We start from the raw sequence: 72,089 nt of genomic DNA, 5'->3' as shown, positions 1-72,089 counted from the left end.
AAACAAAGGATAGTCATTGACTATAGCCAGACCATCAACAGGTACACACAACTAGACGCGTACCCTCTCCCCCGCATATCCAACATGGTCAATCGGATTGCCCAGTATAAAGTCTTCTCCACCGTGGACCTCAAGTCCGCCTACCATCAGCTCCCCATCCGCCCAAGTGACCGCAAGTACACAGCCTTCGAGGCAGACGGGCGATTATACAATTTCCTACGGGTCCCTTTTGGCGTCACAAACGGGGTCTCGGTATTCCAATGGGAGATGGACCGAATGGTTGATCAACATGGGTTACGGGCCACGTTCCCGTACCTCGACAATGTAACCATCTGCGGCCACGATCAGCAGGACCATGACGCCAACCTCCAAAAATTCCTCCAGACCGCCAAAGCCTTGAACCTCATGTACAACGAGGACAAGTGCGTTTTTAGCACCGATCGGCTAGCCATTGTGGGCTACATAGTGCGCAATGGGATAATAGGCCCCGACCCCGAACGTATGCGCGCACTCATGGAATTTCCCCTCCCGCACTGCCCAAAAGCCCTGAAACGCTGCCTGGGGTTCTTTTCGTACTACGCCCAGTGGGTCCCCCAGTACGCAGACAAGGCCCGCCCCCTAATACAGACCACGACTTTCCCTCTGTCGACAGAGGCTTGCCAGGCCTTCAGCCGCATCAAAGCGGACATCGCAAAGGCCACGATGCGCGCCATCGACGAGTCCCTCCCCTTCCAGGTCGAGAGCGACGCCTCTGACGTAGCTCTAGCGGCTACCCTTAACCAAGCGGGCAGACCCGTGGCCTTCTTCTCCCGAACCCTCCACGCCTCAGAAATCCGCCACTCCTCAGTGGAAAAGGAAGCCCAAGCCATAGTGGAAGCTGTGCGACATTGGAGGCATTACCTGGCCGGCAGGAGATTCACTCTCCTCACTGACCAACGGTCGGTAGCCTTCATGTTCGATAATGCACAGCGGGGCAAGATTAAAAATGACAAGATCTTAAGGTGGAGGATCGAGCTCTCCACCTTCAACTATGAGATCTTGTACCGGCCCGGAAAGCTGAACGAGCCGTCCGATGCCCTATCCCGCGGCACATGTGCCAACGCACAAATTGACCGCCTCCAAGCCCTCCACGAGGACCTCTGCCACCCGGGGGTCACTCGGTTTTACCACTTCATCAAGTCCCGCAATCTCCCATACTCTTTAGAGGAGGTCCGTACAGTCACAAGGGACTGCCACATCTGCGCAGAATGCAAACCGCATTTTTTCAGGCCAGATGGAGCGCACCTGATTAAGGCTTCCCGCCCCTTTGAACGCCTCAGTCTCGATTTCAAAGGCCCCCTACCCCCCACCGACCGCAACGCGTATTTCCTTAATGTAGTGGACGAATACTCCCGTTTCCCTTTTGCCATTCCCTGCTCCGACATGACTGCGGCCACAGTCATTAAAGCCCTGAACAGCATCTTCACGCTGTTCGGTTACCCCGCATACGTCCACAGCGACAGGGGGTCCTCTTTCATGAGTGACGAGCTGCGCCAGTTCCTGCTCAGCAAGGGCATAGCCTCAAGCAGGACGACCAGCTACAACCCCCGGGGGAACGGGCAAGTAGAAAGGGAGAACGGCACGGTCTGGAAGGCCGTCCTACTGGCCCTACGGTCCAGGGATCTCCCAGTTTCACGGTGGCAGGAGGTCCTCCCGGACGCTCTCCATTCCATCCGGTCGTTATTATGTACAAGCACTAATCAAACGCCTCACGAGCGTCTCCTGGTCTTCCCTAGGAGGTCCTCCTCTGGAACGTCGCTGCCGACCTGGCTGGCGGCCCCAGGACCCATCCTGCTCCGAAAGCACGTGCGGGCACATAAGGCGGACCCGTTGGTCGAAAGGGTTCACCTCCTCCACGCGAACCCGCAGTACGCCTACGTGGAGTACCCCGACGGCCGACAGGACACGGTCTCCCTGCGGGATCTGGCGCCCGCCGGCACCACGCACACCCCCCCGACACCATCAACCCAACCGCCCCCCTTCCTACCACCGCCGCACCCCGCGACTGCCCCCTTCCCAGGAGGATCAGTCCCCCTCCCCTTTGCACCAACAGCTGAAACCGTGTGGCTCCCGGAGGCGACAACACTGGTACAAGCACCACCACCACCCCCGGGGCCGAGGCGATCGACACGGACGACCAGACCGCCCGACCGACTCGTGGCGTCAATGTAAAACAAAGATGGACTGTCCAATGAACATTTTGTTTTTCCTATACCCTCTGTAAATAGTTGTAACAGGACGATACTGTCCAATACTGTACTACCATGTAACTGTTCTATCCTCCCAGGACCAGCCCTGTAAACCCTTACCACCATACGAAGCATCACCCCGCCGGGTTCATTTTTGACAAGGGGTGAATGTGGTAGTATGTATTGGGGGTCATGTGGGACTGGAAGCCCTAATGTCATTGGCTGACAGATCCCTGGTCCTGGTTGGCCGTTGACCTCATGCTCCGCCCTGAAGGCGAAGTATAAGAAGCCGGTGCCTTCCCTCGCAGGCCAGTTTACTATCGGGCTGCTGGGGAATAGACACGCTTAATAAAGCCTCATCGACTTCACTCTATTCGTCTCATGGAGTCTTTGTGCGCTACACCGGGGGATAACTTGAAAACATAGTTTGACCTGAATAGCACCCACTGAAGCTTGCATCGGAGTCGGGGAGTGAGAATTCCTGATCACCATTTAGAATGTCGGCCCTTTTTCATATGGGGGGACCTCTAAGAATAGTGGTGAGTTTTCAAAAACAGTGCGTATGGAAGCAGCGTCTTGTAAGGGCACCAGTCTGAGGGCGTTGGTAACTGTGCCTCTGCTGTTCCCGCCAGCGCGGTACTCCACCAGCCCCGTCGTGGTGGCAGCCCTGAGAGTTTGGGGCCAGTGGAGGCGGCATGTCGGAGCAATGGGAGCATCGGTCTGGGCCCCAATTTGTGATAATCACCGATTTCTCCCGGGAAGTATGGATGGGGGGTTCCGGTTATGGCGGAGAGCAGGGATTGAGAGGATGGGGGATATGTTCCTCGAGGGGAGCTTTCCGAGTATGAGGGCGTTGGAGGAAACGTTTGGGCTGGCGAGGGGAAACAAATTCAAGTATCTGAAGGTGCGAGACTTCCTTCGTAAACAGGTGTCAACCTTCCCGTTCCTTCCGCTGAGGGGGATTCAGGACAGGGTAATTTCCAGAGGGTGGGTAGGGGAGGGGAACGTCTCGGACATCTATAAGGAGCTTATGGGGTCGGAGGAGACGCAGACTGATGAGCTGAAGTGCAAGTGGGAGGAGGAGCTGGGAGGTGAGATAGAGGATGGTCTATGGGCAGATGTGTTGAGTAGAGTCAATGCGTCTGCAACATGTGACAGGCTCAGCTTGATACAATTTAAGGTTGTTCACTGGGCTCACATGACAGTGGCCCAGATGAGCAGATTCTTTGGGGTGGAGGACAGGTGCACAAAATGCGCGGGAGGACCAGTGAACCATGTCCACATGTTTTGGACATGTCCGAAACTTCGGGGATTTTGGCAGGGGTTTGCGGATGTCATGTCCAAGGTTTATAAAAACAATGGTGGCGCTGATTCCAGAGGTGGCGATTTTCGGGGTGTCGGAAGAACCAGGAAGAGGCAGATGTTCTGGCCTTTGCTTCCCTGGTATCCCGGGGATGGATACTATTGGCATGGAGGGACTCAAAGACCCCGAGGTCGGTGACCTGGCTAGCTTTCTCAGTATGGAATAAATTAAGTTCGCCTTGAGAGGTTCACTGTTAGTGGTTCACTGCATATTTAAAAGAGACTTCAGTTCCTGGAGCAGGCCACAGGCTGCAGGGGTGCTGGGAGAGGTGAGTGCATATTTAAAAGAGACTTCAGTTCCTGGAGCAGGCCACAGGCTGCAGGGTTGCTGGGAGAGGTGAGTGCATATTTAAAAGAGACTTCAGTTCCTGGAGCAGGCCACAGACTGCAGGGTTGCTGGGAGAGGTGAGTGCATATTTAAAAGAGACTCCAGTTCCTGGAGCAGGCCACAGGCTGCAGGGTTGCTGGGAGAGGTGAGTGCATATTTAAAAGAGACTTCAGTTCCTGGAGCAGGCCACAGGCTGCAGGATTGCTGGGAGAGGTGAGTGCATATTTAAAAGAGACTTCAGTTCCTGGAGCAGGCTGCAGGGTTGCTGGGAGAGGTGAGTGCATATTGAAAAGAGACTTCAGTTCCTGGAGCAGGCTACAGACTGCAGGGTTGCTGGGAGAGGTGAGTGCATATTGAAAAGAGACTTCAGTTCCTGGAGCAGGCCACAGGCTGCAGGGTTGCTGGGAGATGTGAGTGCATATTTAAAAGAGACTTCAGTTCCTGGAGCAGGCCACAGACTGCAGGGTTGCTGGGAGAGGTGAGTGCATATTGAAAAGAGACTTCTGTTCCTGGAGCAGGCCACAGGCTGCAGGGTTGCTGGGAGAGGTGAGTGCAGATTGAAAAGAGACTTCAGTTCCTGGAGCAGGTGAGTGCATATTTAAAAGAGACTTCAGTTCCTGGAGCAGGCCACAGGCTGCAGGGTTGCTGGGAGAGGTGAGTGCATATTTAAAAGAGACTTCAGTTCCTGGAGCAGGCCACAGGCTGCAGGGTTGCTGGGAGAGGTGAGTGCATATTTAAAAGAGACTTCAGTTCCTGGAGCAGGCCACAGGCTGCAGGGTTGCTGGGAGAGGTGAGTGCATATTTAAAAGAGACTTCAGTTCCTGGAGCAGGTCACAGGCTGCAGGGTTGCTGGGAGAGGTGAGTGCATATTTAAAAGAGACTTCAGTTCCTGGAGCAGGCCACAGACTGCAGGGTTGCTGGGAGAGGTGAGTGCATATTTAAAAGAGACTCCAGTTCCTGGAGCAGGCCACAGGCTGCAGGGTTGCTGGGAGAGGTGAGTGCATATTTAAAAGAGACTTCAGTTCCTGGAGCAGGCCACAGGCTGCAGGATTGCTGGGAGAGGTGAGTGCATATTTAAAAGAGACTTCAGTTCCTGGAGCAGGCTGCAGGGTTGCTGGGAGAGGTGAGTGCATATTGAAAAGAGACTTCAGTTCCTGGAGCAGGCTACAGACTGCAGGGTTGCTGGGAGAGGTGAGTGCATATTGAAAAGAGACTTCAGTTCCTGGAGCAGGCCACAGGCTGCAGGGTTGCTGGGAGATGTGAGTGCATATTTAAAAGAGACTTCAGTTCCTGGAGCAGGCCACAGACTGCAGGGTTGCTGGGAGAGGTGAGTGCATATTGAAAAGAGACTTCCGTTCCTGGAGCAGGCCACAGGCTGCAGGGTTGCTGGGAGAGGTGAGTGCAGATTGAAAAGAGACTTCAGTTCCTGGAGCAGGTGAGTGCATATTTAAAAGAGACTTCAGTTCCTGGAGCAGGCCACAGGCTGCAGGGTTGCTGGGAGAGGTGAGTGCATATTTAAAAGAGACTTCAGTTCCTGGAGCAGGCCACAGGCTGCAGGGTTGCTGGGAGAGGTGAGTGCATATTTAAAAGAGACTTCAGTTCCTGGAGCAGGCCACAGGCTGCAGGGTTGCTGGGAGAGGTGAGTGCATATTTAAAAGAGACTTCAGTTCCTGGAGCAGGTCACAGGCTGCAGGGTTGCTGGGAGAGGTGAGTGCATATTTAAAAGTGCTTAGTTTACAGGTCGAGTGGCAGTTGGAGACTTCATTTCCTGGAGCGGGCCTATTGGCTCATTGGAAATCAGGCAGGGTACAAAAGATGTGGCAGGAGTGCCTTTAGATACGGAGTGCTGATTGGAACAGAGTGCATCTGAGTTTCGGTGAGTGACTGAGTGCTGATTGGAACAGAGTGCATCTGAGTTTAGGTGAGTGACTGAGTGCTGATTGGAACAGAGTGCATCTGAGTTTAGGTGAGTGACTGAGTGCTGATTGGAACAGAGTGCATCTGAGTTTAGGTGAGTGACTGAGTGCTGATTGGAACAGAGTGCATCTGAGTTTAGGTGAGTGACTGAGTGCTGATTGGAACAGAGTGCATCTGAGTTTAGGTGAGTGACTGAGTGCTGATTGGAACAGAGTGCATCTGACCTTGTCCAACAGGTATGAGGTACTTGCTCCCTGTGTGGATGAGGAAGAGGGCTGTAGGGAGGATGCGTTGACTGACCACTGCACCGTGGTACAGGAAGCCATTCAAGAAGGGGGAGCAAAAAGACAAGTGGTAGTTGTAGGGGATTTTATAATAAGGCGAAAAGGTCACTGATAGGAGTAGTCTATAGGCCACCAAATAGTAACAGGATGGTAGGGCTGGCAATAAGCAAAGAAATAACAGATGCATGTAGAAATGGTACAGCGGTTATCATGGGAGATTTTAATCTGCATGTCGATTGGTTTAACCAGGTTGGTAAAGGCAGCCTTGAGGAGGAGTTTATAGAATGCGTCCGGGATAATTTCCTGGAACAGTATGTAATGGAACCTACAAGGGAACAAGCAGTCCTAGATCTGGTCCTGTGTGATAAGGCAGGATTGATTAATGATCTCATAGCTCGGGATCCTCTTGGAAGGAGCGACCACAATATGGTGGAATTTAAAATACAGTTGGAGGATGACAAGATAAAATCAAATACTAGCGTTTTGTGCTTAAACAAAGGCGATTACAATGGGATGAGAGAAGAACTAGCAAAGGTAGATTGGGAGCAAAGACTTCATGGTGAAGCAGTTGAGGAACAGTGGCCTTCCGAGCAATCTTTAACAGTGTTCAGGAAAGGTTCATACCGACAAAAAAGAAAGACGGTAGAAAGGGGAAAAATTGACCGTGGATATCTAAGGAGGTGAGGGAGTGCATCAAATTGAAGGAAAAAACATACAAAGTAGCAAAAATTAGTGGGAGACTAGAGGACTGGGAAGTCTTTAGGGGACAACAGAAAGCGACTAAAAAAGCTATAAAGAAGAGTAAGGTAGACTATGAAAGTAAACTTGCTCAGAACATAAAAGCAGATAGTAAAAGCTTCTACAAATATATAAGACAAAAAAGAGTGGCTAAGGTAAATATTGGTCCTTTGGAAGATGAGAAGGGAGATTTAGTAAAAGGAGACGGGGAAATGGCTGAGGAGCTGAACAGGTTTTTTGGGTCAGTCTTCACAGTGGAAGACACAAATAACATGCCAGTGACTGATGGAAATAAAGATATGATAGGTGAGGACCTTGAGATGATTGTAATCACTAAGGAGGCAGTATTGGGCAAGCTAATGGGGCTAAAGGTAGACAACATAGAAAATACAGCACAGAACAGGCCCTTCGGCCCACGATGTTGTGCCGAACCTTTGTCCTAGATTAATCATAGATTATCATTGAATTTACAGTGCAGAAGGAGGCCATTCGGCCCTTTGAGTCTGCACCAGCTCTTGGAAAGAGCACCCTACCCAAACTCAACACCTCCACCCAACACCAAGGGCAATTTGGACATTAAGGGCAATTTATCATGAGCCAATTCACCTAACCCGCACATCTTTGGACTGTGGGAGGAAACCGGAGCACCCGGAGGAAACCCACGCAGACACGGGGAGGACGTGCAGACTCCGCACAGACAATGACCCAAGCCGGAATCGAACCTGGGACCATGGATCTGTGAAGCAATTGTGCTATCCACAATGCTACCGTGCTGCCCTTAAGAACAAATAAATCTACACTATATCATTTTCCCGTAATCCATGTACCTATCCAACAGCTGCTTGAAGGTCCCTAATGTTTCTGACTCAACTACTTCCACAGGCAGTGCATTCCATGCCCCCACTACTCTCTGGGTAAAGAACCTACCTCTGATATCCCTCCTATATCTTCCACCTTTCACCTTAAATTTATGTCCCCTTGTAATGGTGTGTTCCACCTGGGGAAAAAAGCTCTGACTGTCTACTCTATCTATTCCCCTGATCATCTTATAAACCTCTATCAAGTCGCCCCTCATCCTTCTCCGCTCTAATGAGAAAAGGCCTAGCACCCTCAACCTTTCCTTGTAAGACCTACTCTCCATTCCAGGCAACATCCTGGTAAGTCTTCTTTGCACCTTTTCCAGAGCTTCCACATCCTTCCTAAAATGAGGCGACCAGAACTGTACACAGTACTCCAAATGTGGCCTTACCAAAGTTTTGTACAGCTGCATCATCACCTCATGGCTCTTAAATTCAATCCCTCTGTTAATGAACGCGAGCACACCATAGGCCTTCTTCACAGCTCTATCCACTTGAGTGGCAACTTTCAAAGATGTATGAACATAGACCCCAAGGTCTCTCTGCTCCTCCACAATGCCAAGAACTCTACCGTTAACCCTGTATTCCGCATTCATATTTGTCCTTCCAAAATGGACAACCTCACACTTTTCAGGGTTAAACTCCATCTGCCACTTCTCAGCCCAGCTCTGCATCCTATCTATGTCTCTTTGCAGCCGACAACAGCCCTCCTTACTATCCACAACTCCACCAATCTTTGTATCGTCTGCAAATTTACTGACCCACCCTTCAACTCCCTCATCCAAGTCATTAATGAAAATCACAAACAGCAGAGGACCCAGAACTGATCCCTGCGGTACACCACTGGTAACTGGGATCCAGGCTGAATATTTGCCATCCACCACCACTCTCTGACTTCTATCGGTTAGCCAGTTCGTTATCCAACTGGCCAAATTTCCCACTATCCCATGCCTCCTTACTTTGTGCAGAAGCCTACCGTGGGGAACTTTATCAAATGCCTTACTAAAATCCATGTACACTATATCCACTGCTTTACCTTCATCCACATGCTTGGTCACCTCCTCAAAGAATTCAATAAGATTTGTAAGGCAAGACCTACCCCTCACAAATCCGTGCTGACTATCCCTAATCAAGCAGTTTCTTTCCAGATGCTCAGAAATCCTATCCTACAGTACCCTTTCCATTACTTTGCCTACCACCGAAGTAAGACTAACTGGCCTGTAATTCCCAGGGTTATCCCTAGTTCCTTTTTTGAACTGGGGCACGACATTCGCCACTCTCCAATCCCCTGGTACCACCCCTGTTGACAGTGAGGACGAAAAGATAATTGCCAACGGCTCTGCAATTTCATCTCTTGCTTCCCATAGAATCCTTGGATATATCCCGTCAGGCCCGGGGGACTTGTCTATCCTCAAGTTTTTCAAAATGCCCAACACATCTTCCTTCCTAACAAGTATTTCCTCGAGCTTACCAATCTGTTTCACACTGTCCTCTCCAACAATATCGCCCCTCTCATTTGTAAATACAGAAGAAAAGTACTCATTCAAGACCTCTCCTATCTCTTCAGACTCAATACACAATCTCCCGCTACTGTCCTTGATCGGACCTACCCTCGCTCTAGTCATTCTCATATTTCTCACATATGTGTAAAAGGCCTTGGGGTTTTCCTTGATCCTACCTGCCAAAGATTGTTCATGCCCTCTCTTAGCTCTCCTAATCCCTTTCTTCAGTTCCCTCCTGGCTATCTTGTATCCCTCCAATGCCCTGTCTGAACCTTGTTTCCTCAGCCTTACATAAGTCACCTTTTTCCTCTTAACAAGACATTCAACCTCTCTTGTCAACCATGGTTCCCTCACTCGACCATCTCTTCCCTGCCTGACAGGGACATACATATCAAGGACACGTAGCACCTGTTCCTTGAACAAGTTCCACATTTCATTTGTGTCCTTCCCTGCCAGCCTATGTTCCCAACTTATGCACTTCAATTCTTGTCTGACAACATCGTATTTACCCTTCCCCCAATTGTAAACCTTGCCCTGTTGCACGTACCTATCCCTCTCCATTACTAAAGTGAAAGTCACAGAATTGTGGTCACTATCTCCAAAATGCTCCCCCACTAACAAATCTACCACTTGCCCTGGTTCATTACCCAGTACTAAATCCAATATTGCCCCTCCTCTGGTCGGACAATCTACATACTGTGTTAGAAAAGCTTCCTGGACACACTGCACAAACACCACCCCATCCAAATTATTTGATCTAAAGAGTTTCCACTCAATATTTGGGAAGTTAAAGTCGCCAATGACTACTACCCTATGACTTCTGCACCTTTCCAAAATCGGTTTCCCAATCTGTTCCTCCACATCTCTGCTACTATTGGGGGGCCTATAGAAAACTCCTAACAAGGTGACTGCTCCATTCCTATTTCTGACTTCAACCCATACTACCTCAATCGGGTGATACTCCTCGAACTGCCTTTCTGCAGCTGTTATACTATCTCTAATTAATAATGCCACCCCCCCACCTCTTTTACCACCCTCCCTAATCTTATTGAAACATCTATAACCAGGGACCTCCAACAACCATTTCTGCCCCTCTTCTATCCACGTTTCCGTGATGGCCACCACATCGTAGTCCCAAGTACCGATCCATGCCTTAAGTTCACCCACCTTATTCCTGATGCTTCTTGCGTTGAAGTATACACACTTCAACCCATCTCCGTGCCTGCAAATACTCTCCTTTGTCAGTGTTCCCTTCCCCACTGCCTCATTACATGCTTTGGCGTCCTGAATACCGGCTACCTTAGTTGCTGGACTACAAATCCGGTTCCCATTCCCCAGCCAAATTAGTTTAAACCCTCCCGAAGAGTACTAGCAAACCTCCCTCCCAGGATATTGGTGCCCCTCTGGTTCAGATGCAACCCGTCCTGCTTGTACAGGTCCCACCTTCCCCAGAATGCGCTCCAATTATCCAAATACCTGAAGCCCTCCCTCCTACACCATTCCTTCAGCCACGTGTTCAACTGCACTCTCTCCCTATTCCTAGCCTCGCTATCACGTGGCACCGGCAACAAACCAGAGATGACAACTCTGTCTGTCCTGGCTTTCAACTTCCAGCCTAACTCCCTAAACTTGTTTATTACCTCCACACCCCTTTTCCTACCTATGTCGTTGGTACCAATGTGCACCACGACTTCTGGCTGCTCCCCCTCCCCCTTAAGGATCCTGAAGACACGATCCGAGACATCCCTGGCCCTGGCACCCGGGAGGCAACATACCTTCCGGGAGTCTCGCTCGCGACCACAGAATCTCCTATCTATTCCCCTAACCATTGAATCTCCTACAACTATTGCTTTTCTATTCTCCCCCCTTCCCTTCTGAGCCCCAGAGCCAGACTCAGTGCCAGAGACCTGGCCGCTAGGGCCTTCCCCCGGTAGGTCATCCCCCCCAACAGCATCCAAAACGGTATACTTGTTTTGAAGGGGAACGGCCACGAGGGATCCCTGCACTGTCTGCCTGTTTGTTTTTTTCCCCCTGACTGTAACCCAGCTATTCTTGTCCTGTACCTTGGGTGTGGTTACCTCCCTGTAACTCTTCTCAATCACCCCCTCTGCCTCCCGGATGATCCGAAGTTCATCCAGCTTCAGCTCCAGTTCCCTAACACGGTCTTTGAGGAGCTGAAGTTGGGTGCACTTCCCGCAGGTATAGTCAGTCGGGACACCGGTGGTATCCCTCACCACCCACATCCTACAGGAGGAGCATGTAACTGGCCTAGCCTCCATCCCCTCTTACCTTACAGAATATAGCTGCTGTGTGGACTAACTAGATCTCCGCCCTCCGACTCTGCTCCCAGTCAGCTACACTTCCTGTAAACTCCTGGCTCTCTTCGCACTCTTTGCGGAAATGTCGGAAACAAAATGAAAGGAGCACCTTACTCCCTCCTCACCTAACTCCCTCGGTCACCAAACTCTCACTATCGCACTCAAAAAGCACCAAATTCAGCACTCAGTGCAAACAAAGTCTGCACTGTAGGGGATCACTTTTATACTGTGAATCTCCTGGCCCTGATGGGATGCATCCCAGAGTGTTAAAAGAGATGGCCAGGGAAATTGTAAACGCACTAGTGATAATTTATCAAAATTCACTAGACTCTGGGGTGGTCCCAGAGGATTGGAAAGTAGCAAACGTGACACCACTGTTTAAAAAAGGAGGTCGGCAGAAAGCGGGTAATTATAGGCCGGTAAGCTTAACTTCGGTTGTAGGGAAAATGCTGGAATCTATCATTAAGGAGGAAATAGCGGGGCACCTGGAGGGAAATTGTCCCATTGGGCAGACGCAGCATTGGTTCATAAAAGGTAGGTCGTGTCTGACTAATTTGGTAGAATTCTTTGAGGACGTTACCAGTGCAGTAGATAACGGGGAGCCAATGGATGTGGTATATCTGGATTTCCAGAAAGCTTTTGACAAGGTGCCACACAAAAGGTTGCTGCATAAACTAAAGATGCATGGCATTGAGGGTAAAGTGGTAGCCTGGGTAGAGGATTGGTTAACTAACAGAAAGCAGAGAGTGGAGATAAATGGGTGTTTCTCTGGTTGGCAACCTGTAACTAGTGGGGTCCCTCAAGGATCAGTGTTGGGCCCGCAGTTGTTCACAATTTACATAGATGATTTGGAGTTCGGGACAAAGTGCAATGTGGCAAAGTTTGCAGAAGACACTAAGATGAGTGGTAAAGCAAAAAGTGCAGAGGATACCGGAAGTCTGCAGAAGGATTTGGATAGGTTAGGTGAATGGGCTAGGGTCTGGCAGATGGAATTCAATGTTGCCAAGTGTGAGGCTATCCATTTTGGGAGGAATAACAGCAGAATGGATTATTATTTAAACGGTAAGATGTTAAAACATGCTGCTGTGCAGAGGGACCTGGGTGTGCTGGTGCACGAGTCGCAAAAAGTTGGTGTGCAGGTGCAACAGGTGATTAAGAAGGCTAATCGAGTTTTGTCTTTCATTGCTAGAGGTATGGAGTTCAAGACTAGGGAGGTTATGCTGCAATTGTATAAGGTGTTGGTGAGGCCACATCTGGAGTATTGTGTTCGGTTTTGGTCTCCTTACCTGGGAAAGGACATATTGGCACTGGAGGGAGTGCAGAGGAGATTCACTAGGTTGACCCCAGAGTTGAGGGGATTAGATTATGACGAGAGGTTGAGTAGACTGGGACTGTACTCATTGGAGTTTAGAAGCATGCGGGCGGATCTTATTGAAACATATAAAATTATGAAGGGAATAGATAGGATAGATGCGGGCAGGTTGTTTCCACTGGTCGGGGACAGCAGAACTAGGGGGCATAGCCTCAAAATAAGGGGAAGTAGATTTAGGACCGAGTTTAGGAGGAACTTCTTCACCCAAAGGGTTGTGAATCACTGGAATTCCTTGCCCAGTGAAGCAGTTGAGGCTCCTTCTTTAAACATTTTAAAGAAAAAGATAGATACATTTCTAAAGAATAAAGGGATTCGGGGATATGGTGTACGGGCCGGAGAGTGGAGCTGAGTCCACAAAGATCAGCCATGATCTCATTGAATGGCGGAGCAGGCTCGAGGGGCCAGATGGCCTACTCCTGTTCCTAGTTCTTATGTTCTTATGTTAGGGTTCACCCGGAGGTGGCAACCGTTCGTCGACTTCTTTGCGGAAAATTAATCATCACCAGACGGCGGGGGGGGGGCGGGGGGGGGGGGAGTAGTGAGTAGTTTAGGTTCGAGTAGGGGGGTAATAAGGGTGGAACCTGTATGAAAAGTAAACAGCTTTTGCACTATGTTGATGGTTTTATGTATATTGTTTATTTTGTTGTTGTTACTGTACCAAAAATACCTCAATAAAATGTTTATTTTTTTTTAAAAGTGGAAATGGTAAAGACTGACTCAGTCATTCCCAAATTTGAAACAAGCTCTTTCTTCTTTTATTGTTACGGATTACTCAGGGTAAGGTTCTTGGATAGAATCCCCACAGTGCAGAAGGAGGTCATTCAGCCCATCGAGTTTGCACCAAACCTCCAAAAGAGCACCCTACTTAGGCCCCACCCTATCCCCGCAACCCTGTAATCTAATTTACAGATCTACGGATATTAAGGGACAATTTAGCATGGCCAATCCACCTAACCTACACATCTTTGGAATGTGAGAGGAAACCGGAGCACCCGGGAGAAACCCACACAGACAGTGGGAGAAAGTGCAAACTTCACACAGATCAGGGCTAATTCTGCATCCAGCCTTTCTGTTTAGTGAAAGCTCACAGATCGAGGGAATCTGGCCTTGTAAAATTTACGCTTAGATCTATACATTCTTTCCAACTTTCAATTTAAAATTATAAAATGAGCATAATGGCACACTCTGTTCCCCAGGGTGGGAAGAAGGATTCCATCCGCCGACATCAATCGGGTCTGGCCGGAAGTGGTAGAGGCCATGAAAACCGTGGGCCCCACTGTAAGGACCGGGCAGCAGTGCAGAAAGAAGCTGCACGACCTCCTTGGGGCGGCCCAGGTGAGTCACCAGCTCCGTGCCCCTGGCATCACCCACATCCCACACTCCCCAAAGCCATTGACCCCCCCCCCCCAACCTGTGGCCCCCACCAGGCAGACTGATAGGCAGTGCTAGGTGAGGATGGGCAACCACACATGCCAGCCAGGCTGAGTCACCAGCTCTGTGCCCCCGGCACTGCCCCATCCCACATTCCCCATACCCATCCCCTCCCTTTAGAGGGCAACCGAGCACCACCCGCTGGCAGTCTGCGCGCACCCCACTAAGCACTACATTCAAGAAACCATAACGCCCGTCATGGCCGGGTGCTCTGCACCCACAGGCCACCAGTTGTGGACCCCCTGTCCTGCCCATGTCTGAGTGTCTCACACTGTGCATTACCTATCGCCCGAGGAGAAAATGGCCCACAACTGCCAGGAGGGGAAGAAGACTGGAGGGGGCCAGATGGACCTGCGACCACTCACCGTCATGGAGCAGTGGGCAAAAGACCTGGTCGACGGGTGGGAGAGTGTGCAGTTGCAGAGCCAGAGGTCGGCATGGGACAAGCAAATGATCCCCCAATGCTTTGTAATGTCTCTAGGCACTTGAGTCTCCCCTCCCCCCACCTCATTACGCCTACCTGTCGCCTCAACGTGCACCTTGTCTTGTGTCTTGCAGGGTCACCTCCTGCAGAGGTGGGACTAGCTAGTGTCCCTTGCCCCCGCTGCAACCCTGCGACTCACTGGGGACCAGGTGGGACCACCTGGGGACCCTATCCCCCCACTGCAACCTCGCAACACTGCGGAGCACATGTCTGGGGACGACACCGAGGGAGCAGACGGTCGGAAGGCGGCCCGACCCCAGGGACTGGCTGCCGACCAGACAGGTCTACCGCTTCTGGAAAGAGCGGTCCCATCAATGTTGGAGATGCAGGCGCAGAGCCGGGAACTAGAGGGGGGTGTCAGAAACCATCCAGTGCCTCCAGGTGCAGTTTGAGGAATCCAACCACTTGCAGGAGCAGGAGTTGCTGCCAACAATGCGTGCTACCCAGGCCAACACCTCGTGGTGTCATCCGTGGTAGAGGCCTTGGGTGCGAAGGTATCGGCCATGCGTCAGGATGTCCAAGGCCTGTGGCAGAGTGCAGTCAATGGCTGATGCGCAGGACAAGGCAGCCATGTCACAGGCAACCATGTACCAGTGCCAGATGGACATTACTGCAGAACTCTGCAGTGTGGCCCAATCACAACGGGCCACGGCTGCAGGTGGCAAGAGCATTAGCCGGGTGCTGGTTGACCTGGACCAGTCACAGAGGGACCTCGCACAGTCCCAGAGGGACGTGGCACTGTCCCTGTGCTCCATGGCCGTGAGCATTGAGACCCTGGTCAAGACGAGAGTGGGCCTTCAGGACTGGCAACACCAGGTAACAGTGGAGCCTCCAGAGCACGCTCCGACTCACCCTGTCCCAAGTAGTAGACGGGGGCCATCGGGCACCCTGAAGGAGGAGGAGGTGATTGGGTCCATGCCGGTGACTCCTGCAGGAGAGGTACTGGAACACCTCGGCACCTCTGAATTCACCCCCCCCCCCCCCCCACCCCCCATCTGCCCTGGTGTATCCAATGGGCAGCAGGCAAAGCAGGGTGGCCCCATGCCACCTGTGACACACACAAGACTGCCGGGCACATCCAGGCCTGGTCGCTGAAGAGGACGGCCGCCAAAGGGGACTCAGGTGACAGGGCAGAAAAGCCAGCTAACCAGCTCCACTTCTGATACACCGCTTGGGGACCCACCTAGATGGAGCATTAGGACAAGTAAGATTAGAAAGGTAGACAGCGTTAGAGGGTAGGGCACAGTTACGGTACATAGCACTGTCACAAATAAACACCTGTTCAGTGACGTTCCGAACTGTCTCTGGTCCTCCATCCGAAGGGCATGAGGGATGGGCAGGACCGGTGCAGATGCTGTGTGGTGGGGGGGAGGAGGGGGGGGGGGGTTGGAGTGCTGAGGGAGGCCATGTGATAGAGCCTATCCGGTCAATGACACACCACTGCTCACCACCCGTATAACCCCAAGCCCCACCAGAGTCAGACTCTATCAAACAATGCTGAGTGCCAGAGCACATTGCGCTGCAGTTCATCATCACTCTCCACCCCATGGACCAGACTCGCTGATATTGTCGATAAAAGGCCAACCAACACCCTATGGTTCAGCTGGGAAGCTCGGAGGGAGGGTAGAAGTGCTGAGGTGGGATGGGGAGGGAGTTGTGGGGTGGGAGTTAGGTGGGGATGGGACGGGACGGTTGAACTTCCGGTGGCCAGGCCACCTAGTTGTGAACCTGGAGGCGATCAAGTGGTACTGTGCGGCCTCCTGTGCCTCCCCGGGCCCTATACTCATCCCATCCTGGCCCTCCTCCCCATCCTCCTTGCTGGAGGAGAACTACTGTTCCTCCTCATCCTCTAGCATGTTGCCCCTCTGCTGTGCGATTTTCTGGAGCACGCAGAAGGACACCAAGATGTGGGAGACCCTTCTGGGGCTATTCTGGAGTACCTCACCAGAGCAGTCCAGGCACGTATCTTGAGGATGCTGATGCACTGTTCGATGACGTTCCTGGTTGCTGCATGGGCGTTGTTATAACGGTTCTCTGGGTTGGCCTGGGGCCTCCAGATGGGCGTCCTCTGCCACAATCGCCATGGGTAAGCCATGTCGCCCAAGAGCCAACCTCTCATCTGCAGGTGTCGGGCAAGCGCAGATGTGCACGATGTGCAACCAGTGGTCACACAGCAACTGCACATTCATCGAGTGGAAGCCCTTCCTATTGATGAATGGCACCCCCTCATGTGCCGGTACTAGTAGGGGTACGTGTGTCCCAAAGATCAGCCCTGGATCTGGATCATGCTTGTGATGGCGAATCCCGCAGCCTGGGTAACCAGGTGGGCTCGGTCCAGAGTGAAGTATTGGTCCGACAGACTACATGGTGGCCCTGGACTGCCCTGCCTCCACATTTTGCCCTCCCACTTCCACCTCCACCGCCGTTCCCCCCCGACACTCTGCCTCCCGCACCGCGCCCTGGCCCCGTCGGTGCCTGGTGCCATGGGGCCTCTAACCCCGCCACCCGTCCCTGTCGGCAGGAGTACCGGTGGCTGGCACTACCCATGCCAACGATATGCTCTGTGGCTTCCTGTGGGGTTTACAGTGGGTGTCCTCCTTGGGTGGGCCATGTGCTACCCTGACAGCACCTGCTTGTGGGATGAGGTCGAGGCCACCGATGTGAGCAGGAGCACAGTGGGCAGGCAAGGTTTGGTGGCTGCCAGTGCTCTTATGGGGTGGGCTAGCTCTTAATGCCACCGGTGGGGCATCTGCCCGGGGGGGGTCAGTGTGCCAGGGTGGATGGCAAAGGCCACGGTGCATGCGTCCACAGCCGAATGAACATACGGACCTCCTGATCAGAGACGCTTACGTAGCAGGTTTGGCATCGTCGCAAATTCGCCAGAGACTTTTGGAGAAAGACACTCTCGTACTCACAGAGGTACGGGCCCTTGCAGCCTCCCTCGACGTGGCCTACCAAAATGCCCGCGCCTATGCCCCCGACCGCACTACAGCCCCTTGGGCTCCGTGGACCCCCGCCGCGACCGACCCCCCTGCACCCCCCACCCCTCCGCAAGCGTGCGCGGCCAGAATCCCAGACCACCTGGGGGGCCCCGCTGCTACTTTTGCGGGCAGCCGAAACACCCCCGCCAGCGCTGCCCGGCCCGCTCGGCCACCTGTAAAAGCTGCGGCAAAAAGGGGCACTACGCAGCGGTGTGCCAGTCCCGTGGGGTCGCCACTATCTCCGGGGAACAAACGGGACCACGGGCTCAACACCTCCAGCGACCCACGGGCGGCCAACGGGAGCCGCCATTTTGGACCCCGGACACCACGAGGGGGGGACGGGCGCCGCCATCTTCCTACCCACGGGCCGCGTGCGATCCATGGAAGGGGCCATTTTGTCCACCTCCGGCCGCGTGCGACCCATGGGAGTGGCCATTTTGTCCACCCCCGGCAGCGTGCGAACCATGGACGCCGCCATCTTGGCTGACAGGCAAGGACCCCAGCGTGGACGGCTCCACACTGCCTGAAGACAACGATCTGATGCACCAATCACGTTTGGCATCGGTGACCCTCGACCAGTCGCGGCCCCGGACGCTCCAGACGCCAACGACAAAGGTGCTGGTGAACGGGCACGAGACGCCGTGTTTGATCGACTCGGGGAGCATCCAGACACGGTAAGACACTGTTCCCTTGTAATTCAGCCAAGCACCCAAAACTTTTTCCTGGCGGCAGGGTCCCACTCCGTTCCAATCAAAGGGTTCCGCATCGCAAACCTAACGGTGCAGGGGAGAGAGTTCAAAAATTACCGGCTGTATGTCCTCCCCCATCTCTGCGCTCCCACTCTCCTGGGGTTGGACTTCCAATGCAACCTCCAGAGCTTAACATTTCAATTTGGCGGGCCTATACCCCCACTGACTTTCTGCGGCCTCGCGACACTCAAGGTCGAACCGCCCTCCTTGTTTGCGAACCTCACCCCGGATTGCAAACCCGTTGCCACTAGGAGCAGACGGTACCGCGCAGGACCGGACGTTTATCAGGTCCGAAGTCCAGCGGCTGCTGAAGGAAGGCATAATCCAGGCCAGCAATAGCCCCTGGAGAGTTCAGGTGGTAGTAGTGAAGACAGGGGAGAAGCAGAGGATGGTCGTAGACTACAGTCAGACTATCAACAGGTACACGCAGCTAGATGCGTACCCTCTTCCCCGCATATCCGACATGGTCAATCGGATTGCACAGTACATGGTCTTCTCCACCGTGGACCTGACGTCCGCCTACCACCAGCTCCCCATTCGCCCCGGTGACCGCAAGTACACTGCCTTTGAAGCAGACGGGTGGCTATACCACTTCTTAAGGGTTCCATTCGGCGCCACGAACGGAGTCTCGGTCTTCCAACGGGAGATGGACTGAATGGTTGACCAGCACGGTTTATGGGCCACATTCCCGTACCTCGACAACGTACCTCCTGCGGCCACGACCAGCAGGACCACGACGCCAACCTCCGCAAATTCCTCCAGACCGTTAACGCCCTCAACCTCACCTACTACGAAGAAAAATGCGTGTTCAGCACCGACCGTCTAGCCATCTTAGGCGACGTAGTGCGTAATGGAGTGATAGGCCCCGACCCTGAACGCATGCGCCCCCTCATGGAGTTCCCTCTTCCCCACTGTGCCAAAGCCCTGAAACGCTGCCTGGGCTTCTTTTCTTATTACGCCCAGTGGGTCCCCCAGTACGCAGACAAGGCCCGCCCACTAATCCAGTCCACTACTTTTCCCCTGTCAACAGAGGCCCGCCAGGCTTTCAGCCGCATCAAAGCGGATATCGCAAAGGCCATGATGCGCGCCATCGACGAGTCCCTCCCCTTCCAAGTCGAGAGCGACGCATCCGACGTAGCTCTGGCGGCCACTCTCAACCAAGCGGGCAGACCCGTGGCCCTTTTCTCCCGGACCCTCCACGCTTCAGAAATTCGCCACTCCTCAGTAGAAAAGGAGGCCCAAGCCATAGTGGAAGCTGTGCAACATTGGAGGCATTACCTGGCTGGTAGGAGATTCGCTCTCCTCACTGACCAACGGTCGGTAGCCTTCATGTTCGATAATGCACAGCGGGGCAAGATAAAGAATGACAAGATCCTGCGGTGGAGGATCGAACTCTCCACCTACAACTATGAGGTCTTGTACCGTCCCGGAAAGCTGAACGAGCCGTCCGATGCCCTATCTCGCGGCACATGTGTCAACGCACAAGTGGACCGCCTCCAAGCCCTCCACGAGGACCTCTGCCACCCGGGGGTCACTCGCTTCTACCACTTTCTAAAGGCCCGCAACCTCCCGTACTCCGTCGAGGAGGTCCGAACAGTCACCAGGAACTGCCAAATCTGCGCAGAATGCAAACCGCATTTTTTCAGGCCAGATAGAGCGCACCTGATAAAGGCTTCCCGTCCCTTTGAACGCCTCAGTCTGGATTTCAAAGGCCCCCTCCCCTCCACCGATCGCAACACGTTCTTTCTTAACGTCGTTGACGAATACTCCCGTTTCCCCTTCGCCATCCCCTGCCCCGACATGACCGCAGCCATGGTCATTAAAGCCCTCTGCACCATCTTTACCCTGTTCGGTTTCCCCGCCTACATCCATAGCAATAGGGGGTCCTCCTTCATGAGTGACGAGCTGCATCAATTCCTGCTCAGCAAGGGCCTAGCCTCGAGCAGGATGACCAGCTACAACCCCCGGGGGAACGGGCAGGTAGAGAGGGAGAACGGAACGGTCTGGAAGACCGTCCTACTGGCCCTACAGTCTAGGAGTCTCCCAACGTCCTGCTGGCAGGAAGTCCTCCCGGATGCCCTTCATTCTATCCGGTCCCTGCTGTGCACCACCACGAACCAAACGCCTCACGAGTGTATCCTTGTCTTCCCGAGGAAGTCCGCTTCTGGAACGTCACTTCCAACCTGGCTAACAGCACCGGGACCCATCCTGATCCGGAAACATGTGCGGGCGCACAAATCAGACCCGCTGGTGGAAAAGGTACATCTACTCCACGCAAACCCGCAGTACGCCTACGTGGCGTTCCCAGACGGCCGACAGGACACGGTCTCCCTGCGGGACCTGGTGCCCTCCGGAGCTCCCCACACCCCCCCAACACCAATCACCACCCCCTCACGCCCGCCGGTGCACCCCACAGCCACCCCCCTTCCCGGGGGGATCGGTTCTCCTCCCAGGCCCACCCAGGAGTAAGGAAACAGAGAGGGACAGCGCGATGCTCCCAGAGTCGACCGGACCCGAGCCAGCACCACCACCACCACTACCACCCGGGCTGAGATGATCGGAGAGGGCAACCAGAGCACCATCTCGACTCATCGAGTCGACTTAAGATGTATATAATTCAGTGGCCCAGTAAAGCGGCATTGTTGTAAATAGTTAACGCTGCTAATCGGGTAAAATGTGAATAATTCAGTGGCCCCGTAAAAGCGGCAAGGTTGTATATAGTTCAATGGTTAAGGTACCGACCCTGTAAACCCCTACCACCATACCACCCACCACCCCGCCGGGTTCCTTTTTAACAAGGGGAGAATGTGGTGGTATGTATTAGGGGTAATACGGTACACCATGAATGCCGAGGAGCCATTGGAGGACAGATGCTGGGTCCCGATTGGATCTGCCGCCTACTGGGCTCCACCCAGATAGGCGGGGTATAAGAACCCGGTTTACTCCCCGCAGCTGCATTCTGTGACTGAGCTGCTGGGGAACAAGTCTGAACAAGTCTGCTCAATAAAGCCTCGATTTAAGTTCTCTACGTCTCGCCTCATGTGTGATCGATGGTGCTACACCCTGCTACTCGGCCTGGACTTCCAGTGTAACCTCCAGAGCCTAACATTGAAATTCGGCAGGCCCCTACCACCCCTTACTGTGTGCGGCCTCGCGACCCGAAAGATCGACCCACCTTCCCTATTCGCAAACCAAACCCGTCGCCACCAGGAGCAGACGGTACAGCACCCAGGACAGGACATTCATCAGGTCCGAGGTCCAGCGGCTGCTTGGGGAAGGCATCATCGAGGCCAGCAACAGCCCCTGGAGAGCCCAAGTGGTAGTGGTGAAAACTGGGGAGAAACACCGAATGGTCGTGGACTATAGCCAGACTATCAATCAGTACATGCAGCTTGACGCATACCCGCTCCCACGTATATCTGATATGGTCAATAAGATTGCACAGTACTGGGTCTTCTCAACTGTAGACCTAAAATCCGCCTACCACCAGCTCCCCATCCGTAAGGCGGACCGCCCATACACTGCCTTCGAGGCAGATGGCCGCCTCTACATTTTTCTTAGGGTTCCCTTCGATGTCACCAACGGGGTCTCGGTCTTCCAAAGGGAGATGGACCGAATGGTCGACCGGTACGGGCTGCGGGCCACTTTCCCGTACATAGACAATGTCACCATCTGCGGCAACGATCAGCAGGACCATGATGCCAACCTTGCCAAATTTCTCCACATCGCCAGTTCCTGCTCAACAGGGGTATCGCCTCCAGCAGGAAGACCAGCTATAACCTCCGGGGAAACGGACTGGTGGAGTGGGAGAACAGGGCGGTCTGGAGGGCCGTCCAGCTGGCCCTACGGTCCAGAAATCTCCCGGCCTCCCGCTGGCAGGAGGTCCTCCCCGATGCACAGCACTCCATTCGGTCGCTCCTATGCACTGCGACTAACGACACACCCCATGAACGTCTCTTCGCCTTCCCCAGGAAGTCCACATCCGGGGTGTCGCTCCCGACTTGGCTCGCAGCTCCTGGACCCGTACTGCTCCGTAAGCATGTACGACTCCAGAAGGCGGACCCGTTGGTTGAAAGGGTGCAGTTACTCCACGCTAACCCCCAGTATGCCTACGTAGCGTACCCCGACGGCCGCCAGGATACTGTCTCCCTCAGGGACCTGGCACCAGCAGGTTCCCCACACACACACCCCTCCGGCCCGGCGCCACACTCCCCTCTCCCGGCGCACCCAGCAGCATCCCCCTCAGGACCATCAGTCCTCCCCCTGCCCACGCCCGAGGATGAGGAGGATTTCGGCACGCTCCCGAAGTCACCGAGGACCGGCACCGGAATCGCCGCCACCACTGCGTTGCTCCCAACGTCAGATCAAGGTCCCAGATCAGCTAAACCTGTAATTGGTTCGGGACTGTTAAAACACCATGGACTGGACTCCAAACATTTTTTTGCCTCTGTATATTAAAACTTGTTCTGTATATAGTTCTCCACCACACCCGCCGGACTCAATTTTAACAGAGGGTGAATGTGGTAATCACCACTGTTCTATATATTAGGAGATGTATGGGCCCTGTACTACAGGTACGGGGGTAGTCCCTGCCTGCTGGCTCCGCCCAGTAGGAGGAGTATAAATATGTGTGTTCCCCATACAGCAGCCATTTCGCCAGCTGCTGTAGGAGGCCACGCATCTTAGTGTAATAAAGCCTCAGTTGTATTCAACTCTCGTCTTTGTGCACTTGATTGTGCATCAGTATTCACGCCACCATCGAAGCACCGGAACATGGCGCTGTGTTGGGCGTCCGGTGCCGATCTCGATTTTCGCTGACCCCGAAATTCCTGATTCCGGCGTCGCTGGACGATGAAGCCCCCCAACGTACCAATTTTCACAAATTCTCTAGCATCAAAAGTATTTTAATATTAAAGCGATAATGGTCTTAGACCATTATAAAATGCAAAGATGCATATTTGATAAGGTTGAGAATTAAACATATTTTAAATTGGTCACATTCCTATTTCTAGAGCAGTATGGCAAGCCACCTGAATAATTCAGTGCAGCTGCTTGTCACACGAGAATGCTTTGCGAGCTCGGTTTTCAGTGATTTCATCTTGCTTTATTTGCTACAGAGGTTATTCCAACATACTGTCAGTCATAGATTTTTACTTCAGAGAACCCACAAGTCAGTGGCTGATACTTGCTAATGCAGCTTTCTTGTCAGAGAGGCCGATGGACTTCCTGTGTGTGTGTGTGAATGCTTTTCTGCCATTTTGTTACTAGGCAGATTCTTCCATTAAATTATGGTTTCTGGTTGGTGAAGCAAAATGCACAGAGAAAGTTTTATCACTGTTGTATATCGGATTTAAACCCGATTACAGTTTGGTGTGAATTGCAAGTAGAATATTTAATTTGAACAGCAGATGATACACAAAAGCCATTGTATTGAACGTGTGTGCTGATTGTGGATATAACATGTGATTTATTCATTTAATTACTACTTAGTCATATTTTCCACATCTTTAAATAAATATTGTTGCCACTTTAAACTGCATGCAAATGTTAAAATTGTTTTGATGGGGTGATATCAATGCGACACAGTATCATGATCAGCTGCACTTTTCTAACTTTATCTTCACCATAATAAGTTTCATAATATTCAAGGAGATCAACTAATCCCATATTATTTACTGCTGCGTGGTCATAGACATTAGTTTGACAATCCCTGGAGCTGTTCAAACTCAGATCAATTTACACCTGCCCTTTAACCCTATAGGTTAATGGAAAGTTAATTTACATATCACCTCTTTCTGTGAAAACTGTTAACCACTGAAGCTTCCTCAGCAGTTACGTTTGATCAAAAGACCAGCAAAGGCATGTTTTATCACTTTCCAGTCCTTATGAACTTAGAATTAGAAAAACATATGGAATTGTGGAACATTATAAGATTCACAATTCTTTTATCAGAAAAAAATACAACTTTTTAATAAAATTGACAATTGTTTTAAAGAATTTATGACACTGTTGCATGGGTTTCCTGTTTATGGATAGATAACAGATACAAATGTAATTTTTCTTTCTTTTTGGGCAATGCTGGCAAAGTTGCATCGATTGTTATGTTGGTCCCCTCACCAGTTGATGCAGGCCCACTGTGGGAACCATATCTTCAGCACTTGTCCAGCTCACTCAGTGGTGGTATCTTTGAGCCACTCTTGGTTGTGCACATTGAAGACCTTGCCTCGAGCGTATTTGGTTCCTTTGCTTCCTCAAAGTGTTGTTCAATATGTGGGGAGTACTGCGTCATAGGTCAGAGGGCTTTTGTCAAACTTCATCATTCATTTTTACATTACACTTTTTCATGTAAAATTGACAGCATTGTGGGGTAAGACAATTTCACGTCAGCCATCACTCCCCAGAACCCTGAGCCTGAATCTGTAGTACCTGTTGGTCATAGCAGTCTTGCAGTCTCACAATCTGAGGGAGGTTGTTCGTCAGAAGTGAAAGTGGGAACAAATAAAGATCACCTACCAAATACAGGTGAGCAGATTGCAGAGAAAAAAGAGGCTTTGGAACAATTCTGGGAATAAAATTAATTGGTTTGCCCTTTTAAAGAGCTGACATAGGCAGAATAGGCTGAATGGTTCCCTGTTATTTTTATTTGTTCATGGGATGTCGGTATCGCTGGAAAGACCAGCATTTATTGCCCATCCCTAATCGCCCTTGGTGGTGACCACCTTCTTGAACAACTGCAATCCATGTGATGTAGGAATACCCAGTGGTCTTAGGGAGAGCATTCCAGGGTTTTGACCCAGTGTTAGTGAAGGAACGGCGATATAGTTCCATGTCAGGTGGCTTGAAGGCGGCACGGTGGCACAGTGGTTAGCACTGCTGCCTCACTGCACCAGGGACCCAGGTTCAATTCCCGCCTTGGGTCACTGTCTGTGTGGAGTTTGTATGTTCTCCCTGTGTCTGGGTGGGTTTCCTCCGGGTGCTCTGATTCCCTCCCACAGTCCAAAGATGTGCAGGTTGGGTGGATCGGCCATGATAAAAATTATCCCTTAGTGTTCAAAAGGTTAGGTGGGGTTATTGGGTTACGGGGAGAGGGTGGGTTGTGGGCCTAGGTAGAGTGTTCTTTGAGAGGGTCGGTGCAGACCCGATGGCCCGAATGGCCTCCTTCTGCACTGTAGTGATTCGATGAAGGGGAACCCGCGGGTGATAATGTCACTATGTATCTGCTGCCCTTGTCCTTCTAGGTGGATTGGAAGGTGCTGTTGTGTGATATGATTGCATGTTTAATAAGAACAGAGGGAGTCCACACCAAGTAAAATAAGAAACAAAGCTTTATTTACATAAACGATATGTACACTACCCGGTAGATCCCTACTATCGGTCATGATCACCTCAGGGATTCTGTGAGTGGAAAAATAAATACGCAATCACTTTATGGTCACCGGGGAAGTGATCAACGCCATTTTGTGGACCACCAGCCACTGTAAGTGGGTGTCCACCAGGATGAGAAACATCGGATCCAAGAAGGGACCAGTGAAATCGGTTGTACGTGAGCCCTAGGTGTTGCTCTGTTTATCTGGTTGTAAATATGGCGGTCATTATGCTCGCCTTCCTTAATCCTAATTATGTTTACCTTAGAGTCGCCAGGTATCTCTCGATACCGCCACAAGGTTCAAACCCGAATACTGATCAAAGAGCCAATACACCAGTTAGTTAGTTCAAAGTCAATACTATTTATTTACACACACTGTAAGATCTACTTATGCACAACAGTACTACAAACTAAACTATCTCTAACGTTAACACCTATACTTAACTTCGGGTGCCCACTTAGTCAGAGGAATAATGGCCGTTGTTCGGATCTGAGGCTGTTGGGTTTGAAGATATGCAGGAGAACAGCTAAGGTCGTCCGTCTGGTAGCGAGCGTTGACCTTGAACTTACTTGCTTCTGGTGATGCTGGTGGACGGGTCTCTCCGCTTTGAGAGCCAAGTCCAAGAGAGCGAATCTTTTGTGGGGGTTCCTTCTTATACTTGGAGGGACTTTGCGCGCTTTTAGGCGGGCCTTAAACTTGGTCCCAATTAATTGGGTCGCTTCTCGATCACGGTTATCGATCTTGACCAATAAAGGGGTGGGTGCCCTGATGGCTGGGCGTGTCTTAGGTGGCCGTTGGCCTTGCTTTGTTTGTGCTTTTCGGTTGGGGAACTGGCACCGGGATGTCTGCAATAGTATCGGTTACCTGAATGTCATTCCTTTGTTTCCCGGAGATGGGCCATCAATATGCTAATCAACCCATAGTTTCAATTCCGCCTGGGAGCTGTTTCCCAAATATGCATTCAGGCTCTGTGACTGCTTGTTTTCTATCATTGTCCACAGTTCCCAATATTCTTTGCGAGCATCCATTTTGTATTCTGAAAGTGGCTATCTCCTAGATGGCTACACAGGGCACCGCAGCCACCCTCAAGGATGGTGGGGTGCGCCTCGAGGAGTTTCTGGTGCTCTTGGCAGATGGAACATTGCTGGGCTAATGTCCCGAAATCTGTGTCCAAACCCGGTCACCAGATGTAGCTTCTCACCAGCATCTTCATTTTGGACACTCGGTTTTTTTGGACACTGGGATGTCCGTTGTGAAGGTTCTTCAACACAATTGCCTGGCCTTCACCGGGACAACAACCCTCTCGCCCACAGGAGGATACTGTCTTCCACAGGCAGCTCTGACAATTTTGAGGAGAAAGCCTTCAACTCCCCTGTTAGATGTCACTGCTGTCCACCGTATAGCATCAGATGTTGCACCTTGGCAAGTACAGGGTCGGCTTTCTTCCAGTCACCAACCATGAGGCAGTGATGAGCAAGGGGTCCATGAAATTCATCCATCATAGGAGGGTTCGTGGATTCGATCTGCAGGGGAAGACAGCTTGTAGCCACTTAAATTGGCAAACTCCCGATTCAAAATGGCGAATGGCAAAGGCTGATGGGAAAGTCAGCCAACAAGACAAACACCAGCAGCTGCAGGTTTGCTGTGTATTTACCTCTGGAAAGGCCAGACAATATCGATACCAGCGACCATCAACATAACAAAGTAACAGCCATCTGCATACTGATGCGCAATCCCCAGGAACAATAAGCAACATTTTGGACACACAAAGCAAAGCCAGACTCTTCGGCGCCAGCAGGAGCCAACACAAAGGAGGTGAACGAGCACCTCAAGACCGCCCATCGATCAGGGAACCGCTCCAGTATTGGAGAAAATCAAACCAAGCGATTGGGACAAAGTCCAATCACTTAGGACCAGGTACAGGGTCCGCCCCGAAAGGCGGGAAGCTCCTGGGGACTAGAAGAGTTAAGCCCCAAGTTCAAATCGCTCTCTTCACCTGCTCTTCACCTGCCCTTCACCTGCTCTTCAGCTCTCTTCTCCATGCCCGGGTCACCCAGCAACAAGAACCAATATTGACTGTGACCGGTGCAGTGAAGACCAACAATCGTAAGTTTTAATTCAACGCTCGCTACGAGATAGGCGCTCCTAGCTACCAATCCGTACCAACTTCGAATCCCGCAGACTCAGAACCCGAACGAAAGGCCATTTGTTCCCCTGACCTGGTGGGCCAGTCCAAAGTTAAGTATAGGCCTGTTAGTTATAGAAGTAGCTCAGATGTAGAATTTGTGCATGAGTAGCGATTACTGTGTATAATAAATGTGCTTTGATTTAAATCTTACTAATCGGTGTATTGGATTATTGATCATTACTCGGATTTGAACCTCGTGGCGGTATCAGAAAGATACCTGCCGACTCGAGAGCAAAGGTAATAAAACAGAGCAATTGAACCAAGGCAAAGTTAGCAACATTATTTGGCAACATCCTGACGGGACCCGATCTAGAAGTGGAAAACCACTCCGGGAGAACCCAAGAATTTGAATTAGAGGTCCAATTGGAAACAGAAAACCACAAGTGTTCAAGCAGTTCTGATCAATACTCATAATTCGGAAGTGTGTGTATGCATGCGTAACTAACAGGGCGATAAGGTAAAACTGATAGATTTTTTGTTGCGACAAAACTGTCGGAAGTTTGTATATTGGAAAGTAGCGAAAGCCCTACTGGCATTTACAGCACCGCCTTAATACACCTGTCCCAAATTTGAATTCACATCTCTTTAACCTGGGGTTACCCCATCTCTGGATCTGTAAAGATTTAATCACCTGCTAATGCTCGCATTCCTAGCATTGTTTGGTATCTTTGAATTTGTCTATATATGTGTTTCTGGAACAGACCTCTTCATTCACCTGAGGAAGGAGCAGCGCTCCGAAAGCTAGTGACATCGAAACAAACCTGTTGGACTTTAACCTGGTGTTGTAAGACTTCGTACTGTGCCCAAATTTGAAGAGCAGCATTCGGATTAAAACCCCTGTCCCAAATTTGAAGAGCAGCATTTGGATAGGAAAGATGGCAATGCAGGCAATGCAGCACCTCATGAACCCAGAGGAATTTGCGGTCGCAGCAACGAGCAGCAGTAGAGTGGGACAATGTCCCATTTGGGAGGAAGAGATCAGGAAATATCTCAAAGGGAAAGGATGGCCCCTTTGGAATGAATTCTGTGACAACGAGGAATCAGGCCCCGGGAGTATAGGACATACTTGGTGGGAGAACCTGAGCGAGATCCCCAAAAAGAGCTTAGGGAAAGCTCGCAAGCCGATAGCAATCGTGTCCTGCTTGGCACAATTACGAGGCACAGAGGAGGTCGTTAGGACACTCCGGAAATAAGTTGAGGGCATACATCGAATGAGTAAGGCCGATGTAAGCGAGGTAGAAAAGGAGAATTTGGAATTGAGAAGGAAGTTGGCAGCAAAAGATGTAGAGGTGGAGGATGCCAAAAGGGCACACCAGTCTTGTCTGGCGCACTTAAGCAACTTCCAGTCTCAATACAAACTGCAACGTGCAGTCCTGGTACGAGAAGAAACAGAAAAACAGGTAGAAGCATTACAGAGACAGTGTAGTGACCTCAAGGCAGCGTTAAGAGCACTCCATGCTGCCACCACAGAACAAAGACAAAGCACGCTAGATCACGCAAAGTGCCGGAAGCAGATTGCAGAGCTGCAATCGCTGCTTTCAGTTCAGAAAGGTTTCCAGGAAACCTTTGGAGAAAAATTAGATCAGGAAGACGGCCCTGATTGGGAAGAATTGAACAAAACAGCGTAGAGATATGTTCAGGGAGCATGAGCGCAGGGAAAGCCACAAATGAAGAAAGTGCCCCAACCCCCCACAGAGCAGATAGTTCACACTCCAATGAACCCAGTGACCACCCGCCGCAGAGCCATAGTGGACGATACGGAATTTCTATACTACACCCCCTTAACAGTGATCCAATTACGGGACGCGTGCGATAAGATCACACCGTTCCTCCCCAGCTCAGATCCCAACCATTTCTTTGCCACAGTAAAGCATCAGGCGACCATGTACGGCCTGGATGAGCGAGTGCATGTAAAGCGCACCGTTTTAAGTTTAGACCCTTCAGTAGCAGCAGCCCTTCCCGACCCACAGAATGTAGGAGGAGGCACCCTTGCAGAAATGCATACCGCGATCCTGGATGCGATCGGGTATAACCAGGGTGACCCCATAGATGGCCTCAACAAATGTAGGGAAAAGAAATCCGAGCACCCCACAGCGTTTGCTGGACGCCTGTGGATCCACTTTGCAGCAGTCTTTGGAGACTTAGACCGTGCCCATTTGTCCCCAGACAACATGGTCAAATGGACCGGCACCCTTATCTCCCATGCCACAGAAACAGGACAGAATGCTTGCGCGAGTTATGATCCCTCAGAGGAGGTCCATAACGAGAAGTGGGTAGTGAAAAGATTGGCCCGCACGATACAAAGTAAACCCGCAGTCAAGAATCCCGAGGAAAAGCAGGCCGAAGCAGATATGCAGGCAGTAAAAACACACCCGAACCCCGCATGGGTGAATGAGGGAAAGAACAGCCCCCCATCCAAGTCACAGGAGTGTTACAACTGCGGACAGTTGGGACACTTCGAAAGGGAATGCAATGCCCCTAAAAAGCCACAGAGAGCCCAGCAGACGGGCACTCTGAGTAAGAAAAAGACAGAGCTCATTCATAGTGTTAGCGCCCGTTCAGATCAGAAGGACTTGACCGGATCGGACTGATGGTGTACGGGCTCCCCCAGTTGTGTCTGTGATACCCTTTGGGATAGGTCCGGACCACCGGTAGTTGCAGCAAAATTCGGGGACAGCCCATCGAATTTCTCTGGGACACAGGAGGGTCCGGCACCACAATAAATTCCTCCACCATGTTCCAAAAGGACACCTGGCCCACTACAGCCACTATCGCCCTCAGCGGCTTTACAGGCCACTCACAGCAGGGACACATCACAGCCCCTGTACCCATTCAAATCGGTACCATCACCACCAAGCACCCTATGGTTTTAGTTGATCTGCCCCACACAGCAGAACACATTCTGGGAATCGATTTCATGAATTCCCACAACCTATCCTTTGATCCAGTCAACCAGTGTGTCTGGAAAATGGCAAAATCTGCAAGAGCCCCCGCAACGCTCACCATAGGTGAATACGCCAACAACATTAGCGCAGTAGGCGAATTTTGGTTTAACCCGACGACAATTAGCATGGACAAGCAGGTTAGGGCAGTTTTACAGAAGAACAGGGCAGCATTCGCGACCCACAAGCACGACTGTGGCCGGATGACTGGTTCAGTACAAATCACAGGACCTGACCCTAGACCCCAAAAACTATGGATTTCCCCAAGAGGCAGAGGGAGAAATCGCAAAAGTAATCGACAGCTTATTAGAGCAGGGCGTACTTAGATCAGTAGCCTCCACTAATAATGCCCCGATTTGGCCAGTGAGAAAGCTCGATGGATCATGGCGACTGACCATCGATTGCCGGGAACTCAACAAAATCACCCCCGCAGCAGCCCCCACAGTAGCCACAAGCCCCGAGACCATGCTCAAGCAGGGACTCAATTCCCGATACTTTACGGTTTTGGATATCAGTAATGGATTCTGATCCATTCCATTGGCAAAGGCGTGCCAGTACAAATTTGCCTTCACCCTTAAAAATCAACAGTACACGTGGACATGCCTTCCACAAGGATTCCACAACTCCCCCTCCATTTTCCACCGACAGCTGGCAAATGGTTTATCAAACCTTTCTCGTCCCGAATGTCTGGTCCAGTATGTAGACGACCTACTACTGCAGACAGACACCAAGGAAGAACACATCGAGCTTCTGTCCGAACTCCTAGAACTCCTGCAAGCAATTGGATGCAAAGTTGACCCCCAAAAGGCCCAGATTTTGGAACACAAGGTGATATATTTGGGTACAATTAACGCATGGTAAACGCGAGATCGAGCACAAAAGGATTGACTTGATTGCTAAATTGCCCTTTCCCAGAACGTTTCAGCCCTCCGGTCATTTTTAGGACTGGTTGGCTATTGCCGAAACCACATTGATGGTTTCGCCAGCAAGGCAGCACCCCTCTCAGACCTCCTAAAGAAAGGAGCCCCCTGGGAATGGCTTCCACAGCATACGGATGCTGTGGACTCTTTAAAACAGGCACTCATAGCAGCCCCCGCACTACAAGTTCCAGACCCACTTTCCCCTTACGCCACAGAGGTAGCGACCACAGACCGCACCCTTTCAGCCGTGCTCCTCCAGGAACGGCACGACCAGTTAAGGCCCGTAGCTTACGCCTCCAGAATTTTAGATGCTGTGGAGCAGGGATTTTCAGCCTGTGAGAGGCACCTGCTCGCAGTATTTTGGGCAGTGCAGCATTTTTCGTTTATTACCGGACTGAACCCCATCACAAATCTCACCGAACAAACCCCCACCCAACTTTTACTGGACGGACGACTCAAGGATGGTCCAGTAAGCCAGATTAGAGCAGCCAAATGGACCCTTCTTTTGCAGGGATGGGACATCACTGTTAAACGGACAAAGACGCACACCTTTTGAGCCGACAACTTACAGTACCCCGGAACCCCCCCATGAATGCGAAATTATCTCTCCACACCACAACACAGGCCCCTTTATTGTGAAAACACCCCCAGAAAGATAGATAGTTCAACCCAGAGCCCCCAGCACACAGACACATGTGAGCCCATAAAGATCTATGTGGATGGATCTTCCACAGTATTGGATGGGAAGCGCATAACAGGTTGCGGTATCTATGTCCAGGACGCGAAAGGACGCGCCCTTGAGGAAATATCGTTAAAACTTCCAGGCCACTTAGGCGCGCAGGCAGCAGAGCTCGCGGCCATCGCGTGTATAGTGGAACACCCAGATTCCTTCCCCAGCCCAGCAGACATATACTCAGATAGCCTCTATGTCTGCAACAGCCTCACGGAATTCCTGCCCCTATGGAAAGCAAGAGGATTTGTTTCCGCAGATGGGAAACCCCTCCCCTCAGCCCCATTGCTCCATCATATTTTACAGAGAGCCCAGAACAGGACTTATGGGATAATCAAAGTTCGCAGTCACCATCGTTCCTCCCCCCCTGGAAATGTAAAAGCCGACGCACTGGCTAAAGCAGGTTCCAGGCATGGATACTTTTGGACACCCCCCGAAAGCGCACCAGTGAGTGCAGTTCAGGTCTCGCAGACAAAGATCGAGGATCTAGTAGAGGCCCAGAAGCAGGACAGCAATCTCAGGGAGATTGTAAAGGGAAAGTACCCAGCACCCTACGAGAGGTTCAAAAATGCCCTGACCACACATGACGGTGTGGTGTTAAAAGACACCCTTTATGTGGTTCCTGAACAGGACAGGAATCAACTGATTTGTTTGTTCCATGACGGACATGGACATCAGGGAATCGAACCCACGACAGCCCATCTCAAGCAGCTTTGTTGGTAGCCGAATTTAAAGGATGATGTTAATCACTACATCGAGATTTGTCTTATTTGCGCCCAGAATAATCCGGACAGATATGCCACAAAGGCTCAACTCAGCCACACCCGACCGGTTAATGGTCCCTGGACTAACCTCCAGATTGACTTTATTGCCCCCTTGCAGGAATGGCTATAAATATGTACTTGTGGTAATTGACACATTTACGAAATGGGTGGAAGCATTCCCAGCCTGCACAAACACTGCAAAAACCACAGCCAAGATTTTGACCCACCACATCTTTACAAAATGGGGACGCCCCCGCAGCATTGAATCTGACCTAGGCTCCCATTTTACGGGACGTGTCATGCAGAATGTCCTCACGATATTTGGCATCACCCAAAAATTCCACATAGCATACCACCCACAGTCGAGTGGTATCGTGGAGCGCATGAATTGGTCCCTAAAATCCACCCTCAGAAAAATGGTTCAGTCGAACAACACCACTTGGGACTCAGTCCTCCCCTTTGCGCTGATGTTTTTGCGTAACACAATTTCTACTTCCACAGGTTACACCCCACACACCCTCATGACCGGATGCCCCATGAAAAGCACAGAATTTTTATTAGGTTTAGACTTGACCAGCCCCGAAGTGACGGCCCTCACACACGAGAAAGCAGTAGAGCAATTAGTTGAAAATGTTAAAACGGCTCAGCTAGCAGCCGCAGTAAAATTGGGCACAAGGAAGAAACAGAGCAAGGCTTGTTTCGACAAGACAGTGCATGCGACTGAGTACAGCATAGGACAGCAAGTCATGCTCTCTGTATATAACCCCAGCACAATCCTGTCACCAAAATACTCCATTGCGGACAAAGTAAGCCCTTCCGTATATGAAATAAAGTTTCCCAACGGTAAGACTGCATGGTTCCATATCAACCAGCTGAAGGCATACGGAACACAGTCTAACCACGCACACCACGTCATGCTCGACGCAGCACACCACGTCCCGCCCACAGCCAACGTAACCCTACCATCCCCCAACACGTCCAGCCCAGCCACGGACTCGACCTCGACTCCACCCCCGCAATATACACTCCGCCCCGGATTGCCCACCGACTGCAGCAGCAGAGACGGCGACTGTGACTCGGACGATAGCCACAGCACGCCTCCCTACTATCCCCATGCAACCAGACCCACACCCAGCGAATCCGACTACGATCCGAGTGATCCCTTCATGATCACTTTCCTAAATAAACCCCATCACCGACCACCGAACTACCATGACGACCCCGATTCCGTCCCCACACAACTAGACACCAACTATTGGCACCGAGATAACTCGTTCCGACTCGTCCGCAACGACGAGAGTGACCCCACCTCACACCATGCAGCCCTTTCAGCCCTGATACACTCAAGAGTTTGGCACCCGGGAGAGGATGACGACCTTTGGTCTGACTCCCAAACCGAGAACCCCTTTGCGACCCTGTTCGCAACCGAGAACTGAGGTGTCCAGATGATGTTTTAAAGGAACCGCTTGGGAGAAATGGTGTCCTTTCTGATGGAACCTGCAGCATGGTTTATGTTGTTTGTAAGTTTGTTAAATGTTGTTTGTCAGACCGAAAAAAAATGTCAAGGCCCCACGCCTTTTCTGCCGAAACCTCTGAGGACTTGCCCACAGAGATTTGCTATTGGCCAGACGCTAGTTCAGTGGAACTAGCTTGTCTGCAGACACTTGTTAAGGTCCCTCCACACGCCCGTTCGTAACTGCCCTTCTGGTTCGAGGGAAAGAACCACTACGGCAGCCCCACCACGATGACTATATTTCTTGCCCGTTCTTGTCGGTTGCTCAGGCAGTGGAGAAACGGCTTGGGACCCACCCTGCCTGGGAACCCCCCCTCTGGTCAGCTACGCTCGGGTAGGAGAGACACGGCATTGGTAGCCGTCCTACCCCGGGACTCCATTCAACTCTTACCCGTCGCAGCCCATACGCACCTCATTTTGGAAATTTAAGTTGAAAAAGTTTTGTTCTGTTTCAGGTAACCCTTAGGTTGCCAACTATATGCTATTTACATCCTGAAACATTTGGATGGTAAATTGCGCAGTCTGCGAGACGGCTCGCACTGGTTCAGTATTTGTAAGTGTGTCTTGTCCTAAAATTCGGTTTTTGAAAAAAAAATGAGGGAGTCACACATAGTGACCAATTGTAAAGGGAGTAATTGGCACTAAAGGACAGACACACTACCGTACGAGATGTTACACCAAGATAGTTACAGACACTATGCTTGTTTCCACAGAAAACTCCAGGACCGGAGAAGAAATTAAAAGAAAAGAAGAAGCACCATGAGGACATCCTCCGCATTGCTTATCTTTATGGACATTTGGTTGCGAGTGAACGTGAACCCCATGACCTCAAGCCCCCCAGCCGTTAATGTTTCACTTCCCGCAGTACCCAGAGCCCAGTCACCAGCGACACCACATCATCTTGGTGTGCCAGGTTTATAACCTGGTACTCTCTGTCATATGTAATAGAAACCTTACTGGTATTGGCGATACTGTGCTGCATCGTGCAGACTATGAGTCTAAGAAAATGGAGAAGGAGAGCCCCGGTATATAGGATCAGATCCCCTATTTTCGATATGATCAGACCCCCGACCCCCACGATTTATAATAAAGAGCATTCACTTGCGTTTTATTGTAAATAAAGAAATGTTCAGAATATTCATGTGCAATTGTACGATCCTGAGCATGACTGCCAAGCCAGGAAAACTGTATAAACTGCTATGATTTTGTTGTATGGTTGAGGAAGTTAGAATAATGAAATGTTTAAGTGAGTGTAGTGTATTAAGAATAGTTAGAGGTTCCCAGTTTATTGTTTTGTAATGCATGTCCCTGTTTGACATAGCGCCCCTTAGAATTGTCAGTTAAAATGTTTTTGCATAGTTATGTTCAGTGTAGAGGCCATGAAAGAAGTGCCCCCCAGGTCAGGGAATGGAAAGCAACATAGTTATGTGATCCTTCACGCTTCGCGTTAGGATCACAAGGAGGGATTGTAGCCACTTAAATTGGCCAACTCCCGATTCAAAATGGCGAACGGCAAAGGCTGATGGGAAAGTCAGCCAACAAGACAAAAACCAGCAGCTGCAGGTTTGCTGTGTATTTACCTCTGGAAAGGCCAGACAATATCGATACCAGCGACCATCAGCATAACAAAGTAACAGCCATCTGCATACTGATGAGCAATCCCCGGGAACAATAAGCAACATTTTGGACACATAAAGCAAAGCCAGACTCTTCGGCGCCAGCAGGAGCCAACACAAAGGAGGTGAACGAGCACCTCAAGACTGCCCATCGCTCAGGGAACCGCTCCAGTATTGGAGAAAATCAAACCAAGTGATTGGGACAAAGTCCAATCACTTGGGACCAGGTACAGGGTCCGCCCCGAAAGGCGGGAAGCCCCTGGGGACTAGAAGAGTTAAGCCCAAAGTTCAAATCGCTCTCTTCACCTGCGCTTCACCTGCCCTTCACCTGCTTTTCAGCTCTCTTCTCCATGCCCGGGTCACCCAGCAACAAGAACCAACATTGACTGTGACCGGTGCAGTGAAGACCAACAATCGTAAGTTTTAATTCAACGCTCGCTACGAGATAGGCGCTCCTAGCTACCAATCCGTACCAACTTCGAATCCCGCAGACTCAGAACCCAAACAAAAGGCCATTTGTTCCCCTGACCTGGTGGGCCAGTCCAAAGTTAAGTATAAGGTTGTGCATGAGTAGCGATTACTGTGTATAATAAATGTGCTTTGATTTAAATCTTACTAATCGGTGTATTGGATTATTGATCATTACTCGGACTTGAACCTCGTGGCGGTATCATAAAGATACCTGGCGACTTGAGAGCAAAAGTAATAAAACAGAGCAATTGAACCAAGGCAAAGTTAGCAACAAGCTCAACGCATCCGCATATGCAATCTAGGTCCCTGGGTGGTGCTCGAAATTGTATTTGTAAGCCACCAATAACAAAGCCCAGCGCTGGATCCTCACAGACGCTATTGGTGGGACCGCCTTGTCTTCACGGAAGAAGTCAAGCAATGGCTTGTGATCGGTGATGATAAAACAATAGCAGCCATAGATGTACTTAGAAAATCACTTTAAACTGAACACAACCACCAGACTCTATATTTTCTCTCGGCTGCAGCCAGCGTCTGGGAGGCAAAAAGGTTTCATTCCACAGTCCAAAGATGTGCAGGTTAGGTGAATTTGACATTTTGAATTCTCCCTCTGTGTACCCGAACAGGCGTCGGAATTTGGCGACTAGGAGCTTTTCACAGTAACTTCATTGCAGTGTTAATGTAAGCCTACTCGTGACAGTAAAGATTATTTTTTTTAAAATGCGAGGTAAAGGGTAACAGTCCAACCTCAAAACCATGTTACATGTCAATTTATCGTCTCCGCAGAGGCGGACTGTCTTATCTGGCTTCATTAAGGGGACCACCAGCGCTGCCCAATCAGCGAAGCGGACACGGGGACCACCAGCGCTGCCCAATCAGCGAAGCGGACAGGCCAAATGATGCGCAAATATTCTAAACGCCTAAGTTTGGTCTTAACTTTCTCCACTATTGTGTAGGGGACCAGAGGGGGCTGGTCTGGGGCTAAGGTTGGGCTTACAAGTCCGTCTGGATTTTGGCCACTACCGCTTTAATGGTACCCGAACCAGGCTGTAAAATCTCTGGGATTATGTGCTCAGTACATACACAGATCAACAGATCCCACTTGGAGGATGTGCTCCAATCCAACTGCACCTGGTGAAGCCCATTGCGGCCCAATAGGCTAGGGCTGTTTCCTTGCACAACAATGAGGGGACGGTGCATGGATTGGCACCCACCAACCATCGAAGGGTGGACCTCATAATATTTAGTCGTTCCCCTGTATAAATGGCCAAATGAGCCGTTGTGACAGCCAAAGTATGCACTTCTTTTTTGATAAGATCAAAGGTGCTCTGCGCTACCAGAGTAATGGCCGCTCCCGTATCCAGCTCCATTTGGAGAATATGACCATTCACTTATATTGGGACACAAAGAGGGGCCACATGCGGCACTGTCAAACAGTTCAGCTGCATCTCCGCCTCATCCTCTGCCTCTTCTGGGTCATCCAGATGCAAGGCCTAGCCCCGGGGCTAACGCCTACCTTGACCGGGGCACCTGGAGTGCTGGCCCTCCTGCTGCCTGCAGGTTTGCCTGGAATGGCATCCACACGTCGCACAGAGGTTGGAAGCGCCTTCAGCCAAGTCCAGTGACGTTACATGTACTCGCGGCCTGCTCTTTGCCCCAAGGCCAGAGCAGCAGCAGCATCCATCAAGATCAGGTGGCCTTTTATGCGGAGTGTGACTCGTATCGGTGCTATCCTTGGTGCAGCGATGCAATTCAGCTGTTGGCAGTCATCAACAGTCTCATCCACAATAAATGTCTGAGCTCGGGGAGGGCGGCCATACCTGGTGTGGTGACGGGAAGGCAGGGCATCTCTGGGGTACCTTTCGCCATGGACACGTTGGCCATATGTGTTCCCCTTTCGGTGGTCCGGGTCTTCCGGGTCAGAGGGAAAATGTCTGCCGAGCATCCTGGCCCCTCCGATCTTGGTCTGGCTCTCAGCGTTTGTTCCCCAAGGGATTGGATTGGATTGGATTTTGTTTATTGCCTTAGGGGCTGGTTTAGCACAGGGCTAAATAGCTGGCTTTTAAAGCAGACCAAGGCAGGCCAGCAGCGCGGGTTCAATTCCCGTGCCGGCCTCCCCGAACAGGCGCCAGAATGTGGCGACTAGGGACTTTTCACAGTAACTTCATTTGAAGTCTACTTGTGATAATAAGCGATTTTCATTTAATTTCACGTGTACCGAGGTACAGTGAAAAGTATTTTTCTGGGAGCAGCTCAACAGGTCATTAGGTACATGAAAAGAAAAGGAAATCAAAGAGAATACATAAGAGGGCAACACAAGGTACATAATGTAACTACATAACACCGGCATCGGGTGAAGCATACAGGGGTGTAGTGTTAATCAGGTCAGTTCATAAGAGGGTCGTTTAGAAGTCTGATAACAACGGGGAAGAAGCTGTTTTTGAATCTGTTCGTGTGTGTTGTCAGACTTTTGCATCTCCTGCCCGATGGAAGAAGGTGGAAGAGTGAGTAAGCCGAGTGGGAGGGGTCTTTGATTATGCTGCCCGCTTTCCCCAAGCAGCGGGAGGTGTAGATGGAGTCAATGGATGGGAGGCAGGTTCATGTGATGGACTGGGCTGTGTTCGCAACGTTTCTTGCAGTCTTGAGCCGAGCAGTTGCCATGCCAGGCTGTGATGCAGCCAGATAGGATGCTTTCTATGGTGCATCTGTAAAATGCACCGGGGTCGGGGTTTGCGACCATCTGACCGAGAAGGTGTTCCTCTGCAGGTGGTTGAATGCCCTAGATTGAGGAACTCTATGCTCTGCAACTCCTGCATGCCTTGTTCTGTGCTCTCGCAGGATAGAGCTAATAGCTTTTTCTGAGTTGCAGCTTTGTGGATATCGCAAACGAACATGTCTCACAACGTTTCGCACAGTTATGTCCCAAATTCGCAGAACTCTGAAAGTTTCCGTAGACAGGCCAAAAATTCCAGCAATGCCTCCCTCCGGGTCTGGGCGGCAGCAAGGAAAGAGGAAAGCTGAATGATAATTGGCAGTCTGGGGTTGAAATGTTCATCCACCAATGCACCAAGTCCACGAATGACCGTGTCTGGTGCATCGTGGTATGTCAGCATCTTAATCCCGCTGTATGTGGTGGCCCCTCAAACCATGAGGAGGATGATCGTTTGCCGTGCAACTTCAATGGTGGCACCGGTACGAAAAAACTATTGCATTCTCTCCACATTTTGTGACCAGCCATCCAAATCTGCATCAAAAGCCTCCAACATTCGTGTGTGTGGCATGTCTGCTGTTAGTAAAGAAGCCTCCTGAGGCCTATGAAAAGTGGGCTGAGTCTTGAGAATGTGGCGCCATCGGCAGCTCCTCTTTATCCTCGTCGCCAGTGTTAGATCCAGACAGAGCGACCACAAGGAAGCGATCATGAAAGTTTAAAAGTTTTAATCACACAATAAACTACAAAACACAACACCACCCCCGAAAGGTCTCCCTCGCCGACCCACATCCAGGGCGGGGCTTTTAAGTCCGGCTGGTGTCTTTTTTTAAGGGAAAGCCACGCCGCCTTAACGAGGAAGCTCATATTCCTCCAAGATCACGGGGAACCTAACAGTCTACACCCTCTGACTTTCGTGAGGGTTACAGCAATAAATTAGCACTGAATAAGTGCTCACTTTCCTGTCTGACTACAAATGTTCATGAAAACAAAGCGCAACATCCGTGTCCATTCTCTTTCAAATACAATTGATTCCAAAATGACCCCAAGCTTTCCATGATTTCCCAAGCACTACTTGTGGCTTTCGTTATCCAGGCTGGGATTTGCCACCCATGATTTCAGCAGGCTGGGTGGTGGAGGGGCAGAGAATTCAATGGGAGTTCCCAAACGTTGATGGGGTTTACAACAGCTTTTGAAAAACGAGGACCTGGCAAAGAGAACATGTCGGGGACACACAGGTGAGCACAGTCCCGAGGGGGGAGAGGGTCATGCCCGGGCAATATCTTGGCATTGCCCCTGCTTCCAGGGAGCAGTTCCACAGGGCAGTGCCTGGGCACTGCCAGGGGCATTGGGGGAGGAGGGGCTTTTGGTTGGTGAATCAATAGGGCGGGGGTCAGTGCGTGGGTGGGGTTCCCCATATCTGTGGGTTGGTGCATTTCCTGGGACTGGGGGGCATGTGCATGTGGGGTGGTTTTCTGTGTCTGTGGGGTGGGCGAGTCCCTGGAGGTGGGTTCTTGTTTCCATGGGGTAAATCTCACTCTTATTTTTTTTTAATTGGGGTGCCCTTTTTTTTGAAGGCCGGATTGCTGGCAGGGTGGAATCATTCAGAACTTGCTTTGCGTGACTTCCTGGGACCCGCCTCCAGGATTTAAAAAAAAAAGAAAGTGTCAAAAGAGTGGTGGGAAAAGCTGGCAATGGACTTCACACAACGGGCAAGTTTTGAAGTGTGGTTGTGAGCAGGAGCTTCCACGAGCTTCCCGACGCTTGACCCGGTGAGGTAGTCACTGATATCGATATCGAACGTTAATTGGTCCACTTAATGAGGCCGCAAAGGCTTCTCACTGCAAATGAAGGTCCTGCCGGCTGATTCAATGATACCGCGCCTGCCAGATCCGCGCTAAAAAGGGGGATCAGCACTTAAACCGATCCAGCAGAGCACACCCCGTAGCCATGCCACTGAGAAGACCAGCCCCACCATTCGGGGATGCCGACCTGACGAGATTGTTTCCCACGGTCGTGACCAGACAGGATGCCCTGACTCCCAGAGGGTCTCGGAGGGTCAGCCACAGGGCAACCTGTGCCACCTGGGTGGAAGTGGCAGCAGCCGACAGCTCGGCAGTGTCACCAGGAAGTCCAACACCCAGTGCCGTAAGAAGATCAACGACCTCCATCTGACCACGGGTGGAGGAAGGAACGCCCAGGCAAGACAGCAGTCTTGGATGCCAGGACCGAGTTGAGTCCCAGTCAGATATTGAGCTTTTGGAGCTGATGGAATCGATAGGGAGCGGCTGTGATATTCAGAGGGAGATGTCAGCGACACTCAAGCAGGTCCATATCCGATTGGAGGAGTCCCAGAGGCTACGGGCACAGGAGATGGCACCGGCAATGTGTGACACCGAGGTCAGCACTGCTATAGTGGCGACCGCAGTGGAGAATCTGCACAACGACTTCAGCACCATGAGTGGATGTGCCCAAGGCATGGCTCAGTCAGTAACGGCCATGGCTGAGGGCCTCGGTAGACCTCCGACTCGCTGGGGGACGTGTCTCAGTCCCAGATGGACATTTCAGAGGCATTGCGGGGCATGTCGCAGTCTCAGCTGGGCATTGCCAAGGCACTCCAGAGTATGTCCTGCTCTTGGGGGGATGTACCCCTGTCGCAGATGAACCGGGGCGCTCCGGAGCATATCACAGTCACTGAGCATCGCCGAGGGCATCGACACATAGAATTCATAGAATTTACAGTGCAGAAGGAGGCCATTCAGCCCATTCGAGTCGACACCATCCCCTGAAAGAACACCCTACCTAAGCCCACACCTCCACCCTATCCCTGTAAACCAGCAACCCTGCCTAACTTTTGGATACTGCGGGGCAATTTAGCATGGCCAATCCACCGAACCTGCACATCTTTGGATTGTGGGAAGAAACCGGAATACCTGGAGGAAACCCATGCAGACATGGGGAGAACGTACAGACTCCGCACAGACAGTGGCCCAAGCCGGGAATCGAACTCAGGTCACTGACGCTGTGAAGCAACAGTGCTAACCACTGTGCTACTGTGCTGCCCTGGTGCAGACGTTGGTGAGCCGGCAGAGCTAGGTGATGCAGGGGCAGCCGAGGCTCAATCCAGCTGCCCCTCTGTCCCGAGGTGACCCTAAGGATCCTACGGGCACCAGGTGGGAGGAGGGGACAATGCGCAGGCTTACTTCTTTCTCAGTGTTTAATACCATCAAGTCCTGGTACCATGTAATGTTCTTGTTGGCTCGCCTGATTTATATTACAGGAACACTTGTAGCTAAAGCTATAAATGATTCATTAACATGAACTGTGGGTAAACGAGATACAAAACAACAAATGAATAAGAGTATGATCATGCACAGGCAACCTCTCTCCCAGCTCTCCAATCGGCCTGAGGTCTCCTGACTCCAATACTCATTTATATACTAATTTCACTCCTAGTGGTCAGTCGATGAACACAACCATGATATCACTACACTCACTGAGTGCCCCATGAATGCAAGGTGACACATCTTAGCCCCTGGACTGGGGATCCCATCGATGATGGAAAATCCTGCTGCCCAGGCATCTTGTTGGACCATGTCAAAGTTTATATCGCTAGCTGCCCGGGCAAACAGGACATCCATGACTTCACAGATGCACTTGTGGACAGTGGCTTGTGAAATGCCACACAAATCCCCCCTTGAGCCCTGGAATGATTCTGAGGCTTTGAGGGCTGTCGTGACCTTGACGGCCACTGGGAGTGGGTATCCTTCTCCTCCAAGTGGTGCTAAGCCGCGAGCACATGGCACAGGTGCCGCACCACCCCCTGGTTGAGGCAGATCCTCCTGCAGCAAATGCTGTCCATCATCTGTTCGAAGGACCAGCTTGTACCATCACCGGCCTCCATCTGGGCCCCTCCCAGGCCTGATGGACGGCCGGGTGCTCAGGATGTGGGGCAGAGCCTTGCACATGGTCCGCCGCCTCGATCCTCTGTCGACTCTGCTGCCGGCACCTTTTCTGGTGTCTGGCCGCCTGGCCTGCCAGCAGCACCATGAGGGCACCTTCCGCGGGGTCAAGATATCATCCATCCCGGATAATATTTGTAAGGAATTGGAGAGTGTGTGAGACTGGTGACCAGCAGTGTCTTCCAGGTTGGGACCATCCAGTCCCCCATGGCTTCCCCCCACCCCCCCCAACCCCTGAACCCCTAACATCCCCTGTCATCCCGCCGGGTGCCATCCAACGCACACTGCTTCCCAAACCCCAGCTGCACCGGGGGCCCCTGGTCACCGGAGCCCACACCCTGTACCCCAGTCACCCTTTCACACCTTATCTGGACCGGGTGTTGGTCCCCTCCCCGGTGCACACTCCCACCCACTGGTCACGGAAATGTCCCCGGTGCTGGGACACAGTCCCTGCGTGTTCGGATGTTGGCTGCTGTGTCCGTGGTGTTGCTTCCTGCAGTGTTCAGGCACAGTGTCCAGGCCTCATGGTCTGATTGGAATGCTAGGCAATAACCGCGACATGCCACATGCTCCATGGGATGCTCATCCATGACACTCCACTTGGGAGCTGTGAAGTGCTCACTTAACTATGATTGCCAGTTCCCTATTAGCAATAGCCGTCAGTTGCACGGCCAGAGGCTTCCACGGTCAGTGCGAGTTATGGGTGGTCGGTGGGACAGACGGCAGGAGCTGGGATTGCCCCCATTATTTTTCAGGCGTGGCATGATAGCCCCTGCCATTGAGGCACCCACCACACCCCCAACCTAGGAGCGGCAGTCCCATCCTGGCACTGGGCAGCAACCCCCATGCCCCCGGGCTCATTGCTCAGGAGTGAAGGTGGCTACCCACCTCCTCGGATCCCCACAGCAGCCATTCCGCCAGCTTCACATTTTTAAAGAGGTGTACTAACCTGCGCCCAGGTGACCGCTTGCTGGGAAGGCATTTAGATCACGGGAGACCATGGGCTGGATTCTCCGTTGGTGGGATCCTCCGCTTCACCAGTAGCACACTCACGCCCGCTTATTTCCCGACAGCGTGGGGGTGCCCACAATGGGAAACTCCATTGGCTGGCCGCCGGGATGGAGGATCCCACTGCCGGCTTGGGAGTGCCGCACCAGAAAATGGGTTGTGGCGGGGCAGAGAATCCCACCCCATTAGTTACAGGGTCGCTCCCATTAATTGTATGCAGATTGGCTTGACGTGGTGATTATTGGTTTCTCGCCACGTCACTGATTAGATTGGATTGGATTTGGATTGGATTTTTTTTATTGTCACGTGTACCAAGATACAGTGAAAAGTATTTTTCTGCGAGCTGCTCAACAGATCATTAACTACATGAAAAGAAAAGGAAATAAAAGAAAATACATAATAGGAAAAAGAGAGAGGTAGTTATAATATTAGTCTTAGAACTAAATTTTAAAAGATTAGAACGAGTGTAAGATAAGTAAAACGTGGATCTGTTCGGGAGAGCTCGCAGCGAGTCACCTCACTCCGGCGCCATCGTGTGTCTTTTACAAACCAATCAGCACGGTTCCCGATTTTGCCCTCTCCCGCATTCTAATGACCGCTCTCTCAAGCGCGACGTGGCCATTAAATCGCGCCCAAATTTTTCCATTGAGTTGAAACTTAGTCAAAAAAACAGAAAATTCCACCACTCATGTTTGTCAGCTGTGCAACGTAAGGGTAAATATTTTAGGAGGCAGTTGGTTCTCATGGGCTGAGATGGTGTTCATCTCAAGGATATATTTGCTCTAGAAATGTTTCCTTTAGCTGAGTTAACAATTTCTAGGAGGCATAGATTTCAGGTGATTGGTAGTAGGATCAGAGGGGATGTGAGGAAAAGTTTTTTTATGCAGAGAGTGCAGGGCATCTAGAATTAAGTTAAAACGTATCTGGATCTGGATCTGAAGTGTTGTAACCTGCAAGGCTACAGAACAGGTGCTGGTAAATGTGAGTAAAATGAGTGGCTCGCTTCTATTTTTTGGCCGGCTCAGACATGATGGGCTGAATGGCCTCTCTACATCGTAACATTTCGATGGTTCTACTTAATCTCGGCAGAAAGCAGCTGCCGGCTGCATGCCCGGAATTTAGCACTGGTTTCTCCACTGTCATTCCCACACAGTTAAAAAGTACAGTGAATTGTAATAATGTCTGTCAAAATTCTTAAAGTGGGGTGGAAAATGCAAGGCTTTGGTGAAAGTATAGGAAATGGGATCAATTGGATAGCTTTACCAAAAGAGCGAGCACAAAGATGATTGACAGAATGGTCTCCTTTTCTGTATCATTCTGTGACTATTACTTTGTGATAAAATATAATCCTGACTTTTTCTTTGAAAATACATTTCATTCTAAAAATAATAAAGCTAAATTTTTGCCCACGGCTTTGGTACTAACAGGCTGATAACATTGTATTCAGTATTTGATGTAAAATCTGATCAGCATATGGACATCTGCCATACATCATTATGTCATCCTACTAAAATGAGATAAAGGTTGTCAGCAAATGACTGAAGCCATGTTCCATTAAAGTGATATAGCTTGAGTAGAAATGATTTAGCTAATATAAATGATATCCTGCGACATCAAAAAAAAATTGTTAACCATTTGAGAGCTTGGTGCAACTTTTAAATAAATCAGGTAGCTTTATTATGCTTTTCTTTCTGTGATGGGATGGCAATTGATTCATTGGCAGAATGTAAAAAGCAAAACAGCATTACTATTACAGTGAAGCTTATTAGAGCCTGTTATGTAAAAGCACTCCATACAGTGTCTTAATAATGAAGGAAAAAGCACAGAATTAAGCACCCAAATAAAACCTGAGGTTTTTAAAAAATGGACACACAAACCACTGGCTGAATTGCTGTAGGGCGATTCTATAAGAGACAATGGAGCTGTTACCAGTCAAGGTACTTCTAAAAAGCATCCAGAAGCTAATTGCCATCTCAGGTGGAGACAAAGAGACATAATCGCCATCTCATCAAGAGATTCCCTGTGTAATTCCTAGACAGATTTTGTGAATTTGCCTTCCCACTTTGAATATGCAAATAATGGCTTAAAAGTCAACTGAAAGCTGCCCGAGGTTGTCTATTGGTGTGTGTTCTCATAGATTTCATAGAATTTACAGTGCAGAAGGAGGCCATTCAGCCCATCAAGTCTGCACTGGCTCTTGGAGAGAGCACCCTACTCAAGATCCACACCTCCACCCTATCCCCATAACCCAGTAACCCCACCCAACACTAAGGGCAATTTTGGACACTAAGGGCAATTTATCATGGCCAATCCACCTAACCTGCACATCTTTGGACTGTGGGAGGAAACCGGAGCACCCGGAGGAAACCCACGCACACACGGGGAGGATGTGCAGACTCCGCACAGACAGTGACCCAAGCCGGAATCGAACCAGGGACCTTGGAGCTGTGTAGCAATTGTGCTATCCACAATGCTACCGTGCTGCCCTAGTTCTCTGTGAGAACAAGTGCTGGAAGTTTGACACAAAAGTAAAAGCCAGCATGCCCACTCATAGTACCCCTCCAAATAGCCATATTTTGCAGGTAAATTTTGATCTCTCTCTTTGACTGTGGAGGTCAGGCCAGTCAGTAACGACCACAGCTGATAAAAGAACTGGGAAGCTTCGCCACCAGACTACAGAACACTGAATCGCAAAACAAAACTATTCACCGACTGAAGTCAACACTACTGGAACCTCAAATCGCAATGGCCGCAATGCTCAGTCATCTACTCTTCATGATTCAAAGACTGCTCATTTAAAAAATATTTACTCACTTTGAACTCTATTCTCCCTTCTAATCTGTATGAATGTATATGTTTGTGCTTACTATTTCCTTGCCTTTAGTAATTAATGAACTTACTCTATCTTTAACTCAAGAAAGCCTGGTTACATTGGTTCCTTTTAAACATAGAAACATAGAAAATAGAAGCAGGAGGAGGCCATTCAGCCCTTTGAGCCTGCTCCACCATTTATTATGATCATGGCTAATCATCAAGTTCAATACTCTGACCCTGCCTTCCCCCCATATCCCTTGATCCCTTTAGCCCCAAGAGCTATATCTTTAAAAAAAATATATATATTTATTAAAGTTTTTTAACACAATTTTTCTCCCTTACAAACAATAACCTCCCCCCCGGAACAAAAAAAACGAGAAATTGCGCAGAGCAAGATATATACATGGCAAAATGATATATTTACACAGCTTTGTACACAGGCCCTCACCCGTACGTGCCAGTTTCCCCAACCCTTCATGTTATCTCTTGCTCATCCACCCTCCCAGGCAGTCCCCCCCCCCCCCCCCTCCCAGGATGTCCCCTCCACCCGCGCCCCCCCGCCCCCCCCCCCAGGTTGCTGCTGCTGCTGACCGACATTCCTCTAACGCTCTGCGAGATAGTCTAGGAACGGTTGCCACCGCCTGTAGAACCCCTGCACAGACCCTCTCAAGGCGAACTTAATCCTCTCCAACTTTTTGAACCCAGCCATATCATTTATCCAGGCCTCCAGGCTGGGGGGCTTCGCCTCCTTCCACATTAGCAAGATCCTTCGCCGGGCTACTAGGGACGCAAAGGCCAGAATGCCGGCCTCTTTCGCCTCCTGCACTCCCGGTTCGTCCACTACTCCAAGCCCCCAGCTTGGCTTGACCCAGACTTTCACCACCTGAGATATTGCTCCCGCCACTCCTCTCCAGAACCCCTCCAGTGCCGGGCATGACCAAAACATATGGACATGGTTCGCCGGGCTCCCTGAGCACCTTCCACATCTGTCCTCTACCCCAAAGAACCTACTCAACCTTGACCCCGTCAAGTGCGCTCTTTGGACCACCTTAAATTGTATCAGGCTGAGCCTGGCACACGAGGAGGAGGAATTAACCCTACCTAGGGCATCAGCCCACAGACCTTACTCGATCTCCTCCCCCAGCTCCTCCTCCCATTTACCCTTCAACTCTTCTACCAGCGCTTCCCCCTCTTGTTTCAACTCCTGGTGTATTTCCGACACCTTGCCCTCCCCGACCCATACACCCGAGATCACCCTATCTTGAACTTCTTGTGCCGGGAGCAACGGGAATTCCCTCACCTGTCGCCTCACAAAAGCCCTCACCTGCATATATCTAAAGGCATTTCCCGGGGGTAACTCAAACTTCTCCTCCAGTGCCCCTAGGCTCGCAAACGTCCCGTCGATGAACAGGTCCCCCATTCTTCCAATCCCCGCCCGATGCCAGCTCTGGAACCCCCGTCCATCTTCCCCGGGACAAACCGGTGGTTTGTTTCTCGCTTTTTTTGTTACGAGGGGGGGGGTTATTGTTTGTAAGGGAGAAAAATTGTGTTAAAAAACTTTAATAAATAAATATTTTAAAAAAAAGATATAGCTCTTGGGGCTAAAGGGATCAAGGGATATGGGGGGAAGGCAGGGTCAGAGTATTGAACTTGATGACCACACCGATGCTCCCATTGCACCCCGGTGCCGTCTGCACTGGCCCCAGATCCTTAGCGTTGCCGCCACCACCGGGCTTGTGGTATACTTTGTCGGCGAGAGCGGCAGCGGTGCCATCACCAACGCCCCAAGGCTCGTTCTTTTACAGGACGCCATCTCCATCCTCTTCCATGCCACCCCCTCTCCCTCCATAACCCACTTGCGGATCATTGCCACATTTGCTGCCCAGTAATAGCTCCCCAGGTTTGGCAGCGCCAACCCTCCTCGGTCCCTACTGCATTCCAGGAACCCTCTCCTTACTCTCGGGGTCTTATTCGCCCACACAAACCCCATAATACTCCTGCCTACTCTCTTAAAAAAGGCCTTAGTGATCACGATGGGAAGGCACTGAAACACAAACAGAAACCTCGGAAGGACCACCATTTTGACCGACTGCACTCTACCCGCCAGCGAGAGCGGTAACATGTCCTATCTTTTGAAATCCTCCTCCATTTTCTCCACCAACCTCGTCAGATTCAGTTTATGTAGGGTCCCCCAACTCCTGGCTATCTGGATCCCTAGATACCAAATGGTCCCCTCCGCCCTCCTCAGCGGTAGGTCCCCTGTCCCTTTTTCTTGGTCCCCCGCCTGTAATACAAAGAGCTCACTCTTCCCTATATTGAGCTTATAGCCCGAAAACTCCCCAAACTCCCTTAGAGTCTGCATGACCTCCACCATCCCCTCCATTGGATCCGCCACGTACAGCAACAGGTCATCCGCATATAGCGACACCCGATGCTCTTCTCCCCCTCGGACCACCCCCCTCCATTTATTAGACTCCCTCAATGACATGGCCAATGGTTCGATCGCCAATGCAAACAACAGGGGGGACAGGGGGCACCCCTGCCTCGTCCCTCGGTACAGTTGAAAGTACTCCGACCTCCGCCAGTTCGTCATTACACTCGCCATCGGGGCTCTGTAAAAGAGCTTAACCCAATTGATAAACCCTACCCTGAACCCAAACCTACGCAGCACCTCCCAGAGGTACTCCCACTCTACTCGGTCAAAGGCCTTCTCCGCATCCATAGCTGCCACTATCTCCGCCTCTCCCTCCTCCAATGGCATCATTATCACGTTTAACATCCGCCGCCCATTGGTGTTTAGTTGCCTGCCCTTTACAAATCCCGTGTGGTCCTCGTGGATTACCCCCGGGACACAGTCCTCGATCCTCGTGGCCAGCACTTTTGCCAGCAACTTTGCATCCGCATTGAGGAGCGAGATCGGCCTGTACGATCCACATTGCAGTGGGTCCTTGTCCCGCTTTGGGATCAAAGAAATTGTCACTTCCAACATTGTCGGGGGCAGGGTCCCCTCCTCTCTTGCCTCATTAAAGTTCCTCACCAGTAGCGGGGCCAACAGGTCTGCGTACTTCCTGTAGAACCCCACCGGGAATCCGTCCGGTCCCGGGGCCTTCCCCGCCTGCATGCTCCCCAAACCCTTGCTCAGCTCCTCCAACCCAATTGGTGCCCCCAAACCAGCCACCTCTTGCTCCTCCACCCTCGGGAATCTCAGCTGATCTAGGAATCGTCTCATCCCCTCCCCGAGAGCTATATCTAATTCCTTCTTGAAATTACACAACGTTTTGGCCTCAGCTACTTTCTGTGGTAGCGAATTCCACAGATTCACCACTCTCTGGGTGAAGAAATTTCTCTTCACCTCAGTCCTAAAAGGTTTGCCCCTCAGCCTCAAACTATGACCCCTAGTTGTGCTCCCCTGCCATCTGGATCATTCTTTCTGAATCTACCCGGTCTAATCCTGTTAGAATTTTGTAAGTTTCTCTGAGCTACCCTCTCACTCTACTAAACTCCAATGAATATAATCCAAACTGACGTAGTCTCTCCTCATATGACAGTCCCGCCATCCCAGGAAACAGCCTGGTAAACGTTTGTTGCACTCTCTTCATACCAGGAACATCAGGGGCTGCACATTTCTTGTCTAAATTGGGCCAGGTGAGAAAAGTACAACACAGCGGGTTCCCAAGTCCTTTCCGTGCAGGGCAGGAGCGTTGAAGGAAGTAAAGCCTTGGCCTTATTTGCAGGGCTTGCTGCCATAAACCAAGTAAGCTGAAAGATCACAGCCATTTTGAGAAACCAGGGGAAAGGTAAGTGTCTAAGAAAAGTGGATAAGGTGAGTGGGTAGGATGGGTCATGGGTGTGCTATCGGTGAGGTGGGATAGGATGGGTTTGTAAGGGGCTGGTTTAGCACAGGGCTAAATAGCTCGTTTTTAAAGCAGACCAAGGCAGGCCAGCAGCACGGTTCAATTCCCGGACCAGCCTCCCCGAACAGGCACCGGAATGTGGCGACTAGGGGCTTTTCACAGTAACTTCATTTGAAGCCTACTTGTGACAATATGCGATTTTCATTTTTTTCAAATGTTTACGATTCCACTAGGATCCTCTGCATCTCAGAGCACTGTAATGTCTCACTATTTAGACAAAATCCTTCTTTTTTATTCTTCCTGTCAAAATTGTCAATTTCATATTTTCCCACATTATACAACATTTACCAGAACTTTGTTCACTCACCTAACCTATCTATATTCTTTTGTATCCTCTTTGTAGCCTTCACAACTTATTTTCCTACCTATCTTTGTGTAATCAGCAAATTTAGCAATGACGCCATAAATCTCTTCATCCAAATCATTGATACGGTGACATAATGGGGCAGTACGGTGGCACAATGGTTGGCACTGCTGCCTCACAATGCCAGGGACCTGGGTTTGATTCCTAACTTGGGTGATTGTTTGTATGGAATTTGCACATTCTCCCCATGCCAGTTTCTTCCAGATTCTCTGGTTTCCTCCCACAGTCCGGCAATGTGCAGGTTTGGTGAATTGATCATGCTAAATCCCCCCATGCATCCAGAGGTTATGTGAGGTTACGGGGATAGGGCGGGGGATTGGATTTGGATAGGGTGCGCTTTTGTGCAGGCTCGATGGGCCGAATGACCTCCTTCTGCATTGTAAGGATACTAAAATTGTAAAGAGTTCAGGACTCAGTGGAGTATGCACATTCTCCCCATGTTTGCGTGGGTTTTGCCCCCACAACCCAATGGTGTGCAGGGTAGGTGGATTGGCCATGCTAAATTGCCCATTAATTGGAAAAAATGAACTGGGTACTCTAAATTTATTTCCAAAAAAAAGTTCAGGACTCAGCACTGATCCCTGTGACAAACCACTCATTACATCTTGCCAACCAGAAAATGACCCATTTATGCCTACTCTCAGTTTCCTGTGAGCCGACCAATCATCTTCTATAACAATAGTTAAGATAAAGTCACATAGTCCCAGATGGCCATAGGTTGCTTTCCCCTTTGAAGGGGAGAGCTGACTGGTGGTGATTTAACCTAAAGATCACCACACATCAGGGAGGAGAAAGGTTGAGAAGGCAGGACCGTCATGAATAACCTCAGTTGGTATCGGAAGTTGAACTCGCGCGGCTGGCTTTGCTCTGCATTATGAACCAACTATCTAGCCAACTGAGCTAAGCCAGCCCCCAAATACCAGTATGCTACCCCATACGCCATGAACTTTAATTTTGTACAATATCAAATGCTTTCTGAAAAATTAATTATAATATATCCTCTGGTTCACCTTTATCCACAGCCCATGTTATGTTTGTTTATTTGATTGAAACAGACATTGTGTCTATCCACCTCAGGGTGAATATGGGAAGGATGTTATCTCTTGTGGGGGAATCTAAAACGAGGGGTCACTGTTTAAAAATGGAGTTGCCCACTTAGGACAGTGATTAGGCAAAACAATTTCCCTCAGAGGGTTGTGAGACTTTAGAATTCTCTCCTCAAAAAGGTGGTTGAGGCAGAGTCCTTGAATATCTTTAAGGCAGAGGTAGATATTTTATTGATAAGCAAGGGGTGAAAGGTTATCAGGGGTAGGCAGGAATGAGAAATTGTGGTTACAATTAGAACAGCCATGATCTTATTGAATGGCGGAGCAGGCTCGAGGGGCCGAGTGGCCTACTCCTGCTCCTAATTCAGATGTTTGCATGTTAAATCCTCAAAGACCGCTAATAAAGTAATTAAATATGATTTCCCCTTCACAAAACCACATTGACTCTGCCTGATTATCTTGACTTTATCTAAGTGCCCTGCGATTATGTTTTTAATAAGAGCTTCTAACATTGTTCATGATAGATGTTCGGCTAACTGCCCTGTAGTTTCCTGCTTTCCGTCTCCCTCCATCTTTGAATACAAGAGTCACATTCGCTATTTTTCATTCTAATTAAACCTTCTCCGAATCGAGTAAATTTAGGAAAATGAAAACCAATACATCAACTATCTCACTTGTCACTTCTTTTAAGACCTTCAGACAAAATCCATCAGTGACATAATGGGGCAGTACGGTGGCACAATGGTTGGCACTGCTGCCTCACAATGCCAGGGACCTGGGTTTGATTCCTAACTTGGGTGATTGTTTGTATGGAATTTGCACATTCTCCCCATGCCAGTTTCTTCCAGATTCTCTGGTTTCCTCCCACAGTCCGGCAATGTGCAGGTTTGGTGAATTGATCATGCTAAATCCCCCCATGCATCCAGAGGTTATGTGAGGTTACGGGGATAGGGCGGGGGATTGGATTTGGATAGGGTGCGCTTTTGTGCAGGCTCGATGGGCCGAATGACCTCCTTCTGCATTGTAAGGATACTAAAATTGTAAAGAGTTCAGGACTCAGTGGAGTATGCACATTCTCCCCATGTTTGCGTGGGTTTTGCCCCCACAACCCAATGGTGTGCAGGGTAGGTGGATTGGCCATGCTAAATTGCCCATTAATTGGAAAAAATGAACTGGGTACTCTAAATTTATTTCCAAAAAAAAGTTCAGGACTCAGCACTGATCCCTGTGACAAACCACTCATTACATCTTGCCAACCAGAAAATGACCCATTTATGCCTACTCTCAGTTTCCTGTGAGCCGACCAATCATCTTCTATAACAATAGTTAAGATAAAGTCACATAGTCCCAGATGGCCATAGGTTGCTTTCCCCTTTGAAGGGGAGAGCTGACTGGTGGTGATTTAACCTAAAGATCACCACACATCAGGGAGGAGAAAGGTTGAGAAGGCAGGACCGTCATGAATAACCTCAGTTGGTATCGGAAGTTGAACTCGCGCGGCTGGCTTTGCTCTGCATTATGAACCAACTATCTAGCCAACTGAGCTAAGCCAGCCCCCAAATACCAGTATGCTACCCCATACGCCATGAACTTTAATTTTGTACAATATCAAATGCTTTCTGAAAAATTAATTATAATATATCCTCTGGTTCACCTTTATCCACAGCCCATGTTATGTTTGTTTATTTGATTGAAACAGACATTGTGTCTATCCACCTCAGGGTGAATATGGGAAGGATGTTATCTCTTGTGGGGGAATCTAAAACGAGGGGTCACTGTTTAAAAATGGAGTTGCCCACTTAGGACAGTGATTAGGCAAAACAATTTCCCTCAGAGGGTTGTGAGACTTTAGAATTCTCTCCTCAAAAAGGTGGTTGAGGCAGAGTCCTTGAATATCTTTAAGGCAGAGGTAGATATTTTATTGATAAGCAAGGGGTGAAAGGTTATCAGGGGTAGGCAGGAATGAGAAATTGTGGTTACAATTAGAACAGCCATGATCTTATTGAATGGCGGAGCAGGCTCGAGGGGCCGAGTGGCCTACTCCTGCTCCTAATTCAGATGTTTGCATGTTAAATCCTCAAAGACCGCTAATAAAGTAATTAAATATGATTTCCCCTTCACAAAACCACATTGACTCTGCCTGATTATCTTGACTTTATCTAAGTGCCCTGCGATTATGTTTTTAATAAGAGCTTCTAACATTGTTCATGATAGATGTTCGGCTAACTGCCCTGTAGTTTCCTGCTTTCCGTCTCCCTCCATCTTTGAATACAAGAGTCACATTCGCTATTTTTCATTCTAATTAAACCTTCTCCGAATCGAGTAAATTTAGGAAAATGAAAACCAATACATCAACTATCTCACTTGTCACTTCTTTTAAGACCTTCAGACAAAATCCATCAGTGACATAATGGGGCAGTACGGTGGCACAATGGTTGGCACTGCTGCCTCACAATGCCAGGGACCTGGGTTTGATTCCTAACTTGGGTGATTGTTTGTATGGAATTTGCACATTCTCCCCATGCCAGTTTCTTCCAGATTCTCTGGTTTCCTCCCATAGTCCGGCAATGTGCAGGTTTGGTGAATTGATCATGCTAAATCCCCCCATGCATCCAGAGGTTATGTGAGGTTACGGGGATAGGGCGGGGGATTGGATTTGGATAGGGTGCGCTTTTGTGCAGGCTCGATGGGCCGAATGACCTCCTTCTGCATTGTAAGGATACTAAAATTGTAAAGAGTTCAGGACTCAGTGGAGTATGCACATTCTCCCCATGTTTGCGTGGGTTTTGCCCCCACAACCCAATGGTGTGCAGGGTAGGTGGATTGGCCATGCTAAATTGCCCATTAATTGGAAAAAATGAACTGGGTACTCTAAATTTATTTCCAAAAAAAAGTTCAGGACTCAGCACTGATCCCTGTGACAAACCACTCATTACATCTTGCCAACCAGAAAATGACCCATTTATGCCTACTCTCAGTTTCCTGTGAGCCGACCAATCATCTTCTATAACAATAGTTAAGATAAAGTCACATAGTCCCAGATGGCCATAGGTTGCTTTCCCCTTTGAAGGGGAGAGCTGACTGGTGGTGATTTAACCTAAAGATCACCACACATCAGGGAGGAGAAAGGTTGAGAAGGCAGGACCGTCATGAATAACCTCAGTTGGTATCGGAAGTTGAACTCGCGCGGCTGGCTTTGCTCTGCATTATGAACCAACTATCTAGCCAACTGAGCTAAGCCAGCCCCCAAATACCAGTATGCTACCCCATACGCCATGAACTTTAATTTTGTACAATATCAAATGCTTTCTGAAAAATTAATTATAATATATCCTCTGGTTCACCTTTATCCACAGCCCATGTTATGTTTGTTTATTTGATTGAAACAGACATTGTGTCTATCCACCTCAGGGTGAATATGGGAAGGATGTTATCTCTTGTGGGGGAATCTAAAACGAGGGGTCACTGTTTAAAAATGGAGTTGCCCACTTAGGACAGTGATTAGGCAAAACAATTTCCCTCAGAGGGTTGTGAGACTTTAGAATTCTCTCCTCAAAAAGGTGGTTGAGGCAGAGTCCTTGAATATCTTTAAGGCAGAGGTAGATATTTTATTGATAAGCAAGGGGTGAAAGGTTATCAGGGGTAGGCAGGAATGAGAAATTGTGGTTACAATTAGAACAGCCATGATCTTATTGAATGGCGGAGCAGGCTCGAGGGGCCGAGTGGCCTACTCCTGCTCCTAATTCAGATGTTTGCATGTTAAATCCTCAAAGACCGCTAATAAAGTAATTAAATATGATTTCCCCTTCACAAAACCACATTGACTCTGCCTGATTATCTTGACTTTATCTAAGTGCCCTGCGATTATGTTTTTAATAAGAGCTTCTAACATTGTTCATGATAGATGTTCGGCTAACTGCCCTGTAGTTTCCTGCTTTCCGTCTCCCTCCATCTTTGAATACAAGAGTCACATTCGCTATTTTTCATTCTAATTAAACCTTCTCCGAATCGAGTAAATTTAGGAAAATGAAAACCAATACATCAACTATCTCACTTGTCACTTCTTTTAAGACCTTCAGACAAAATCCATCAGAACTGGGGTCTTGTCAACCCGCAGTTCCAACAATTTGCTGAGTACTACTTCCGAGGTAATAGTAATTACCTTGAGGGCTTCCCACCCTCTCTTCCAATTCCTGATTTACTGCTGTTTCTGGGATGCTACTTGTATTGGAGTGGTGGTGGGGGATTGCAGATGGGCAGTCGGGAAGGTAGATGGGTGGGTGGAGTTAGTTATGGAGTGGGGGTAAACCCAGGGTCAAGAGGATAGTCGGGGCCGGAGGCGGTTAGTTGGGGGACAGGCGTCGGGAGGGAGTTGAGGGGATTGTCTAGGGAGGCTCCTTTGGGGGCTGTGGGGTGTTGTAGTCAGGGAATCTAATGTGGAGCTGAGGCTAGGATGTAGTCAGGGGTCTAGTGGAGGGTGGGAGTTGGCCATTGGTATAGGCAGAATTTTGCAATATCTTTTCTGAAAGTGTTGTCTTGGCACAAAAAGCGAAGGGTGGCCCACCAGCTGCCCACTGCTGCCTTGGCGGCATTTCCCACCTTATTTTACAACTGTTTGAAAAAAATTGGAAGAGGTGGGTCTCATGACGGCCAGCTGGTGAGGCGGGCTCTGAATAGGCTTGCTCCACCAGCAACCTAAGGAACGCTCCCACTCCCCACAGACATGGGACTCCCCCCTCCACCCCATGGGTGTGCAACCCCCACAGGGATGCTGCCTCCACAGACGTAGACACAGACTCTCCCACGGGAGTCCTCCTATCCCGTGACTCACCGACAGAAGCCCGTCATCACTGACACTTCCCCCTGGCATGTCCCGAGCAGAGGTTCATGCTCAGGCACTGCCACTCCCCCCGGTTAGTTCTGTTCACCAGTTCCTCGTTTTACAAAGACTGTTGTAAACAGGTGACGTCACACAGGTGAGGAGAGAGAAATCCCTATGTAGAGCAATGATACAGCAGGGAGGCCTGCAAAGAGTACAGTGATAACTTATATTGGGGTTCTCGTCATTGCATGGCGGAACTCCATTATGTCACTGGTGGGGGTGGGGACATTTGAGCGGGGAAATCCCACCGGCATGAAAACAGTTTTGGGGTTTCCCATCGATTCTCTGCCACCCCTCCTCCCCCCACTCCGTCATTCGTACCCACTGAAAACGAGGACGTAAAACACCTGTGGTAAACCACTGTATTATATTGTACTTACTGTTCTTACTTATTGTACTTACTGTTCTTACTGTTTGTTACATGTCTGGGTTTGTCCCTGCTGGCTCCATCTTTGGCTCCACCCCTCGGGCTCAAGTATCAAGGTGGCTAACTTCCAGCCCTACCCCCATTCTGGGACCGGCTGTCAGCAGGTAGCTTTTAGCTGATTAAAGCCACAATTTACTCTTCTGACTCTTGTCTGTCGTCATTGATGGTACAACAATTTAATCAGCTAAAATTTTAAGATGGATCCATCACTCAAGCCTGATCACCTGGAGCTGGACCCCCAAGCAGCCGACGCCACTGACACGTTTGAACACTGGCTAAGCTGCTTCGAATCTTACATTGATTCCTCCGCCGCCGCCGTCGCTGAGACCCACAAGCTGCAAGTCCTCAACTCCCGGGTGAGCCCGCAAGTTTTCCTTCTTATCAGGGATGCTACCTCGTCCGAGGATGTAATAACACTGTTGAAGGGGCAGTATGTTAAGGAAGTCAACGAGGTGTACGCTAGGCATCTCCTTGCCACGAGGCGACAGCGCCCCGGAGAATGGCAAGCTGAATTTCTGCGCGCCTTGCGGGTACTCGGCCGGACCTGCAGCTGTAAGGTGGTATCGGCTGTCAAGCACACCATTTCTGATTCGGGACGCCTATGTCGCAGGCATAAAATCTAATTACATCCGCCAGTGCCTACTAGAAGGGGTACACACGACCTCCAAGACACAGTACAGCTCTCGGACTCATTGGAAGTGGCCTTCCATAACATGGATGCCTACACCTCTGACCACGCGGCACCCTCGTAGACATCGTGGGCGCTGCCATCACCCGACCCAGGGGCGCCGCAAGCCTGTGCCACGCAGCGACCCGCCAACTCCGGAGGCCCGAAATGTTACTTCTGTGGCCAGGGTAAGCACCCCAGACAACGCTGCCCAGCGAGGAGCGTAATCTGCAATGGGTGCGAAAAGAAGGACCACTTCTATAAAGTCTGCCAGTCCCGACCTGTTTCTAAACCCAGCAGCACTGCTTGTAGCCCGTGGGGACCGCCCCCATCTTCGACGCCACCCACCACGTGCGACCTGTGGGGGCTGCCATCTTCGACGCCACCTGCCACGTGCGACCCATGCGGGCCGCAATCTTGGAATCACCCCGCCGCCTCCCGGAACCCCTGCTCACCAGATCGTACGCTGGCCTCCGCTACCCTCGATCAGCCCACCCACCTTCCGAAGCTCGCCTCCATCACTCTCGACCAAACGCGACCTCATCACCTCACTAAATCTATGATGGCCGTCCAGATCAACGGCCACGAGACGACCTGCCTCTTCGACTCCGGGAGCACGGAGAGTTTCATTCACCCAGATACGGTATGCCGCTGCTCCCTCCCAATTTTACCCGCGACCAAGAAAATCTCCCTGGCTTCTGAATCACATTCCGTGGATGTCCGTGGGTACTGTGTCGCAACCCTTACAGTACGGGGCGTCGACTACAAAAATTTCAAGCTCTACGTGCTCCCCCAACTCTGCGCTGCCCGACTACTAGGTCTAGATTTCCAATGCCACCTCAAAAGTCTTACCTTGGAGTTCGATGGACCCCTGCCCTCTCTCACCGCCTGTAGCCTCTCGACCCTTAAGGTCACCCCACCCCCGCTCTTTGCTAACCTCACCCCGGACTGCAAGCCCGTCGCCACTAGGAGCAGACGATACAGTGCTCGGGACAAGGCCTTTATCAGGTTGGAGGTCCAGCGACTCCTGCGGGAAAGGGTCATAGAGGCCAGTACTAGCCCCTGGAGAGCCCAAGTGGTGGTCGGCAAAACTGGGGAGAAGCACCGGATGATCATCGACTACAGTCAGACCATCAACCGGTACACGCAGCTCAATGCGTACCCTCTCCCCCGTATATCGGACATGGTCAATCAGATTGCGCAGTACCGAGTCTTCTCCACTATTGACTTGAAGTCCGCGTACCACCAGCTCCCTATCCGCCCGGAGAACCGCCAATACAATGCCTTTGAGGAAGATGGCCGCCTCTACCACTTCCTCAGGGTTCTCTTCGGCGTCACCAATGGGGTCTCGGTCTTCCAACGGAAGATGGACCGAATGATTGACCAGTACGGGCTGCGGGCCACATTCCCATATCTGGATAATGTCACCAATTGCGGCCATAACCAGCAGGGCCATGACGCTAACATCCAACATTTCCTCCACACCGCCAAGCTCCTTAACCGCACATACAATAAAGAGAAATGCGTTTTCTGCACAACCCACCAAGCCATCCTTGGCTATGTTGTGGAAAACGGGCCCGATCCCGACCGCATGCACCCCCTCCTGGAGCTTCCACTCCCCCACTGCCCCAAGGCCCTGAAGAGATGCCTGGGGTTCTTTTCCTATTATGCCCAGTGGGTCCCCAATTTTGCGGACAAGGCCCACCCACTCATTAAATCCACCATTTTCCCCCTGACGGTTGAGGCCGCCTGGCCTTCTACCGCATCAAAACAGATATTGCCAAAGCCACGATGCACGCAGTAGACGGGTCCATCCCGTTCCAGGTGGAGAGCGATGCGTCTGACTTTGCTCTGGCCGCTACCCTCAACCAGGCGGGCAGGCCCGTAGCTTTCTTCACCCGTACCCTCCAGGGCTCCGAAATCCGACACTCCTCCTTCGAAAAGGAAGCCCAGGCCATTGTGGAAGCTGTGCGAATTTGGAGGCATGACCTGTCTGGGTTTGTCCCTGCTGGCTCCGCCTGTGGCTCCGCCCCTCGGGCTCAAGTATAAAGGTGGCTAACCTCCAGCCCTACCCCCATTCTGGGACCGGCTGCCAGCAAGTATCTTTTAGCTGATTAAAGCCACAGTTTACTTTTCCGACTCTCGTCTGTCGTCATTGATGATACATCAACAACCCCCCCAGAGTTACCCAGGTTTTGATCCTTCTAACTTTCCCTGGCTAGCTATCAGAGAATCATAGAATCCCTACAGTGCAGAAGGAGGCCATGTGGGCCATCGAGTCTGCACTGACCCTTTGAACGACCACACTGCCTAGGCCCCATCCTATTCCTGCATCCCCATCCTAAGGGATTATTTAGCATGGCCAATGCACTGAACTTGCATATCTTGGACTGTGGGAGGAAACCGGAGCACCCAGAAGAAACCCACGCAGGCACAGGGACAATGTGCAAACTCCACCTGAGGTCGGAGGGAGTAGGAACCATCCAAACTCTCTGATTAAAATTGGAATATCGGATGGTTCCCAATGCAGGATAATTGCTCCTCAGAAGTTTCAACTTTCTGGCAATTAACAGTGCAGTCTTTGGGTGGCGATTCCTCAGGGCCCCTCAGCACATCATCTGGGGTACCTCCTGGATACGGCCCTCTGGAGATCAAATTCTGGAGCAGTATAAACTACTATTAGATCAGTCAGCAAAATTGTTTCACAAGACATAAATACTTGCTGAAGATAGAGTCAATTTCTTAATTGAGCAAAATAAAAGATTTTTAGCTTTGCACACCTCCAGTCAATAGTAAAGGTTAGAATATAAAGTATTACTTTATTATTTGCAAATGGGACATTTTAAATTTTAATTATTTCCACAAATTCAAAGAAGTAGCTATTTCACACTTTGCAACCTCTCAGAAAACCAGAACCATAAATTAAATACACAAGGCAAATTCTCTAAATAACACTTATAATGTTTCATGGAGGAAGCCAAACATAAATCTTTACCTAATATAATTAATCCCTCTTTCCTATTAGATCTAGAAAGATGCAATGCAGTTGGAGATATGGGAACATGTCACAGCAAATTGACATCACTGTAAAGATAGGTCAACAAAAGTGCATTGTATGTCCTGTAAATTTAAATGTAATGTACCTGCCCTTGTGAGTTATGATGTGTTTTGAAACATCACTCAACATCACCAAAGTGGAATTTACTTGTCGGTGGCATCATAAGGACATTTGTCTCCCGGGGCTTTTTCTTCACTGCCTGTTTCTTTCAAAAGCACATATGCTTTATAGGACAAAACATTGCGAATATTGTTTTCTGTTTTCTCTTGGTCTCCTCAAAAGCATTCATCTTTTAAAGCAGCAAACAAGAAAGAGATAATCTTTGCAAATTCTTTAATGCAAAACACTAAAGAATCATGCAAAAATCAGATTAAATAATAGAGCATTCCTTATTGATATGGTTATTTTAAAAATGAATTACTTCAACTGTAATGCCTTATTGTTTTGGGTGGCACGGTAGCACAGTGGTTAGCACTATTGCTTCAGAGCACCAGGGTCCCTGGTTCGATTCCCGGCTTGGGTCACTGTCTGTGCGGGGTCTGCACGTTCTCCCCGGGTCTGCGTGGGTTTCCTCCGGGTGCTCCAGTTTCCTCCCAAAAATCTCGAAAGAGGTGCTGTTAGGTAATTTGGACATTCTGAACCCTCCTTCCACGTACCCTGTGGCCATCTAAAATGGCCTCCCGCAAAGAATGCTGGGAAATTTGGCCAAGCTTGAACACAGACAGGCTGCAGCCTGCAAATATACAAACTGCAGCTCAGATTTATGCAGTAACTAACACAGGAAAATGGCCATTGAAAGTTCTTCTCAGGAACAATAAAACTATCCTGGCAATCACATCGTGATTAAGAGCACTTCCAGGCAAGGCCATTGAGTGCCCACCCCAAAATCGATGCGGCAGCCCCTGATTGGACTTGATCGATCAGGTGATGGAGCCCTGATCAATTGATTAACAATGACCTGGAGACCGCCCACAAAATGGGTAGGGAAATACAAGCTGGTTAAAAGGCACTTCGTAGGCCACCACTCTCTATCTCGATCACAGCTGGCAGCATCAACAGCCACCAACAGTGCTGAATCCACCACCAGTCAAGAAGAGCCTACGCCATTCACAGAGGGACTAGAACAGAGGACACAGACCACCTACCAGAATTCAGATAAGGCCAAATCTGCTCTGTATTTCCTGGTCACCTGGAAGTTAAGGTCATTTAGATGTATTAGTTTATAGTCCAATGTGCATGAATGTGTGATTGATTAAGTAAATAACCTTGGTATGTTAAATCAACTATTGTTGTACTAAACAACTTGTGTGATCAGTTGTCCACCATTTACAAGTTAAACACACACCGTGGTTCAGATAAATAAAAGGGCAACAACCCGAACAGGCGCCAGAATGTGGCGACTAGCGGATTTTCACAGTAGCTCCATTGCAGTGTTAATGTAAGCTGACATGTGACATTAATAAAGATTATTATTATTGTAAAATCTGAATCACTGTATCATGGTTTAAGTGATTGTAAATGAAAATTGGTCCTCACTTTCTATTATAGAGTCATAGAATTGTTGCAGCACAGAAGGGGGCCATTTGGCCTGCCATTTTTGTGCTGACTCTCGGAAGAAGTAATTCACCAAGTACCTTTTCCCTGTAGCCATGCAAATCTTTCCTGTTCAATTTCCTTTTGAAAGCTTCAACCAACCATGCCGCCACCACATTCACAGGTAGTGCAATCCAGATCAAAACTACTCGCTGCATGAAAATGTTTCTCCTCATTAGTTTAAAAAAATATATTTTTATTGAAGTATTTGCAAAATTTTTATAATAATAACAAACGAAATAATAATAACATAAACAACAACATGGTAGAATAGACATTTCCCACCCAATCCCTTCTGTACATCCCTTAACCATATTGCACCCCCCCCCCCCTCTCAGAGTGCTGCTTCTGCTGACATTTTAATTTTCCCCGAGAAAGTCGACGAGCGGCTGCCAGCTCCGAGAGAACCCCAGCATTGACCCCCTTAAGGCAAACTTTATTTTCTCCAGCTTGAGAAACCCAGCATGTCGCTGACCTATGTCTCCATGCTTGGGGGCTTCAAGTCCCTCCACATTAAAAGGATCCGTCTCTGGGCTACCAGGGAAGCAAAGGCAGAACGTCGGCCTCTTTCTCTCCCTGAACTCCTGGATCTTCTGACACTCCACAGATCGCCACCTCTGGATTCGGCACCATCCGCATACCTAGCACCTAGGCATGCCCAAAACATATGGACATGGTTTGCTGGGCTTCACGCACACCTCGCACACCTGTCTTCTACCCCGAAAAACTTGCTCATCATCGCCACCATCATGTGTGCCCGGTGCACCACTTTAAACTGTATTAGACTGAGCCTGGCACATGATGAGGAGGAATTAACCTTGCTTAGGGCGTCTGCCCACAGACCCGCCTCTAACTCCCCACCTAATTCCTCCTCCCACTTGCCCTTCAGTTCCTCCACCGGGGTCATCTCCGCGTCCAACAACTCCTGATCGATATCCGACACCTTCCCCTCTCCCACCCAGTTACCAGAGACTACTCTGTCCTGTATCCCCCGTGGCAGGATCAGCAGGAAAGCCAACACCTGTTTCCTCAGAAAGTCCCACACTTGCATGTATCTGAAACCGTTCCCCGGCGGCAGCTTGAACTTATCCTCCAGCGCCTTCAGACTGGGAAAACTCCCGTCTATGAATAGATCCCCCATCCATCTAATTCCTGCTTTCTGCCAACTCCGGAACCCGCCATCTATCCTGCCCAGCGCGAACATGGGGTCCAGACGGACGCACCCTCCACCTTCTTATACATCCTCCATTGCCCCCAGATCCTCAGTGCCGCCAGCACCACCAGGCTAGTGGTGTAACGGGCTGGCGAGAATGGCAGAGGTGCCGTTACCAGTGCTCCCAAACTGGTGCCTTTGCATGCCACCGCCTCCATCCGCTCCCATGCCGGCCCCTCCCCCACCACCCACTTCCTAATCATCGCTATATTCGCCGCCCAGATGTAGTTGCAGAAGTTCGGCAGCGCCAACCCACCCTCCTCCCAACTGCGCTCCAACAACATTTTCTTCGCTCACGTGATTTTATTCGCCCACACAAAACTCGAAATAATCATATTCACCCGCTTAAAAAAGGCCTTAGGGATGAAGATGGGGAGGCACTGGAAGACGAACAAAAATTTAGGGAGGACCGTCATTTTCACGGTCTGTACCCTCCCTGCCAGTGAAAGCGGGAGCATATCCCACCTTTTTAAAGTCCCCCTCCATTTGCTCTACCAGCCGGGTTAGGTTGAGCCTGTGTAATGCCTCCCATTTCTGAGCCACCTGTATTCCCAGGTAGCGAAAGCTCCTCTCTACCATCCTGAGCGGCAGCTCCTTCAGTCTCCTCTCCTGCCCCCTTGCCTGGATCTCCTCATTAGTTTTAAAGGCATGTTCAACATGATTGTTTTCTTGTTTATTAGAAAATGTATTTCTTTATTTCTTATCATGACCGTAGGATTTCCCAAAGCACTTTACAGCCAATGAAGTACTTTCTTGAAGTGTCATAGAATCCCTACAGTGCAGAAGGAGGCCATTTGGCCCATTGAGCCTGCACTGGTCCTTCGAATGAGTATTCTGCCCGTTTATGAGTATCCACACCGCCCTATCTCCATATTCCCATAACCTAACCTGCACATCCCTGGACATTAAGGGGCAAATTAGCATGGTCAATCCACCTAACCCACACATTTTTGAACTGTGGGAGGAAACCGGAGCACCCGGAGGAAGCTCACTCAGACATGGGGAGAATGCGCAAACTCCACACAGATAGTCACCGGAATTGGACCCGGGACCGGGGCGTTGTGGTTTTAATTCGAGAAACATGGAATCCAGTTTTCATTTGGCAAGGCCAGGATACTAGACCCTTTAACATTTTTGAATCCTGTGCAATCTTTAATTTCACTTGAAAGGGTAGTTGGGTCTTTGGTTTAACTTCTCATCAGAAAGACTGCACCTCAGACAGTACAGCACACCCTTAGTTTGGTGCTCAAATGTAGGACTGGATTATGTAAGGCTTGAACGCACTACATTTTGATGCAGAGGTGAGAGTGTCAATGGTGAACCAAAGCTAGCATTTACTATAGCAGGATTAAAAAAAACGGAATATGTCCACAAGAAATATATTTAAATATATAAACAATGGAAGACAATTTCTCATATGCTATACCTTTGCAATTGCAATTCCTGTTAAAATGTTCACTTTGTGGAATTTTTTTTCTCAGAATCATTCATTCTTTAATTCCATAAGCTATGGGGCAGGATTCTCTCAGCCCGGGGCCGGGCCGGAGAATCCTCGCGATCGGCACGAATTGCGCCATGCGCGCCGGGACGTGATTCTCTGCAGAGCGGAGAATTGTCGCCATTGATGCCGGCGTGATTGGCACGGCGCCGGTTGGGGGCTGCTGTACGCGGCCGCCCCCCACCGATTCTCGGCCCGGGAAGGGCCGAGCGGTCATTGTAAAAAAAACCGAGTCTGCTGGCTCCTGCTCTCAGCTGGCGGGACCTCGGCTTTGAGGGGTCCGGGGGATGCCTGTGGGGGGGGAGTTGGGGTCCGATCCTGGAGCGTGGCCTCCGATGTGGCCTGGCCCCCGATCGGCGGGCTGGCCTCTCTGGCTGGGGGCCTCCTTTCTTCCACGCCGGCCTATGTAGCCCTGCGCCATGTTGCGTCGGTGCCAGCGCATTGGCGCGTTGGCACCAGTGTCACTGCGCATGTGCGCGTTGGTGCCACTGTGCTTGTGTGGACCCCGCGGCACTCAGTACACGCCAGAATCAGCAGCTGGAGAGGCGTGGTCCGCTTCACTGCCATGCTGGCACCCTGTAGGGGCCAGAATTGCTGATCCTGAGGCATTTCCGACGGCGTCAATGATTAGCCTCAGGAACACAGAATCCCGCCCATGATCCCTTGATTACAGTTCCAAGCAGTTATTTAAGGCTAATCTTTTCTCTAAAGTCATTTTTGGGTTTTTTTTAGAACAAAGAATCCCTCAATGATTCCATTTCTCTTGGTTTTATGGGGCTATTTACAAGTCCCGGACAGGAGGGAAATGCAGATTAACTGCTTCCAGGTCTTCCTTGGGCCAACTGCTGGAAGGTGTATGTCTGTGGTGTGTAAAACAATTTTCATTTCGCTCTCCTCTTTTTCAGGGTACAGTTAGTGGAAAGTTGTAATTAGAACTGAGTGAGCTGGCCGTCGGTGATTTAATGCGCTGCATCATTGCACAAACTCAGTTCAGCTACTTTTACAGATCTTCGGGTATGACTTTTTTTTATAACACTGTATCTAAGGAATCTGATTTTTAAAACAGTTATCAGTTTATGTGTGTCATTGGGAAAGCCTGCAATTATTATCAATCCCTAATTATCTATGAGAAGGTGGTGGATGCATGTTTTACCCAAACTATTTCTGCCTGTGTAGTCAAAATACACCCACAGTGCTGTTATGAATGGAGCTCCAGAGTTTTCATGAAGTGACAATGATGTAAGCATTATCATCAGAGTGTGTAACTTGGCAGAGAATTTGGGACTAATGTTCTTTCTATGCACATGGTACTCATGTCCCTCTAGGTGATGGAGGCCATGAGTTTAGGTATGCATATAAGCTACCTAATTATTTGTTTGCACACTCTGGGCGGGATTTACCGGTTGTTCATGCCGGCAGGAAATTCCGGTCCCACACCTGCGCACAGGTTTCCCGGCGACGAGGAGTGCTGTCAACGGAAATCCCATTGACAAAAGTGGGGCCATTAGATCCCACTGGCGGGTCGCCTCTGCTGCCGAAAAGCATGCATCGGGCTGGTGGGAAAATCCCGCCCAGTATTTTCTTGACATCATATACAACTTCAAAGTCGATTTTTCTCTTTGAAAGAAAAAGAGTGGGCACTTATTTTGCTTAACCATGTCTGTCATAGTAATCACAGTTCTTCAAATGCAGTGAATTATTTTGAACTATCTGAAAACAGTAACGGGGGCGAATGGGCATTATGCTTATTTGTGGTTTAGGGATGGCTATTGACCAGGATACTGGGAGAATTCCCTGAGCTTAACATCAACACTTTGGTATGATTCGAAATTTCATCTGTAGGAAGAATTGTAAAGTTTTTCACAATGTCATAATTAAATTAGACTTAGTTATGTGCAGCAAAACATATTACAATAATACGAATACAGTAAAATCTTTATTGTCTCGCATGTGCACTCAATGGGTGGTGCCAGTTAATCAAAAATGCCGGATAATGGAGAGTTTAATTTACCCGATGGAATACAGGAGGAATACTTATAGCATGAGCTTCCAAAGACTAAAGTAGAAAATACTATGCAGTAGTCAAAAAGTAAAGAACAGTCTGCTGGATTCTCCGTCGGCGGGATCCTCCGCTTTACCGGCAGCGCACTCACGCCCGAGGAATTCCCGATGGCATGGGGCTGCCCACAATGCAAAACTCGATTGGCCGGCTGCCAGTCGGAGGATCCCACTGCTGGTGAGGGCATGCCGCTCCAGAAAACGGGTGCAGCAGGAGAGAGAATTCCGTCCAGTATTCTTTTTACCTCTAATCTTCAACAGTATATAAAATCATAAAGTAAAGTACAAAATAATACAGTATAGTGGTATTCAAGAGAACAAATTCTCAACAGCTCTTCTTACAGCCCACTTTGAAGATGGAGAAAGTGTAGGAGATTCGGTCCTAGTGCAAGCCCTGGATGTTTTAGTAAGTAGACTCCTGCTGCCGGATTCTCCGTTGCTGAGACAAGTGTTGAGGCCAGGGCAGGATTTGTGGACTTTTACGACAGCGAAACTGGCGCCACACCTGCTCCTATTCAGCGACCGTTGAGGGGCTAACACCGGCACCATGTGGAACACGACCGATTCCAATGAAAAACGGAATCTGATTCGACAGACCCATAGCTGACCCTCAGGAGGCTGACAAGCTGCAGGCGCATATACATTTCACTCCCACACACACTCATCCTAGCCAACAAGTTGGCACTGGTTGCGCTGGGGTGTCTATTCCGTTGATGACTCGGCTGGGGCCAGAGAGCATCTAGGCGGTGGCCTGGGGACAGGCAATCATACGACCCGTGGCACTAAGTTCACAGTGGGCAGTTGGCAGCATGCGCAGGTGCATGGCTGCCTCTTAGGCTGTGGCAATAGTATTCTGTGCCTGTCCACCCCAAGCCCACTTCCAGGCTACCCCCCCCCGGTATACCCCCAGCTCTGGCAGCAGCACAACTGGCAACACAATGGCGATGTTGGCCACTTTCCATACATCCTCTCTACCCCTCAGCAGCCATGGTGCCTGTTCCCCAATTTTTAAATGCATAAGTGAACCTTGCCATCGGGAATTCCCCCCGGTGGAGGCGGAGAATCGCGGAGGCTCCGGAGAATACCGGGTCAGGCCTACTAATGGTATGCAAATGGCATTTACTGTATGTGCGAAGTGGAAAGCATTGACACTGCGGTCGAGGCACTGGAGAATTGCAATTTGGCATGAACCCTGCACCCTCCATAATTTCAGCGTCAAAACCAGTTCTTCGCCCAATTGGCATTCCCGATTTTGTTGACGGCCGATGGAGAATTCCGCCCCTGGTGTCCGAATGTGCAAATGCATAACCGCTTGTGTAGAGTAACAAGCCTGCCAATCGACAAATTTAGTCGATGTATCAAAAGCTGAAGCAGCATTTGCCTAAGATATTTTCTCCTCTTGATTCAACTCTTCTCCTTCAAAGTCTTTTTCTGCCTCCTTTGGCTTTTGAGGGTTCAGCACACTTTCCAAAATCTCTGCATCACTAACTGTCCATGTCCCTTCAGCTTCCTTGTCACTTTCAACCCCCTCTTCGATCTCAATTTTGTGAAGTTTGCTGATTGGATTTGTAGAAGGAGCATCATTCGCCATTTCCATTATTTTGAATGATGTTCTAGGCCTAGGTTATTCATGAAGGCATGCCTTCTCAACCTTCCTCCATGCCGGAAGTGTGCTGAGCCTCAGGTTAAACCACCACCAGTCAACTCTCCCCCTCAAGGGGAAAGCAGCCTATGGTCATCGAGGACTATGGTGACTTCTCCTACCTATCTAAGCCTTCTATTAAATTCTTCAAGATATTCTTCATCAGATGAGTTTTCTGCAAACATAACACTGGGAAACAACAAATCCTCCTCAATTTTTCACTTTACACTGATTTCCAGGACCAAGCCACATTAAAAATTGCATCCAACTCTTTTCAGCACAAGATCACTTTTAGAATCTAAATGCTGCACAATATCTACTCTTAAAAATTTGACTTCACTAAGACCCCCAAAGATATACGCTATGCATAGCACTCACCTATTCTTCGCGTGACACCTGTGAATGCTGTGAAGTTTGGGTCGTAGTTTGAGATGGCCTGTCTCATATAGTCCATCAGATGGGCATTTGTGAGATGAGTGCAGTACTTGGCCTTGATGATTTTCTCCTGGGGAAAAAACTATCTCGCAGAGGTATGTGGAACCAATGTAGGCCTTCACCTTGAGTGTGCAGGATGTCATAAGAATGTACATCTCTCTGACTACAAGTCAGCAAAAATCTTTGTCCCTTGATCGAGCTTTCAGCTGTTTTGCATGGTGATGATTTCCATATCAAGTTCACTGCTTTGCTCGAACACCTGCTGAAATTGTGCTGCCAGTTTTCTAATGTTCACTTGAAGAAAAGGATTTGTTCCATCTTGTTGTTCCATCTTGTCTAACTCCTGAAATCATCTGTTGAATTCCTTTTCCAATTTGTTCAGGTCGTCACAGAATTTGTTTGGATGGAACTCTTTCTGTTTGACCTGTTCGATTTTCTCCAGCCTTGGGAAGTGCTCAGTAATTTAGTTCTCTAACTGAGAGGACCACAGACCCAGTTTTAATTTAACACATTCAGTGCACTGATCATGTGTGACAAGTCCTTGTCTCTCCCTTGCAGTTTGCGATTCAGCTAATTCAATTTTGCACTTATATTTGTAAGAAACGGCAAGTCTAGCAACTGCGCATTATCTGACAGCTCGCTGTACACCTCATTTCTTGATTTCAGAAAAGTGACAATTTCAGGGAGTAGATCTGAAATTCTGTGGAGGACTTTTCCTCGACTTCACCACAGATGGCTCCAGCTCATCGAGGAATTATTTGAGCAAGCGATATTGCAGAACTCTGGCACGGATTGAGTTGGAGGCCTTGACAACAACTGTCATTACCTGAAAAAAATCAATAACTTTGCCTGCGAGCAATAACTTTGTTGATGGATAACACAATGGTAATTGACAAAGGTGGAGAATTCAGGATAATTTCTGCAAAGTACAACAAAACCTGCATTGACACCCATCATTGACAGTGCACCGGTAGTTGTGATTGAAACCAGTTTCTCAGTCACATATCCTTTGAATTCGTTGTAGACATCCTCATCTCTTGCCCTCTCTTTGAGTGGCAAAAGAATGAGAAAGTCCTCTTGTGTCATTGGTAGGCTGTATCTGTCATGTCTACTGATTCATCAAACTACAGTGAGAAACATTCACAACCTGAAAAGTCTTGGTGCATTTGCTGAGACACCTCTTTTGACAACAGTTTCACCCTTCTGTTTGCTGTTAAAGTGCCAAGTTGCATGCTCTTGATGGCTGTCATAATTTCATCTTAGTTTTTTTAATCTTTGAACAAAGTGTCGGCAAAAACCGTCATAGCCCCATTGAAATATTCAACATCGGTGAATGGTTTCCTATGTTTCAGCAGTAGATGGCAAATGCAAAACGGCGTCTCTTTGATAGCCTTCCCTTTAACTCCCCAACTTTCTTCATCTGAGTTGTGTTTAAAGGGAAACTTTCTTGAAATTTTACATGCATGCATTGTGATGCCGTTCCAAGTTACCTCTTTTACTCAAGGCTACAAATGTCTTGCCTTGGGCATTCATAAAAAGAAATTAGTTTTCCCATTCCTTGTGGAAATGGTTAGTTTTTGTCCTCTTGGAAGTATCTGACTCCTAGCTCATTATGTTGTCTTCAACTAGCTTATTCCAAGTTTGGCACCTGCGAGAATCTCATTGACCGAATCCCACAGATTTTTGGTGTTGTTCAGCATGCAATTGGCCGATTCACTCATTATTACGAGAAATCCTGAGTC

Source organism: Scyliorhinus torazame, chromosome 9 (genome assembly GCF_047496885.1).
Source record: "Scyliorhinus torazame isolate Kashiwa2021f chromosome 9, sScyTor2.1, whole genome shotgun sequence".
Lineage (NCBI taxonomy): Eukaryota > Metazoa > Chordata > Chondrichthyes > Carcharhiniformes > Scyliorhinidae > Scyliorhinus > Scyliorhinus torazame.
This window is presented reverse-complemented; position numbering follows the sequence as displayed.